Consider the following 72,089-nt stretch of genomic DNA (forward strand, 5'->3'; position numbering starts at 1 on the left):
TTTACTTGTATTTATCAAAATTAAAAGTGTAATATAACATCGTACATTAATTAATATTCAAATTTAATTCTTATATTAATGTCTATTATAATATTTTTAAATTTCAAAAGTTAAAGCCATTTTTAATTTAATTTATTAAATATAGATGCTATAATTTTTAAAAGAAGAGTGCTAGGAAATCAGCTGATTTTGTGATTTGTAATAATTAATTAGTCATCATTAGTATTTTTAATAGTGTGAGATTACATTTAAGGATGTGAGATTACTCACTTTTCTTTTGCTGGTTAAGTGTTAGCCAAATTTTAATAAAATTGCTAACCCTCTAAACTTTTTCTTTTTAAAAAAATTATCTTTTAAAAGTTAGCTTTTATAAGTTACTTTTAAAAAATAAAAACTTCCTATATTCTGAAACCTTGATACTAATTCAAATATTTAATTATATATCCTTTAGATAAAAAAAATCAGAAAAATTATTTTATCTGTATAATTATATATAATTAACATTTTATATATAATAAGTATTTTATTTTTTAAATTAACAATTTTTTTTAGTATTTATCCATTTTGGTTCTCAAAGAATTTCAGACCATACACTTTAGTCCCTAACTAAAGTTAATTACTTGATTAGTCCCTAACAATTAATTTCGTCAATCACTTAGGTTCTTGACTCTGTTAACTCTAACGGAAAACAAAATGGTCCCCGACAACTCTAACAGGGGACAGAATGATCCCTGACAACTCTAATAGGGGACAAAATAATCCATGTCTCTCTTTGTTTGAAAATGACACTATTCTTCCCGAATTTTCATTATATCTCGCATAACCGTACCATTCATACCCTTCTTCTTCACCTTCACAGTCTTCTGTTTCATCTTTTCCTTCCCCCTCTTCAACTCCAAAATCAAGTCATGGTGTAACTACCACATGTATCACACCTACCTCAACATGTCATGGACCACACACTTCCTAAATCTCTGTGACTAGTACACCTACCTCCTCCATATTTCACCCACCAGAAGCATCCACTTCCACGTCCTCGATAACAACATCACTTTCAACCCCAACAACGTCCACCACATCTTCAAGACCATGTTCCACAACTACCCCAAGGGCACGCTTTTCTCCACTCTCTGACAAGAAATACAGATTGTTGGACATTAGGACATCATGAGAAGATTTCTCTTCTACATTATATGCAAATTCTCATTTGAAATGGACCCTGATGAGTGCTTCATTCCTTCTTTTTTGGAGTTCAAGTTAGCAGACAGTTTCAATATCGCATCGAAGCTGTACAACGACGGGTCTTAACAAATCAGACTTGCTGTCTATATTCATGGGATCTATCGAAGACGACAAGTACTTGAGAGACATAGTCATTTATTTCTTGAGTATGAATTGGTTGAGAACAAGTTGGGAATTTTTCTTCTAATAAACATTGAAGTTGCAGAGCGTGCATTGTGTAGCTTGAAGTTACAGCATTAGATTGTTAGTGTTATGCGAGATATGATGGAAATTGGGAGAGAACAGTGTCGTTTCTAAAAAGAAGAGGTCAGAAACCATTCTGTCCCGTTAAAATTTTCAGGGACTATTTTGTCCTCCGTTAGAGTTAACGGAATAAAAGACCTAAGTGACTGACGAAGTTAATTGTTAGGGACCAATCAAATAATTAATTTTGATTGGAGACTAAAGTATCTGATTCAAAATTCTTTTAAGACCGAAATGAGTAAATACTCTTTTTTTTTTATATAGAAATATAATATTTGACATCAAAATCACAAAATGTTAAAAAAATTTGGATCACCAAACCAAGTATTAGACTCACACTGTCAAAAACCCTAAACTAAAAGTTTAGCTATAAATCCTTCATTACCACACTTCATTTTTTTTCATTTCAATCCATATTCATTCAAACCCTTCTACAATATAAGCTTTCGAAGATGGCTCCTCCTCGAGGTTATTGCAAAATCGTGTTTCCGTTTTCCTAATTCAATCTCTAATAATGTCAGCTTGATTCTACTGGTTCTTCATAATATTTGATAAGTTTGAAATTTCATTGTTTGCAGGTCGTGGTGGTGCTGGTGTTAGGGGTGGCAGAGGTGACAGAAGCATAAGGAGAAGGAGAGATGATGGTGGTGAAAAAGGTATGCCATTCAAAGCTCGAGGTGGCGGCGACAGAGGTGGAAGTAGGGGTGGCCATGGAGAAATGAAGGGAGATAGCAAAGTTGTGATTGAGCCTCACAGACATAAAGATATTTTCATTGGAAAGGATAAAGAAGATGCTCTTGTTATTAAGAATCAATTTAGTATTCAAAAGACTAAGTTTTATTTTAAAAAATTCAAGTATCTTTACTGCCTTGAACAAATTTTTTCAAAGTTGATGTTAATTAACAAGCTTATCATGAAAGTTTTCAAACAATTAATAGCAACGATTTTTTATTAAAATCAAATGGAGCATAAAAAGATTCAATAATCAATCATAAACAATATGCCACACAATGAATCATAGAACAAGACTTCGCGAGCCCTTACTTTTGCCTGCTCTCTCCTTGTATGAGCTAGTAAGATCTTTGATCATCTGTCTTTCTAACTCTAATAGAACATCTGAAACTAAGGAGTTTACTTGCTAGAGTAAGGAGTAAGGAGTTTACTACTTAGTGCTTGAGCTAAGCCTTTTGTTCTGGAACTCATTAGAATACCACAACCCTAAGACAGGTTTTGGAACCAGCAAACCCTAGAAGTCAAAATAAGGTTAGGTTGGTTCTAAAGCAGCTATCCCGAAGGTTGAGTCTGAGTCAGCCTCGTTCTGGTGCAAGGTTCTCTTTTCAGTAATTACTGAGAATGATGGATATACTTTTCATAATACAAGCAGGAGAAGTAAAGTAGTTCTCAAAGGCTGTGGCAACAGAGAAGGAGGCGATGAGACTAACGGTGGTTAGTGGTGGTGGCGGTGTTGATGATAGATGTTATAAAATCTATAAAAAGAATAAAAGGAGGATTGAGATTTAGCAGAGTGATCTTGATATTAGGGTTAGAAAAATGATAAATTGGAATTTTAAGTAATTTTATAATATTTGGATAATTTTGTCATATAGAATTTATTTTTTATAGGTAAACTATAATTTTGATTTTTTTGTGGATAAATTTATCAACGTTTTAAATTTTTGTGAGTAGAAATGATAATTTATTTGAATTGTTAAATTACATAGATTATATATAAGTTAACATCCCAAATATTTTAATATTTGAAAAAAAGCATTTGCTTCTTTAATTATATTATGTATATACTAATATTAATTATTAAATTAGTCATCCATATAAAAAAAATATTGAATATATTAGTTAATATGTTATCTAGATTATTTTTTTATTAGTTTAATATTAATGGTAATTAATTATAGTAGAAGTACATGAGGATTACATAAGGTTAACCATAAAATATTTTTATTTAGTTTTCTGTTTTCATTCATTTGAAATTAAAAAAATATTGTGATTAATCTTATGTACTCCTTATGTACTTTTACTATAATTAATTTTCATTAATATTAAACTAATAAAAAATAATTTAGATAACATATTAAATGAATATTTTAAAATTGTCTCTTTTTCACATTAGCTATAGTTTTAGTTACTTTTTATTATATATAATTAATATTTTTATATATAAATTATAATTTATAAAACTTATATTAAGGGAGTCCAGCGTCCTCGCTGGCACATCGGGCTCTGGCTCTGATAACAGCATAGAGAGTGAAAATTGAGTGGAAAGAAAAAATATGATGTAAATTCCATAAAAAATTTTTTCCATAGATGAGATGAAAATAGAAAAAAATGAAAAAAAGGTTGTGAAATTATAAATTTATCCTTTGATTAATAAAGAAAACAAAACACTTAAGAATATTTAATGTAATTTTACACTATTATAATTTTTTTTCTTCTCACTTTTCTTTCCATTCAAATAATTTTTTTATTTTCTTTTTATTCATTTTCTTTTTCTCCAAACAACACACAAATAACTCCACTCTTTCTTCTATTTTCTTTTTTCTCATTTTCTTTCCTCTTATTTTTTTTATTTTCTTTCCTATATTCAAACAAAGTGTAAGTGCTTCCCATAATTTTAGTCTTTACATGAGGATGTAAATAGAGTCGACCATCAAAAATATTTTTAATATTATGTTTTGAGTAGTTTTCATAATATATTTAGTATTTTCTATTATATTTTGAACCTCTAGTTTAAAGTTATTAATTCAATATTGATTAAAGCATACTTGAACAAAGTGTGTGATCTCTGACACTAAATAAATTAAACAATTTTAAATAGATATTTCATGCTAAAAGAAGTTATTCACATATCTTTTAAAAATCCAACTAAAATTTAAATAATAAAATTATAATAGATTCAATATTTAATATTTAACTGGGCTTTGTGATCCATTGGGTTTTTTGGTTCCACAAAATAGTTTCCGATGGCAGAGCCCTTAACCAAGCACTCATTGGTCTTAGGTTCGGTTTGGTAAAATTTTTTTAAGAGGTGTTTGAGCTTTTCAAACGCATGAATATTTCGTTTTATGTTTGGTAAAATAAAAAGCCCATATGCTTATGTTTGCGATTTTTAAAAGTTATAGGTACTTTTGGAAGCACCTAACGGAGAGCTTTTCAAAGTTGACTTGTGTTTATCAAAATTAAAAAATCTAATATAATCTCGTAAATTAATTAATATTCAAATTTAATTCTTATATTAATGTCTATTATAGTATTTTAAAATTTTAAAAGTTAAAGTAATTTTTAATTTAATTTATCAAATATAGATACTATAATTTTTAAAAAACTATCTTTTAAAAGTTAACTTTTATAAGCTACTTTTAAAAAGTAAAAACATTCCTGGATTCTGAAGCCTTGATATTAACTCAATTATATATCCTTTAGATAAAAAAAAATCGTTTTATCATCTTATCTAGGGTTAAGTACGATTTTAATCCATAAGGTATAGGCCAAAAAAATTTTTCGTCCCAAACCTTTTTTTGCATATAAAATCGTCTCTAAGGTTTAACTTGGTTTTAAAATCGTCTTTATTTTAGAGACCAAAATCGTACGGAGGTGGCGGCAGAAGCGACGACACAGGTGGATCGTGGACAATTTCTTCTTCTTCTTCTTCCTTTCTCCATTTTTCTTCTTCCTTACTCTCTTCGCATGAATAGAAACACTCTCTTTCTCTATTTTTTTTATTTTATAAATTTTTTGTTATAGGCAATTTGATCCAAAATTTTAATATTTAAGTAAAAAAGACGATTTTAAAACTTGGTTTCAAACCTTAGAGGCAATTTTGTATGAAAAAATGTTGGGAAGTAAAAAAATTTTCAGTCTATGTAACACCCCAATTAGCCTAAACTTTACCTCGCGTCGTAAAGCAAAGATTAATCAAGGATTACGACAGTCCTAAGCTCATACATATGATATATAGAAGGAATAATATTATCTAGAAGCCTGATGAAGGATATAGTTCAAAAAGAGGATTTAAAAGCGCAAAACGTACTAACGAAAAGTCTAACTTAAAGCACAACGAACATATGTGATATAAACAAAAATAATAGTATAATAGTGTAATATCATAAGAAACTAGTCACGGCTCACGAAGTTTAAGCCGGCTAGTCATATATACAGGCAAACAGAAACTTAACAGTAAAAACAGCTTATACAAATTTTATTCTCTCAAATACAAGCCTCTAGGCAAAGCAAAATATAGAAGTGAGAGCCATATATAAAATAAACCCAAAAGAGACTCAAAAGGTATCCGGATCCTCCGCTCCTGTCACCATCCAAACAACTCACCGAGGTGGGTTGTAACCTGCATCTGAAAGACACAACAGAAATATGGCATGAGAACCGGAGGTTCTCAGTATGGTAACAGTGCCCAGTGATGTAGGATATAAGACCCTGGGATGCCAAAGGCAATCCTAGACTTCATATCCATCACAGATTTCAAACTTAAAGCATACTAAATAATAAAGCATAATATGTAAAACCTTAACAAAACTTAAAACCATAGCACCATAAAAGGGTAATCTATCTTAAGAAATTTCTAATCTAATCAAACACCGCTGTCCCACAGCCTTCACCAACCAATCTGCCATGCGATCCCATCGCCACCGCCTTCCGAACCTCCTCAATCCCAGTAGAAAACACAAGTATATACAATACAAGTAAAACACAAGTAGAGGCATATATAGCAATTAATTCAAATAGCAATTAGACATGTTATACAGATAGGAAAACAATATCAAGTCGGCAAAGCATACAAACAGGTAGAAAATACACATGATGAATGCCTGTCCTACTGGCTGTGATATCACATTGTCAGTTTAAATGCCAACCTGACACATCTCCATGGAGATGTTGCCCTTCGGAATCATTATATGGGAACCCCGAGATATAGTGCTCGGATCACTATCCAGGGTTTTGCACCTGTACGCTCTATTGATCCAAAGGGATGCGAGCGGGATCTATTGCCACCGATCTCACATCTAAGCGCAAGCGGGACGAACCACTGCCCTTACGCCGCCGCCGCTACCTCGACAGGCGGGATCCAACCTCGGGCCCTGCCGGGCGCATAGCGTCTCATAATCTCAATATAAATCCATACTTCAGTGGTTTTTCAGAAAATATTTTCAATATCTCATGGATCCATCATTTTAGTCAAAGTCTCCGATTCATCTCAACCATTGTCAACTCATATTTCCATTCCCCTTCTCACTCTGCCAACCCATCCTCAGTACACCAGAAACCTAAGCCTCCGTTTCTCTAATTTTTCCAAGTGATAGCATCTAAAACCCTTAAATCCTTTCCCACTTTTCAAGTATCCCAAAAATATGCCCAAGAGTCTTAAAAAGCAAGGTTGCGAGAACCGGACCAGTCAAAGAACCGGTAGAGTGACTGGTTCATTGGTTTAATGGTTCGGGCGGGGTTCAACTGGGGTTCAACCGGTTTAATTAAATATTAAATAAAATTATTAAAAATTAAATATATAATTTCAAATTAAAAAAATCATCAATCATCAATAAAATTATTTCAGATAATTTAACAAAACACCATCAACAATCATCCATCAAAATTTAAGAGAAGTAAAACAGCAGGACAAAATTATCCCAGATTCACTGAAATCAACCATCAACAATTATTCCAATTACATAACAATTATAGAAACAAAAAACTTAACACACTGAAGTTTGTGTGACCTACTATTATGGTATGAAGAAATCCATTGAGTGAAAAGTCCAAAAAGAAACCATGGAGGTCTTGAGTTACTCGGATGTCAATATGAAAGATCTCTGGAGAAAATTTTCCCATCAATCCAAAGTACCACGTGCTCAATTCTTGGAGGTGAGGCAGTAACAACAAAGCATTGAACCATTCATGTCGAAAGATAGTGAAAGATCAAGAGTAACCAAGCATGTAAGTTGAAAAATCTCTATTGGAATTGTCCCACAAATCCAGCATGTGACAAGTTCAAATAAGTCAAGTTCTCCAATTAACACAGAGGCAGAAACAACATTATTCTCCCCTGAATTCTCACGAGTAATCAGTCATCTTCATCAATCAGCAACAAAAATATAAAACAACAAAATTTTCAAAAATAATTTCTTATAATTCAAAAATAGAAAAATCAAAAACAAAAAATAACCTCAGAAAACCATGAACAAATAAATAATTCAGCGACCAAAATCATGAAGCAGCAAACAAATAAATTATGAACAAATAACCTCAGAAAATCAAAAATCAAAATCATGAATCCAGCAAACAAATAAATCATGAACAGATAACAAATAAATCAAAATCTTGAATCTAGCAAACAAATAACAAATCGCTGTGAGAGAGACAGAGAGAAAGGACGTTGAGCTCCGACCCTCAGACAGAGAGAAAAATCGAAGAGAGAGACGGACACTAACAAATTGAGCAGCGACGACGACGGAGCAGTCCTTCGCGGCGGCGATGCCAACAGCTCAGACTCGACGTCGAGGGGAGGTGACGATAACAGGTGTTGTTGACCTTGAAGAGAGCGACAGAGAGAGATCGCTGAAGAGACGACGACCGGCCAACGGCGACAAGAAGAGTAACGATCCGAAGAGACGACGACCGACTGACGACGACGAGGAGAAGAATGATGAGAAGAGTGCGACGGTAGGGTAGTGATGGTGGCTGGGTTTTGGGTTTCTCAGAGACGGAGAGAAAGGGGAGGGGAGGGGTGGGGTGGGGTGAGAAGAGTGCGACGGTGGAAGAGTGATGGTGGCTAGGTTTAGTGTTTCTCAGAGACAGAGAGGGAGAGAAGGGGGAAGGGTGGGGGTGGGGGTGGGGGTAGGGGTGGGCTGGGCTGGGTATCTGTTTGGGTTGGGTTTATATATATATATATATATATATATATATATATATATATATATATATATATAAAAACCGGTAACCCTGAAAAAATCCGGCCGGTTTCGATGGTTCACCGGTTAACTGCCGGTTCGGCTGGTTCTTAGCCCGGTTTTTTGCTGAACGGTTTTACAGTGGAACCGAACCGACTAGATGACCGGTTCCCGGTTAATCTAGTTGAACCGGTCGGTCCGGTTCAATTTTCAGAACAATGTTAAAAAGGGGTTATAGAAGCTTAAAACCTCGTCGGGAAGGTGAAATAGTTGAAAATAAAATAAAATTTGAGAAACAGGGTGTGTGCGTCCGCACAGGGGTGTGCGTGCGCACGCCCAGGAAGATTTTTAAAAGTGTGCGTACGCACAGGTACCATTACAAGCCTGTTCACTCGCACAAGTTGTGCGAGCACCCCAACAGACGACCCTTCCCGACGTGTGCGTGCGTACAGGGCTGTGCGTACGCACAAGTCGTAATTCTCCATTGATGTGCACGCGCACAAGCTGTGCTAACGCTGCAAGCAGAGAGCCTTTTCCTGCCTGTGCGTCTGCACAGAATAAGATTTTTGCAGGGTTTGTGTGTGCGCACAAGGCTGTGTGTGCGCACATATCAGAAATCCTGAAATCCTGCAACTTTGCAGAATTTTAGATTTTCAACACAACTTTGAATGATCATAACTTCCTCTATAAAATTTCAAATTCCACAAACTTTATATCGATTTAAAGGGTTTTCAAAGATCTTTAATTCTAAATGAATTTCAACTAATTTTGAAAACCGAGGCAAAAGTTATAATCAGACAAAATTTATTAAAAATTAACTTTTACCCCAAAGTTTCCAATTTTCCAATTCTCCCAAGTATCATATCTCAAACCAACCAAAACAATACCAAACTCCCCTCTACAGCACAATTTACCCTCTAAGGTCACTTTTCACCATTAATACCAATTTTCCCATCCTACTTTATTATTCTCAACCTCAATCATCACTTATATATATAACATTCCAAACATATATTCACTAATAAGCATTTATCACTATAAATCCTCATCATCAACTCAATCATGTTTCATATTATTAATCAACAATGTCTATTCATCCAATTTCATCATATCTCAACTTCATCATTTAACAACATCAACAATACCAATTCATTGTACACCATCAACCAACAAATCATCAACAACATATAATTTTCAAACATATCCTATGGGTCTCTAGCCTAAGTATCCATGAATATTATATACTACATAGAAGAAACTGAAACCATACCTTGGCCGATCTCCAATATGCACCAAAACCCCAAATTGAGCCCACGACAAGCTTTCAAGCACAATCTATGCCACCAAGAATCTCCAACAAGCATCAACAAGCTCCAAACATCACCATAAACAAGCTATATGTACATAAACCATCATAAATCAACCTAGGGCTCATTGTAATTGAAATTTCACAAGATTTTTAATGCCTCTTACCTTGTCCAACAGTTTTGGAAGCCAAAACCAACATCAATCAAAGGTTAGAGTGTACCTAAACACCCAAAAATCACAAAACCTCACTTAGCCAAAATCCTAAAAACTTGAAACATTGAGGAGAGAAATAGAAAAGATTTCGTGGTTATATCACTACTTTCTTGTATGGGTTTTGTAGAATTCTTCACAAGGAACGCGTAGCCGCAAACGGTGCGGCGATCGGAGCTCTATAGCTCAAAATATGAGCTTGTGAAGATGAAGGTGAATAGTGTCAATGGTGTTTCGCTTCTTCTTCTCAGCTGGTGTGGGTGTTATGTTTATGTGTGTCATGGCTGATTGGGTTCATTAATGGACCCTTATATATGTTGGGCTTGGGCCCAACTTGGACCCGGTTCATTCCGTTAGCATTTTTAGCCCGTTTGGCCCAACTTCGGGCCAAACTTTTAACACTAACGCCCGGTTTTCCATCTCTAATATTTTTCTAAGATTTTTGGCTGTTTTCACTGCTTCTCGCACAGCATCGAGCAGACTTGAACCGGTTCAACCGGTTTGACTGGCGGTTTGTGGTATTTCACGGTTTTTCACAGAAAACACATTTTCTGACTCAGAAAAACCTACTGAGTCCAAAACTCACATTTAAATCCCCAAATTCTCATCCTAACTTTTTGGAATTTAATTTGGGCATTTAAATAATTTTATCCGTAAAAAATTCGGTTCTTACATCCTCCCCTCCTTAAAAAGATTTTCGCTCTCGAAAATCCGAATCACGCGACGTAACTCCACGAAGCATCCTACTTTCGACGTTGCGAACCCAACAAGTTGCCACATCATCTCGTCACCATCATCCTACCGTGTCGATGTTCTCTTTTGCCAACTTCTCCAAAGAATAGTTCACTCGAATTGGCAGAAAATGAGTAGATTTGGTTAAGCGATCCACGATCACCCAAACCGCATCAAATCCCAATCTAGTCCTCGGCAAACTGGTCACAGAAATCCATCGCGATTCCTTCCCACTTCCACTGAGGAATCTCAAGAGGCTATATCATTCCTAACGGCTTCTAATGCTTTATCTTCGCCTTCTGACACGTCAAACACTTGGATACCACTATAGCTACATCACCTTTCACCTCAGGCCACCAGAACATCTTCTTTAAGTCATACTACATCTTCGCACTTCCGGGATGAATAGGAAATCCACTGTAGTGAGCCGCCGACAACAAGTCTTGCCTCAACCTCCTGACATCCGGTATGCAAATTCTCCCCTTATATCTCCACAATCCTTAACCATCCTTAGTGAAATTCTCACACCTCTTATCACCAACTGGTTGGAACAATTTCTGAAGCTTCCACTCCCCTTGCTGAGCCCTCTGAGCCTCCGTCTTAAACGTGCTTGAAACCTGCAACTGGTTCAAACAAGTTCTTCCGGCAACCTCACCAATGTCCAGCTTAAGATCCACCAACTTATCCATTAGCTCCTCTTCCTTGATTCTCATTCAAGCAATTGTCAAAGATCTCCGACTCAATGCGTCTGCGACCACCATCGCCTTTCCAGGGTGATAACTCATTTCAAAATGGTAGTCCTTATGCAACTCCATCCATCTTCTCTGACGCATATTAATCTCTTCCGGACCAAAGATGCACTTGAGACCCTTATGATCAGAAAAAGATGCTAAACCTCACTCCATACAAGTGGTGCTTCCAAATCTTCAGTGCAAACACAAACGCCACTAATTCCAAGTCACGAGTTGGGTAGTTCACCTCATGCGGTCTCAGCTGACGCGATGCGTAAGCCACCACATTCCGGTGTTGCATCAACACGCAACCTAAACCCTTCAGGAAAGCATCACAGTATACTTCGAACGGTTCATGCGGTTCTGACAAGACTAAAACAGGTGCTGAAGTTAATTTCTGCTTCAAGTTTGGAAACTCTCTTCACACTCCGACGTCCACACAAAAGACACTTCCTTTCTTGTCAACTTAGTCATCGGTAGTGCAAATCGGAAAAATCCTTCAATGAATCTCCGGGTAATATCCGGCTAAACCCAAGAAGCTTCTGACTTCCGTCACTGTTGTCGGTCTTTTCCATTCCATCACCGTTTCCACCTTAGAAGGATCTACGGTTATTACGTCCTTTGCTCACCACGTGACCTAAGAACTTTACTTCCTCCTTCTAGAACTCACACGTCGATAACTTAGCGTACAACTTCTGCTGCGCCACTCTGATCATCGTCATTAAGAAATCTGAAAATTTTCCTTAAACCAAATACGTATTTTGTAATATTTCTCAAAACCTTTAAAACAACTTCAATCTAAATGAGTCCATTGTTAAAACCTTATCAAAAGAGTCAAAAACCGTTTATTTGTAAATCAAACATTTTAAAGCATGATTTGCCTAAATTCATCGAGCCTTTAAATCAAAATCTTTCCATTTGAATCCCTTTTGTTAAATTAAAATTTACAAACCAAAATCACAAGTGAACAAAATCTTAGGACCCACTCTTCCTTTTTAAATCGTATCATTTGATCAAAAGTTCCAATATTTAGTTTCAAAACCAAATCATTCAAAACAGTTCATTCTAGACCAGATCACTGTTGAGTTTTTTGATGGGAGTCAAAATAGTTTACTCAAAAGTTGCCTACTTCAAATCATGATTTTCTTAAATTAAAACTTTTCAAATTGAATCCCTTTCGATAAGAGAAATTGGAAACCATTTTCACAAGTGAACAAAATCAGAGAACTCACTGTTCGTTTAAACCATATCTCTTAAATCAAGAGTTCCGACTAACTTTCAAAACCGAATCATTTAAGTGAAAGTTCCAAACCAAATTGGAAATCATTCTAAACCTTAAAACCGTAAAAATTATAGTTAAAAACCGCAAAGGCGTCAGTCGGTACTTCCGTTGCTACTAGTGCTGAACCGCACCCATCACCCATGCAGGGAGCCGCCAAGACTTCTAGTCATACCTGTTAACCATCCCAGCACGTCCGCTCTGATCGTTCGTCATCACAGGCCCGACATCCTCGGCTACCGCCATTAGAATCTTCCTCTCCCATGGTTTACTCCCAACACAACTCTAAGCCCTTGTAATCCTAACGATGACTTTGCAAAAAGATAGAACCAAACTAACCTCAGGTCCAGGCAATATAATACTCAAAGCATACGCTTACCTCTCGTTGGAGGATCCGACCCCGTCGCATCACGTGCATCCAAAGTATACACACGGCCTGACTGTTGATTCTGATCCTCATCTCGGTTTCTCCCACGGCGACAATACTTAGATACATGCCCAGGTTTCCCACAATTATAGCATCGACCATTTCCTTTCGCTTGATGAAACTGGGCTTTGTTGCCCCTGCTAAAATTTCCTTGACCTTGCAGATGCTGAGGAGTATGTCCATCTTTCTTGAAGTTATGTCCCCTTGGTCCGAGGTGATCATCGAGTTCCCTACTAGTATTCCCTCCATGAGTGTTCCTTGACGAGGCTACCGTCCTTGCATATTCTTCAACAACCCTCGCCATGTCCACCAATTCAGAAAATCTCCTCATCTCTAGTGGAGCCACAGCACGCCTGATATTCTCTCTCAACCCCACTTCGTATTTGATGCATTTCCATCCCTCATAAGACTCAGGAGTACCCTGACTTATCCTCGAGAACCTACAGAGTTCCTCAAACTTACTAGTGTATTTTGCTATAGTCATGGACCCTTGCTTCAGCTGTAAGAGCTCCAATTCTCTGGCCTCCCTTAATGAGTCATGAAAGTACTTCTTGTAGAAAGCTTCCTCGAATAACGCCCAGGTAATATTCACGTTCTGTTGGTGTAGCAGTCGGCGCTCTCCTTGCCACCATTGTTGAGCTCCTCCCACTAGTTGATAAGTCGCATATTCCACGAACTTGTCATACGGTATATGTTGAGTTAGCAATGCACGCTCCACAGCTTGGAACCAGTTGTCTGCTTCAGTATGGTTTGTCGAACCATTGAAAATCGGCGGGCCAGCTTTCTAAAAAGCAGCTAGAGTTCTCGGAACACCTCTCAAGCTGTCCTCAGCACCTTCTCCATCTTCATTTCCGCTTCCGGCCGGTTGGGCTAACCTCTGCACAACTTGCAGAGTTGCAGAAACATTCGCTTCCATGGTGTTTGCCAAGTTCGCCATCGTCGCCATGAACTCGGCATAGTTATCAGCCGGTTGCTCATTTCTACTTTCTCGTGAACGTGCTCGACCTCGTCTGTGAGTGGCCATTGGGTTTCCTGTCTACACCAAACAATCGACATCGAGGTGATCAGGCCCATTATCAAAAGCCTAGTGTTTCAATTATCCCAAACAGGCACTCACAAACAAGCATGCTATGAAATATCAAGTAGATAACCTAATAGCATGAAAGAAAAGACACACAGAGTATGTAATGAAGCACAATCGGTCCATCCCTCAGGCTCACGAGGATGAACCGCTCTGATACCACTAAATGTAACACCCCAATTAGCCTAAACTTTACCTCACGTCGTAAAGCAAAGATTAATCAAGGATTACGACAGTCCTAAGCTCATACATATGATATATAGAAGGAATAATATTATCTAGAAGTCTGATGAAGGATATAGTTCAAAAAGAGGATTTAAAAGCGCAAAACGTACTAACGAAGCGTCTAACTTAAAGCACAAGGAACAAACGTGATATAAACAAAAAAAATAGTATAATAGTGTAATATCATAAGAAACTAGTCACGGCTCACGAAGTTTAAGCCGGCTAGTCATCTATACAGGCAAACAGAAACTTAACAGTAAAAATAGCTTATACAAATTTTGTTCTCTCAAATACAAGCCTCTAGGCAAAGCGAAATATAGAAGTGAGAGTCATATATATAATAAACCCAAAAGAGACTCAAAAGGTATCCGGATTCTCCGCTCCTGTCACCATCCAAACAACTCACCGAGGTGGATTGCAACCGAAAATCTGAAAGACACAACAGAAATATGGTAATAGAACCGGAGGTTCTCAGTATGGTAACAGTGCCTAGTGATGTAGGATATAAGACCCCGGAACGCCAAAGGCAATCCTAGACTTCATATCCATCACAGATTTCAAACTTAAAGCATACTAAACAATAAAGCATAATATGTAAACAATTAACAAAACTTAAAACCATATCACCATAAAAGGGTAATCTATCTTAAGGGATTTCTGATCTAATCAAACACCGCTGTCCCACAGCCTTCACTAACCAATCCGCCATGCGATCCCATCGCCACCGCCTTCCGAACCTCCTCAATCCCAGTAGAAAACATAAGTATATGCAATACAAGTAAAATACAAGTAGAGGCATATATAGCAATTAATTCAAATAGCAATTAGACATGTTATACAGATAGGAAAACAATATCAAGTCGGCAAAGCATACAAACAGGTAGAAAATACACATGATGAATGCCTGTCCTACTGGCTGTGATATCACATTGTCGGTTCAAATACCAACTCGACACATCTCCATGGAGATGTTGCCCTTCGGAATCATTATATGGGAACTCCCGAGATATAGTGCTCGGATTACTATCCAGGGTTTTGCACATGTACGCTCTATTGATCCGAAGGGATGCAAGCGGGATCTATTGCCACCGACCTCACATCTAAGCGCAAGCGGGATGAACCACCGCCCTTACGCCGCCGCCGCTATCTCAACAGGCAGGATCCAACCTCGGCCCCTGCTGGGCGCATAGCGTCTCATAATCTCAATATAAATCAATACTTCAGTGGTTTTTCAGAAAACATTTTCAATATCTCATGGATCCATCATTTCAGTCAGAGTCCCCGATTCATCTCAACCATTGTCAACTCATATTTCCATTCCCCTTCTCACTCTGCCAACCCATCCTCAGTACACCAGAAACCTAAGCCTCCCTTTCTCTAATTTTTCCAAGTGATAGCATCTAAAACCCTTAAATCCTTTCCCACTTTTCAAGTATCCCAAAAATATGCCCAAGAGTCTTAAAAAGGGGTTATAGAAGCTTACAACCTCGTCGGGAAGGTGAAATAGTTGAAAATAAAATAAAATTTGAGAAACAGGGTGTGTACGTCCGCACAGGGGTGTGCATGCGCATGCCCAGGAAGATTTTTAAAAGTGTGCCTATGCACAGGTACCAAAATTTTACAAGCCTGTTCACTCGCACAAGCTGTGCGAGCGCCTCCAACAGGCGACCCTTCCCGACGTGTGCGTGCGCACAGGGCTGTGCGTACGCACAGGTCGTAATTCTCCATTGATGTGCACGCGCACAAGCTATGCTAACGCTGCAAGCAGAGAGCCTTTTCTTGCCTGTGCATACGCACAGGTCTGTGCGTCCGCACAGAATAAGATTTTTGCAGGGTTTGTGTGTGCGCACAAGGCTGTGCGTGCGCACATATCAGAAATCCTGAAATCCTGCAACTTTGCAGAATTTTAGATTTTCAACACCAACTTTGAATGATCATAACTTCCTCTACAAAATTTCAAATTCCACAAACTTTATATCGATTTAAATGGTTTTCAAAGATCTTTAATTCTAAACAAATTTAAACAAATTTTGAAAACCGAGGTAAAAGTTATGATCAGACAAAATTTATTAAAAATTAACTTTTACCCCAAAGTTCCCAATTTACCGATTCTCCCAAGTATCATATCTCAAACCAACCAAAACAAAACCAAACTCCCCTCTACGGCACAATTTACCCTCTAAGGTCACTTTTCACCATTAATACCAATTTTCCCATTCTACTTCATTATTCTCAACCTCAATCATCACTTATATATATAACATTCCAAACACATATTCACTAATCAGCATTTATCACTATAAATCCTCATCATCAACTCAACCATGTTTCATATTATTAATCAACAATGTCCATTCATCCAATTCCATCATATCTCAACTTTATCATTTAACAACATCAATAATACCAATTCATTGTACACCATCAACCAACAAATCATCAACAACATATAATTTTCAAACCTATCATATGGGTCTCTAGCCTAAGTGTCTATGAATATTATATACTACATAGAGGAAACCAAAATCATACCTTGGCTGATCCCCAATATGCACCAAAACCCCAAATTGAGCCCAAGACAAGCTTTCAAGTACAATCTATGCCACCAAGAATCTCTAACAAGCATCAACAAGCTCCAAACATCACCGTAAACAAGCTATATGTACATAAACCATCATAAATCAACCTAGGGCTCATTGTAATTGAAATTTCACAAGAGTTTCAATGCCTCTTACCTTGCCCAACAATTTTGGAAGCCAAAACCAACATAAATCAAAGGTTAGAGTGTACCTAAACACCCAAAAATCACAAAACCTCACTTAGCCAAAACCCTAAAAACTCGAAACTTTGAGGAGAGGAATAAAAAAGATTTCGTGGTTACCTCACTACTTTCTTGTATGGGTTTTGTAGAACTCTTCACAATGAATGCGTAGCCGCAAACGGTGCGACGATCGAAGCTCTATAGCTCAAGATATGGGCTTGTGAAGATGAAGGTGAATAGTGTCAATGGTGTTTCTCTTCTTCTTCTCAGCTGGTGTGGGTGTTATATTTATGTGTGTCATGGCTGATTGGGTTCATTAATGAACCCTTATATATGTTGGGCTTGGGCCCAACTTGGGTCCGGTTCAACCCGTTAGCGTTTTTAGTCCGTTTGGCCCAACTTCGGGCCAAACTTTTAACACTAACGCCCGGTTTTTCATCTCTAATATTTTTCTAAGGTTTTCGGCTGTTTTCACTGCTTCTCGCGCAGCACCGAGCAGACTTGAACCGGTTCAACCGGTTCGACTGCCAGTTCGCGATTTTTCACAGTTTTTCGTAGAAAACACATTTTCTAACTCAGAAAAACCTACTGAGTCCAAAAATCACATTTAAATCCCCAAATTCTCATCCTAACTTTCTAGAATTTAATTTGGGCATTTAAATGACTTTATCCATGAAAAACCCGATTCTTACCGTCTATACCTTCGAGACCAAAATCATACTTAACCCTTATATATATATGAATAAACTACCATTTTCTAACTATAAAAGTTGAAAACGCTGATATATCTACCCATAGAAGACATAAATTACTATTTGTACCCATAAAAAATGGCTTTTACAAGCAAAATTATTCAAACCCTAAAAAATTAAATAAAATTCCTAAACTACCCTTCTCTCCACCACTACTACCATCGTCTCTCTCCCCCTTCTCTCTATCTCTCTCTCTCTCTCTCTCTCTCTCTCTCTCTCAATATTCTTAGCAACCCAATTCCAACATCGACCACATCGCTGCTCAGTATATTATATAATTATACTAATTGTCAATTAATATTTTATATAGAGTATTTACCCATTTTGGTTCCTAAAGAATTTCATACCAAACACTTTAGTCCCAAACTAAAATTAATTACTCAATTGGTCCCTAACAATTAATTCCGTCAGTCACTTTGGTCCTTTGCCCTGCCAACTCTAACGGATGACAAAATGGTCCCTAACAACTCTAACCCGGGACAAATGATCACTGTTTCTCTGTTCGGAAACAATGCCGTTCTCTCCCAATTTCCATCGTATCTTGCATAACCCTAACATTCATACTCTTCTTCTTCACCTTCACATTCTTCTTCTCCATCTTCTCCTTCATCCTCTTTAGCTCCAAGATCAAACCATGGTGTAGTTGTCACGTGTGTCACACCTACCTATGTCATGGACCATATACTTTCCAAATCTCTATAATTGGTACACCCACCTTCTTCGCACTTCACCCACCAGAAGCATCCACCTCCACGTCCTCGGTAACAACATCAGCTCCAATTCCGACAACGTCAACCACATTCTCAAGATCAAGTTCTACAACTACTCCAAGGGCATACATTTTTTCACTCTCCGACAAGTAATATAGATTGCTGGACATTAGGACATTATAAGAAGATTCTCCTTCGATATCATATGTAAATTCTCATTTGTAATTGACTCCGAGTACTTCATTCCTTCTCTTCCGGAGTCCAAGCTAGCAGATAGTTTCGCCCTCGCATCCAAGCTATCAGTACAACAAGCAATGTCGCCATCGCTGCTCATATGAAAACTAAAACGATTACTGAATATTGGTTCAGAAAAGAAGCTAAAAGAAGCAATCGGAGTGATGGACAATGTGACCATAGAGATGATAGGGCACAAGAGGAAGGAGATGGCGACGATGACAGGTCTTAATAAACCGTACTTATTGTCTAGATTTATAGGATCCATCGAAGACGACAAGTACTTGAGAGACATAGTAATTAGTTTTTTGAAGTTGTAGAGTGTGCATTGTGTAGCTTGAAGTTACAGTATTAGACTGTTACGGTTATGCAAGATACAATGAAAATTAGGAGAAAATGGCGTCATTTCTTAACAGATGGGCTAGGGACATTTTGTCCCCTATTAGAGTTGTTAGGGACTATTTTGTCCTCCATTAGAGTTGATGGAATAAAGAACCTAAATGACTGATAGAGTTAATTGTTAAGAACTAATTAAATAATTAATTTTAGTTAAAAATTAAAATGCCTAATTCAAAATTTTTTACATACCAAAATAAATAAATACTCTTTTATATATAATTAGTATTTTATTTTTTTAAATTAACCATTTTTTTACAGAAATATAATATGATTTCACATTAGAATCGCAAAATGTTAAAGGAAATTTAGATTACCAAACCAATCATTAGATTCACAGTCACACCGTCAAAAACCCTAAACCCTAAAAGTTTAGCTATAAATCCTTCATTACCACACCATTTTTCTTCATTCCAATCCATATTCATTCAAACCCTTCTACAATCTAAGCTTTCGAAGATGGCTCCTCCTCGAGGTTATTGCAAAATCGTGTTTCCGTTTTCGTAATTCAATCTCTAATACTTGATTCTACTGGTTCTTCATAATGTTTGATAAGTTTGAAATTTCATTTTCCGCAGGTCGTGGTGGTGCTGGTGGAGGGTTCAGGGGTGGCAGAGGTGACAGAGGCAGAGGAAGAGGTGGTGGTGGTGGAAGAGGTACGCCATTCAAAGCTCGAGGTGGCGGCGGCAGAGGTGGTGGTGGTCGTGGAGGAGGTAGAGGTGGCCGTGGAGGAATGAAGGGAGGCAGCAAGGTGGTGGTTGAGCCTCACAGACATGAAGGTATTTTCATTGCAAAGGGTAAAGAAGATGCTCTTGTTACTAAGAATTTGGTTCCTGGTGAAGCTGTTTATAATGAGAAAAGGATCACTGTGCAGGTTATTTTCTTCTTCATCTTGGACCAATTTTTTTTTCTTTTTGGTGTGTAAATAATTTGTTGATTTTTATAATATGCTGCATTATGTAATGAAATGCTTGACAGCTGTTGGTTTTAGCATCTGTTATCTTGTTCATGCCTTGCAAAAAGAAAGAAAAAATCAGATTAGTGTACTTAACTTAACATCTGTTATGTTTCACATGAACTATTATTACATTCTGCAGAAGGAGGATGGCACAAAAGATGAGTATAGGGTTTGGAACCCTTTCCGTTCCAAGTTGGCTGCTGCCATTCTCGGTGGGGTTGACAACATATGGATTGTAAGTAGTTTCAAGTGTCTTAATAACATGTGTTGTGTCTTAGCGTTTGCTTTGAATCCTGTATATTGACTTGCATATTCTGATCGGCTTCGCTTGTGTTCTATAAAGAAACCTGGAGCTCGAGTCCTGTACCTAGGAGCTGCTTCTGGAACAACTGTTTCACATGTGTCGGATGTTGTTGGTCCGGTATGTACTAATTCAAACTTCTATAATCATTTCAAGTGATTTTATGGTTTTCAAGAGCTGCTAAGAATTTGTTGTTTGTGATTGATGTATGCAGAATGGAGTCGTCTATGCTGTGGAGTTCTCTCATCGTAGCGGGCGTGACTTGGTCAACATGGCGAAGAAACGCACCAATATTATACCCATTATTGAAGATGCTAGACATCCAGCTAAGTACAGAATGTTGGTTGGCATGGTAGATGTGATATTTTCTGATGTTGCGCAGCCTGATCAGGTGTGGTTTAAGCTTCTTGGCAATTCGATTGTGAAAGATATATCGGTTAAATATTGAAGTTTTCGAGGATGGTTCCACCCTCCTTGTGACTGTTTAAGCCTATATATGCTAATTTCACATAAGTGATGTATAACCTATTCATTTTTTATCTTCTTTTCTTCATCGTCTTTTTATGGCTGTCAAACTTCAGGTAAGTATCTCTTTGCTCCAATTCTGTATGTTTTATTTGCTTAACATGCTCCACAGTTTTTGCATGTCCTCTTTTTAAACATTTTCATTGATGCAATTATTCTGATTTGTGTGTCGAATGATGTTTTTAGTACGATCTTTATTCTATTCTTGTCTTATCTAGAAGTTAGTAGGTTTAATAACTTCCCTCCTGTTGTCACTCTTAGTGATAACCTCCTGCATAGGGCAAAATTTTTTTCTTTCAAATTTTTTTATATGTTTATGCAATGTACCTTCCATTTAAAAGTTCTCTTAAAAGCTTCCTGTATTCAGTAATTGATGGATGTTAATAGTTCTCAAATACAAAGTATTTTTTCACTTAAACAATTTCCTCTTCTATATGTTACATCTGTGCACATGAGGAGATATACTCGGATTCCCCTTCAGGACATCTTGGATGATGCAGGTTCGAGATTCTGATGCACGACTTTTTTTTTTTTTCTATCCCAATGTTTTGTCTCTAGAACAGTAAACTTGTTTTTGCAGTATGTAGTTCCTTGATAGGTTGGTTTTTCTTTCCACGTTCCCGTCTTCTCTGAGCATGTAGTATGCATATTCAGCCATGTTATCTTTATTTGTGGACTTGTAATCTATCCGGATAATAGTTCTATGAGAATATTGTTTCCTTACGCTACCAATAGCCTGGATTATTATAACTTAGATTATGGATCAATTTTTTTTCCCCCTAAAACTTTATGCTATATTGGTGACCTTGCAGGCAAGGATTTTAGCATTGAATGCCTCATATTATCTCAGAGCAGGGGGTCATTTTGTTATTTCAATCAAGGTTTGTTCTGAAATTAGTCTTACGTTTGTTTATTTGCATTAGATTCTTGTTATGATAAGAAGCCTCTCATGTGGAGAACATCCATAATTCACTTATATTCTTAATAGAAATTTGTCCTTTCGTAATATTATTTATGAAACTCCGCCTATGTTACACTTGCGGTACATAGCCGGTCCCAAGCCCGGATAAAGGAGGAGGGTTGTGTTAGGTCTTCGGCAACCAACATAAAAATATAGCCGAACCCCCATGTAATATTATTTATGAATGAATCATATAGATTGTTAAAGTTGCTCAAGCAATGGCTGAAAACCTTATCCTAATGGGTGCAGTTTGACTATGTGGATCAAACAAGTCCTTAATGTACTGGATTGTTGACTTGGAAAAGGGGGTACTGATTAGTGATTAATAATCTAATGTTTTTGTATGCGATAGGCCAACTGCATAGATTCCACAGTACCAGCGGAGTCGGTGTTTGCAAGTGAAGTCAATAAACTGAAGGCGGAGCAGTTTAAGCCTTTTGAGCAAGTCACCCTTGAACCATTCGAACGGGACCATGCCTGTGTTGTTGGTGGATACAGAATGCCTAAGAAGAAAAAAGATGCCGAGTAAATTTGTTTTTCTTTTTAGATTACATTTTCTAATATTCAGTATCTTGAGATGTTGGTGATAATATTGTGATAAAGAAATCTTGAGATTTTTATACCTACACCTTGTTCTGGTAGTCTCTATTCGATAGAAGCTTTTCAAAAGAATGTGTAATGTAAATTTGTAATTTCATGGTTGGGTTTCTTCTTTGTGTTATCAAAATGATTATTTTGTTACCCTTTCCCTTGGTTGAAGCAATTTCTCTTAATGTTTCAATTAAGCTTCTTTTTAAAGGGAGAAAAGGCAATTCTCTGCGTTACTGATGCGTTATAGCGTATTCAGCCCTTTTGGTTGCCGAAAGTGATGATTGAACACATGCTTGCGAGTGCCATTTTTCTCCATATGGTTCTTGCATTCAGTTGCTCTCATATCATCATCATATGTGTGAATTATATCTGGTTGAATTTTATCTTTTCTTTTGATATAGAAACGGGAAGTTCTTAATCTACGAATATACATTTCAACTGTTCTATTATATATTTTCTTTAGTATTAACCAAGCATTAAGTAACAGCCATTTGGATCATAATTTTAGTAACAGTTTGTAACTTATCCCCTCTTAGAAGGGATTAACTTTACAAAACATTGACCTATTGAGATATGATTACAATTCCACACCATATGAAGTGGGAAGAACAGAGTCCTTTTCTTATGCCTTTTAAGGTTCTTGGGAGATGTTACATTTTAATATTTTATGTCATCTCTTTTTGGATGCCTAGCTGTTTGTTCCACCTACAAATTGTATTTATGATTTTATCACAAGGTAAACATTAGATAATTAAAAAGTAAATTACAAAGCACAGGTTGAATAGGATGAAACATTCGGGGAAAAGAAAAACTTTGTTGTAATAGCTCTTATACATAACTAGGTTACATACATATAATAACAAGGTGTATGGTGTTTATATATAGTTGTTTAATTTACTAAAAAAGATAAAAATTAATATTTAATTTAAAAATATAAAAATAAATTATTTTTAAACTTACTATAAAAGACAAAAAAATAATATTTAATTTAAAAAATATAAAAATAAATCATTTAAATTCGACAAATTTGACAACAAACTTATAGTCACCAAAAGAATTTGCCTATAACGATAACAATAACATCTATCTCTCCTGACTACATCTCTTGACTACAAATTGATTCCAATGGCTTCTGTTTCCACCATGAGTGCCAACTACGCTTGGTAGCCTCTTTGCATTCTTCATGATTCACCCAAAATACCTCAAATTTGAATTCCTTTTTAATCCTAGTAGCGACTTTGTTTCTAAGATTAAAGCGCAGTGATCTGAACTTCCTACCTTTGAGGCTCTCAAAATTGCATTCTAAAATATCTGCATCCATTTCTAATTTACGAGTACCCTATTTAGTTTTTTTCTAATACTAACGTTAGTTTTTGGATTATTAAACCATGTAAGTTTGTTGTCTTTATGATCAACATCCATAAGTCTATTATTATCTACGAACTTTCTGAAAGTATCTAAATAAAGCTTTAACTGTGGATGCATGCCTACCTCTTCATCCTAGTTTAAAATATCATTAAAATCACCTATATAAATCTAAGGCTCTTCCTGATTTATGTTACTTACGATAAGTTCCTCCAAAATTTCCTCCTCTTTTATAAAATTAGATTTTCATACACAAAAACTCCCTTTCAAACTTGACCATTAGTAATGTTAATACTAATTTTAATATAATTATCACCCTACGAATAAATATTAACATTTGCATTAAATTTTCACATCAAACACAGCCCAAAGGACATACTGCGGAGTTCTACTAAAAACATATTATCAAAACGAAATCTTCTTTTAATTCTAAACACCTTTTCTTGTCTAGTCCTAGTTTCTATGAAGAACACTATGAACGACTTTACTTGTTTACATAATTTATATAATTCAGAAATTGTTGGAGCAATTGCTATTTCCCAACAATTCCAGCTAATTAACTCATAGCTAAGGATGAGATATGTTAAGGTCCGGCTTCTCAGTCATTTGCATTCCCCTAAACTGATCATAATTATATTGAGATAAGTCACACTTCCCTGTGACCATTTCATTGTTGTTGTTCTTTATTTTCTTAGTGACTGTGCCTTCAAAGTCCTCTTGTTCCTCCTTCCATTCCTCATTAGCCAACATCAGCTCCTCCTTATTCTCTCTTTTCCTCTTCAGATTCAGCTCCATTTCCATTTTCTTGGCTAGTTGCGCTTCCCATTTAGGAGTTTCCCTTCTTTTTTCATCTTCATCTTCGTCGCTAGCAAGTTCAATATAATAAGCATTCTCTTCCATGATTTTCCCGCCTGTACTTGCTTGGACAGCTCAATTATTCCTTTTATCTTCCTTGAATCTTTCTCTATCAACAATTTCTTGTTTATCCTTGTTCTTCATTGTCATCTATCTTTTGAGCTCTTGGGCTATAGTTTCCTTTTCTGCTCCCATATCTTGGCCAAACTTCCACACCTCTTCTTTGTAACTATTTACTTCCACCTCTTCTGAAGAATACAAGTTCGTTTAGTGTTTTTTTCAGCCCTCCTATCCATTATGGGTCTGCCTTCATTTACTTTGTTAACTTGGGCTGCGTTTGGTTGAAGTATGAATTGAGACAGAGACACAAGAACACAGACACTGAAGACATAGACACAGTGAGACACAATTTTTTCAATTTGTTTGGTAACAGCATACAAGACAGAGCAATAAATTGTAATGCCAATATGAAGTACTATCCTTATCACAGAAAAACCACCACCATCACCATTACTTTTTCTCTACCACCACCGGCACCATTTCTCTATCACTATTTATAACTCTTAAAGTCTTAAACTAATCAACAAATTCTATATTGTCCATGTTGCAAGTTGCTAATCCTTTGTTTTATGTTGATTTCAGATTTTACAATGGCTTTTGATGGTTTAGATGGTATGAGCGGTGTGAGCCATATGTCCTGTGAGCTTTTTTTATTCCAAAGTTAGGAGTGGAATTCCAACCTGCAATTTCTAAATGAGTATGGGGAGATTATGCCATTTGAGCTATAACTTGTTAGCCATAATATTATAATATTCATACTATAAATAAGGAGAAATAAAATAAAATAGGAACTTATTATTAGATTTGCATTTCACATATTTAATTATTTGACGTAGCCTCTAGTCCTCTAACTTAACACTCACTCACTCACTATAGTATTAAATTGTGTTAAAAGTGTTGCAAAAAAAAAAAAAATTAACTCAAATTCCAACTCAATTTCAGTATTATTCTCTTAGGTCAATCATTCTTGGGTTTTATTTTTATTTTTCTTTTGGACGTAGTCAATTTTGATTGTTTATAGAGATCCTCAATTTTAATTCTCCTTTCGGGTAATGGCCCATGTATACGGCATTAGATTCAGATTTGTTTTCCAATTGTTTGATACCAACATCATCAAAGTTATTATGACCAAAATGTAACTAACATTTAATTTTCACACACTATCTATGTAAAAAAATTTTACACAAATATCTAATTATATGTGGTCAAATCATAAAAAATAACTAATCGATCTTATTATTTAAAAAAGTCATCTAAAAACATAAATTTTATTAAGATATGCATGATGATGTAGATACTCATTTAATGGGCGGTTCACTCTTTTCACATATGAGAATTTACTTTTTTAATATTGAATGAAATTAATTAACACTACTCTTGTACGCCTATAAATAGGCATAAACTGATGCAAATACATACACAGCAATAACAATAATTACTCTCTCTCATATACTATTTTCTTCTTTCTCTCTTACAATAAGTTGCTATATACATATTAGTAGATATATATAAATTAGTTTTATTGAATTAATTATATTAGTTAATATTAATATTAGAGTCTTCTATTTACATATCTTTATTTTATATTTAGTACACATTTTATTTATTTTACAACACGTTATCAGCACGAGACTCTGATCAAAATTTTAGGAAAACTCAGGTAACAAATTTTTATTACGTCGAAACTCTCTCATCTTGAATTCAATGATCTTGATATATTTGGAAACAATTATTTATTATGGATACTAGATGCTGAAATTCATCTTGATTCAATGAATCCTGGAGATACCATTAAGGCTGAAAATAATGCATCTCTGAAGGATAAAACCAAAGCCATGATTTTTCTTCGTCGTCATCTTGACGAATGATTGAAAAATGAATATCTCACATTAAAAGATCCTGCAGATCTTTGGAAAGATCTTGAAGAAAGGTATAATCATCAGAAAACAGTGATACTTCCTCAAGCCCGATATGAATGGACGCACTTGCGTTTACAAGATTTTAAATCCATAAATGAATATAATTCTGCAATGTTTCGAATCACCTCACGAATGAAATTATGTGGGGAAAAAATAACTGACCATGATATGTTGGAGAAAACTTTCTCAACCTTCCATGCCTCGAATGTGCTCCTGCAGGCTGAAGCAGCAGTATCGAGAAAAAGGGTTTAAAAAATATTCTGAGTTAATTTCTTGCCTTCTTGTTGCTGAACGCAACAATGAGTTGCTATTGAAAAATCATGAAGCGCGCCCAACTGGCGCCGCCCCATTTCCTGAAGTAAATGCGGCAAATTACCCTAGAAGAGGTAAATGACAAGGTTTTAATAACAAGAAAAATTATGGAAGGAAAATGAATTATATTCAAAAGAGAGGATCTCACCAGAAGTTGGATAAAAAAAGAAATATCGGGCAGAATAAATCAATAGAGGATAAGTATTTTCGTTGTGGTGGAAAGGGTCATTGGTCACGTACCTGCCGTACCCCAAGACACCTAGTCGATCTTTACCAGGCATCTTTGAAAAAGGACGACAAGGGAAAAGAGTCGAATTTCGTTTCAAATGATACTGAAAATTCCACCGCTCATTATGATGTATCTGATTTCTTTGAGGATCCTGAAGGAAATATTGGTCATTTGATCAATGATGGAATAGTTTAATGTGTGAGATTGTTAAGTATTCATGTAAATAAATAATGCAAAGAACTTATTGTTAAGTTTTATTTTCTATGTATTTAAGTTTCAAATATGATGTATATAAATAATGAAATATTAATGTTTATGAATTTTGAAATAATTAAATGTGTCATGTTTTAAAATAAAATTTGAGTATATGACATTATTTTTATGTATAGTGTTTCTTAGAAAAATAATTCCGATCAAGTATTCAATTTAACTGTGCATACTACTCATTTTATTATTATTTGTCTTTAAAGAGAATGGCAAGGACTTATAGTGAAGATATTTGTCTTGCGGATAGTGCAAGTTCGCACACCATTCTCAAAAGTGATATATATTTTACCCATCTTGTGCCAAAAGAAGAATATGTGAATACTATTATTGACTCAGGCAATGTGATAGAAGGCTCCGGAAGAGCTATAATTTTGTTTTCTGGAGGAACAAAATTTATAATAAATAATGTACTATTATCTACCAACTCTCTGAGGAACTTGTTGAGTTTCAAAGATATTCGCCAAAATGGATATCATATTGAAACAATGAATGAGGAAAATCATGAGTACTTATGTATCACAACTCATGATTCAAATAAAAAAGTTATATTAGAAAAATTGCCCTCACTTTCATCTTGATTATATTATACCAAGATTAGTGCAATTGAATCACATGCCATTGTAAACCAGAAGTTTACTAGCCCAAATGAGTTCATAACTTGGCACGACCGATTGGGTCATCCGGGAACAACCATGATGCGGAGAATTATTGAAAACTCCCATGGACATTCACTAAAGAACCAGAAGATTCTTAAATCTAGTGAATTTTGTTGTGCTGCATGTTCTCAGAAAAAGTTAATTTTAAGGCCATCACCAGTAAAGATTGAATTTGAGTCCCCTGAATTCCTAGAAAGGATTCAAGATGATATATGTGAACCTATTCATCCATCATGTGAATCTTTTAGATATTTTATGGTCCTAATAGACGCATATTCGAGATGGTCACATGTGTGCTTATTATCTTCTCGCAACCTGGCGTTTGCGAGATTACTGGCTCAAATTATTCGATTAAAAGCACAATTTCTAGAAAATCCAATCGAAGCAATGCGTCTTGATAATGCTGGTGAATTTACTTCCCAAGCATTTGATGCATATTGTATGGCTAATGGAATAAGTGTTGAACATCCAGTAGCTCATGTTCACACACAAAATGGGTTAGCAGAATCACTTATTAAACGCCGCCAATTAATTGCTAGACCATTGCTTATGAGAACAAATCTCCCAACATCGGTTTGGGGGCATGCTATCTTACATGCCGCAGCACTTATTCGTTTGAGGCCAACGAGTTACCATCAGTTCTCTCATATGCAATTAGCATTTGGCCAGCAGCCAAATGTTTTCCATTTAAGAATATTCGGGTGTGCGATATATGTTCCCATTGCACCACCTAATCGCACCAAAATGGGACTCCAAAGAAAATTGGAGATATATGTTGGATATGATTCTCCCTCTATAGTGAGGTATCTTGAGATTCAAATTGGAGATGTATTTAAAGCCCGATTTGCGGATTGTCATTTTGATGAATCAAAATTTCCAACATTAGGGGGAGAAAATAAGTTTCCTAAAAAGGAACTTAATTGGAATGCATCATCCTTGATGCACTTGGATCCTCAATCAAGGCAATGTGAACTAGAAGTTCAAAAGATTATACATTTGCAAAGAATAGAAAATGAATTGCCTGATGCATTTTCCGATACAAAGAGGATAACCAAGTCGTATATACCAGTGAAAAATGCCTCAATTCGAATTAATGTCCCAGTTGGACAAATTGCCACCGAAGCAAATACGCGCCAGAAGCGTAGCAGGCCTGTCGGTTCCAAAGATAAAAATCCTCAAAAGAGAAAAGAGGTAAATATTATTCCTGTTAAAAAAGACATAGTAGAGACACCTGCAGGTATCCAAAATTCTAATATAGTGTTAACGCCAGAAGACGTTCAGGTACCTGAAAATTGTGAAAATGACGAGATCTCGATAAATTATGTCTTTACAAGAGAGAAATGGGACCGAAATAAGACAATGGTCAATGAAATATTTGCATATAATGTGGCATTAAATATCATGCATGAAAGTAAGGATCTTGAGCCAAGATCAGTCGAAGAATGTCGACAAAGGAATGATTGGCCAAAATGGGAAGAAGCCATGAAGGCTGAATTAGACTCACTTGCAAAACGTGAAGTCTTTGGACCTGTAGTCCGTACACCAAAAAATATAAAACCTGTTGGATACAGGTGGGCATTTGTGAGAAAACGAAATGAGAAAAATGAAGTTGTGCGCTACAAAGCCCGACTTGTAGCACAAGGTTTTTCACAAAGGCTCGGTATAGATTATGAAGAAACGTATTCCCCTGTAGTGGATACGATAACATTGCGTTATTTGGTCAGTTTATTTGCATATCATAAACTGCATATGCATTTAATGGATGTGGTAACGGCCTATTTATACGGCTCGTTAGATCGGGATATCTATATGAAAGTCCTTGAAGGACTAAAGATGTCTAAACCATCCAATGAATATTCGCAGGGGTTATACTCAGTTAAATTGCAAAGATCTTTATATGGTTTAAAGCAATCTGGACGAATGTGGTATAATCGTCTCACTGAGTATCTGACCAAAAACGAATTCAAGAATGATGATATCTGCCCGTGTGTTTTCATAAAGAAAACTCCATCTGGATTCATTATAATTGCTGTGTATGTTGATGATTTAAATATCATTGGGACTCCTGAAGAGATTCCAACAATTATAAAAACTCTAAAAGAAGAGTTTGAGATGAAAGATCTTGAAACGACTAAATTTTGTCTCGGCATGCAGATCGAGCATATAAAAAATGGGATCTTTATTCATCAAACAACATACACAGAAAAGATCTTGAAAATATTTTATATGGATAAGTCACATCCCTTGAGTACCCCAATGATCGTAAGATCTTTGGATATGGAAAATGATCAATTCCGTCTTAAAGAAGAAAATGAAGATATCATTGGTCCAGAAGTACCATATCTTAGTGCCATTGGAGCGCTAATATATCTTGCTAATAATACACGACCCGATATATCATTTGCTGTGAACTTACTAGCAAGGTATAGTTCATCTCCAACCAGAAGACATTGGAGCGGAATCAAGCAAATCTTTTGATATCTTCATGGAACGGTTGATATGGGATTGTTTTATCCCTATGGATCCAAGTCACAATTAGTTGGCTATGCAGATGCTGGATACTTGTCTGATCCACATAAAGGAAGATCTCAAACAGTATACTTGTTCACATATGGTGGAACATCTATATCATGAAGGTCCACGAAACAGACAATTGCAGCAACATCCTCTAATCATGCTGAAATACTAGCGATTCATGAAGCAAGTCGCGAGTATTTTTGGCTCAGGAGTTTGATTCAATATATCCTGTCATCATGTGGACTGATTGATCACAAGATAGCTCCAACTGTCCTGTTTGAAGATAATACAACATGCATTGCTCAACTTAAAGGCGGATACATCAAAGGTGATAGAACAAAGCATATTTCTCCCAAATTCTTCTTCACTCATGATCTTCAAAATCAAGGGACTATTGATGTCCAACAGATCCGCTCAAGTGACAATCTGGCAGATTTATTCACCAAGTCACTCCCAAAATCCTCATTTGAAAAATTGGTACATCAGATTGGGATGTATCGATTTTGAAATATTAAATGATGTCGACAAGAGGGGGAGACTGTACTCTTTTTTCCTTGGTCAGGTTTTTTCCCATTGGATTTTTCTTAACAAGGTTTTTAATGAGACAGTCCCCATCACAAAGGATATTGTACTCTTTTTCCTTCACTAAAATTTTTCCCATTGGATTTTTTTAGTAAGGTTTTAATGAGGCATATTCCTAAATAGTCATCCAAGGAGGAGTGTTAAGATATGCATGATGATGTGGATACCCATTTAATGGGCAATTCACTCTTTCCACTCTCAATATTGAATGAAATTAATTAACACTACTCTTGTACACCTATAAATAGGCATGAAGTGATGCAAATACATACACAGCAATAACAATAATTACTCTCTCTCATATACTATTTTCTTCTTTTTCTCTTACAATAAATTGTTATACACATATTAGTAGATATATATATAAATTAGTTTTATTGAATTAATTATATTGACTAATATTAATATTAGAATCTTCTATTTACATATCTTTATTTTATATTTAGTACACCTTTTATTTATTTTACAACAAATTTATATTAATAAAGTAAAACTCTTTATTTTACAACAAATTTATATTAATAAAGTAAAACTCTTTACATTATTAATGTATCAAAATTAAACTCAGGCTATAAAAGTTACAAGGGAAAAAAATCAAAACAATTAAAAAAACAAATGCCTCTTTGAAATTTAAGAATAAATTTGACTTTCTTTTGGTAGTTAAACTCAAGGGTATATTCCTTAACAAAAATATTATGTATACACTATAATCAAATACTATGTATTTATGTATAAATACATATATTGCTTAACTTATTTTTAATATATATTTAATATTTTAATATATATTTTATACTAATAATAAATTATAATGACTAATTTTGATGTACACCTAATATGGTTTATTCTTTAATCGTTATCTCAACTCCATATTTGGAGGAGGTTCAATTTGGTTTGGTGCTTCCAAAACCCTAATCTCATGGGATATATATCGTAAACCATAAATCCTAAATGATAACGATTTAAAAAAAAAATAGAAGATATCAACGATAATAAATGGGGCTACACCTACATGCGTTGCAGCTAAGCTTCAAGAATGCTCAAGAAACAACAGATTTAGCTGCACAAGATCCATAGATCAAACGAAACTAAATTGTCTCACCAAAAGTTACGTTGCAAAAAATTCTAAACCATTTTGCATCCGTTTTATTACAAAACATTGTTCACTGAAGGACTCACATTTTATAGGACAAGCAACCCAAACACCCTGTTTCAGCCGAAAAATTTAAAATGTTAGTACACTAAAGAGTATATAAGATCTAGTTAGATAAGCCAGACTTCAGTGTACAATCATATATACATGTTTGATTATATGCACACTAATTTTGGAATGAAATTTGAAGCTAGTTGTTGTTAATAAATGAATGCAGGATGTTACATGGATTTGTTCATAAAAGTTACCATCACAAGACTTCAACCTTAGTCTTTTTATTTTCTTCACTTTTTGAAAATAAATATTGAAGGGATCATTGCTGTTAGGACTTCGGTCCTATAATCTAAGACCAAAATAACCATACAAATCTCAATTGACAGAAAAGACTTTCAAATATTCAAGTAGATGTTGACCAACATCTAAATGGCCATTTTTCTTAAATTAACTATCTCTATTTCATAAAATCATAAACCTTTGCTTGTCAGTCAACAACCCACGGCAAAACATAAGAGGGGGAGAGGATTGGGGAGAGGAAGGATATTTTAATATGATATGTAATGTACAGGAAAATATCAGAAGATGTACAAATTTAACACTTAAGAATTTGCAATCGTACTTATTGACACGAATTCACATGACAAGCAAGATAAAAAAGGACCCAGTAAGAAATGTGGAGAAAAGTTTAATAAAAAGAGTAGAGATAGACATAAGAATCATCTGCATGGTTTAGAAATATAAACGTGTCAGTTTGAATCATCTGACCCATGTAGCTGAACCAAGTAAACCTAGATTTCATTGTAATTGCTCTATTGAAACCTGTATCATGAGGAACCCTAATGATTTTTCCTAGTCTTTCTTTGCATAGATAACCCAAACCATTATTTATAGGCCATTGTTTCACAATGTCTTTGATGAACTGTGACTTGCTCAGCTTCAAAATGCTATTATTTTCTTTCCTTGGTCAAGAATTCCCAACATTTTCCCATGTACAATCACATGCTTCATTGTTGACAACTTTAATATCCCTTAAAGATATTGAATGAGACAACAAAACAGGCACAAATGATAGAAACACCTAAAAATATTTCACTCCCAAAATTTTCCAAAATTATGAAACACTAAACCTAAGTACCCAACAATGAAATGCAACTTGCAAGAAATGGGTTCAGCAAGAGGGTGAGTCAGTGAATGAAAAAGTAAATAACAACAAACAACCACAGCTCACTGATTAAGAGTTGACTGGTCGGGTAAACAACCATACCAGTCCACTACTCAACCATGGAAACTTAATTAACAGATGATAGACAATAAATCTAATTTAGAACAAATGCAACATCCATTGCAAATCAAGATTAAATTTGACAGCGATTCAGTACTGCAGTTTCACATTTTAAACATAGACATGATTTGTGTAACCAATCTCAAGTAACAAGACAAGGCTTGTCATTGCTATACAGCAATTTAAATTCACTTCTCAAGATATAAACAAGTATAAATAGATAAAGGGTAAACCACCAATTTTAGTCCCTGAAAGATCATGACATTGACAATTTAGCCCCCAAACGAAATAAGCATGCCTGTGCCCCTTCAAGGATAATTAATGCTTGACGAAGTATCACAACACATAAGGAAAAGGCGTATTTTGGAGCATTTTGTCAAAAGTTCATATTTGGAGGACCATGCATGCATTTCTTTCTTTTGGGCTAAATTTTCAACGCCATAATCTTTTGGGACTAAAATTGGTGGTTTGCTCATAAAAAAAGAAATAAAATTAACAATAAACCAGAGACAAACTACGTAGAATCACTAACATAACAACAAATTACACATATGCCAGTCAAGCAAGTAACATTTCTTCAAGTTAAAAACAAACCTAGCATCTAGCATGCATGCATCATAATAATAATAATTGAAAAACAACAGTAAAAGAAGGTAATGTACCTTTAATTGGAAGAGGTAGGTGGTTTGTTTTGGGAAGAGTTAGGAGGAGAGTAGACGAGTGCGAAAACCATTACTCCTGGCAGCAACCCATACTTTGCCAACGCTGCCACTTTCGTAACCACTGGCTTACCCTTCAAAAAGGCCATTTTTACCAACTTCCCCTTCTCAACAACCTATTCTTCTTTCTCTGTGTTTTTTCTTAACTCCATAAACAACAAAATCAAAATCATTAAACAAAATAAATAACTGATTAGAATAACTACGTAGAGAAATAGCCTATAAATATGCAGCAAACCCTTTCACACAGCACATATTACAAGTTGTTAGGCATTTGAAATGTCGTATGTCCAAGATCCAAAAGGATTCAAAGATAAATCAAGAACATTACATTGTGTTTAATGAAGATGGATCAGGGAACCTAAATGGCAAGAGAAAACAGAAGCAAACTGAGGCCTTCTTCCTTCCATTTGTCTTTTAATTACACTCAAATGTCGAGCAAAGCGGAAACAAATTAACGCACCAGAATGTTAATTAGTTCATTCTTAGCAACAAGGTTTAATCACATACGAGCAAATTAAGGTTCTATTTGGGCAGAACAGAGCACAAAGATTAAGGAATTACCGCTGAATTTAATCAATTTAATCACCTACTGTACTTTCATCTCATAAAGAGGAAAAACCAGAACTAATCTAATAAAATAGATCGGCGAACAAAGAAATTTAAAAAATTGAACTAATCCATATGATAATATATCAAGTCATTAATGTTCAATAATCAATTAATCAGAAATTAAGATGAGGAGAGAGGTAGCTACCGAGACTGGGTGAATAGAGAGAGATTCGAATGAGTAGAGGGAGGGAGTGGTGGAGGCTCTGAGGAGTGGTGGTGGGAGAACACTGAGCAGCACGAAGAGGAATTGGGGAAATAGGGAAATGTTGTCCGAATGCGCTAATTCCACTACCTGTGATTTTTGGCATGGGTTTTTTTGTGTGTAATATTTAAATAATATTATTAAGGTATTTAAATTTTTGACAAAAAAAAATACGAGCTAATTATCAGATGTCAAAATTTGATTTTTCTGTTGCAGCAACAAGTGTCTCCGTTGTAATACGAATTTTTTTATTTTGATATGTATTGCAAGATAATTGGGATGCAGGGTAATTTACGTTGCCGGTAACGCAAGTGTCAAACAAATCCAACGGTCCAATAGGAAAAAAAATAAAAAATAAGGTAAAAACTCATGTGCAGTCCACTTCACGTGAAGTTGATACATGAGAACCGTTAAATGATTTGAGATTTGACTAAATTTTCATCTAGCGGTTCTCAAGTATCAACTTCACGTGAAGTCGACTTCACCTGAGTTTTTACCAAAAAATAATCAGACGATTCAATTACACAAATGAAAGCGTCCGATTTATGGGCACGGATTCAGTGTGCCGTTTGTGTTTGGCACACCAGTGCACATGATATTTATGTTTGGCTGATCGGTGTGCCATTTGAGGTTGGCCGTCGGATCTCTCTGCTTTTTCAATCCAATGGTAGAGATTACTCTTTCTCTCTCCTCCTATGATTGGTTAGTGGTTTAGGTGTGTTAGAGGGGTTAGTTTACAAATTTTACTTTGTAGCTGGTTATTTTTGTTACAATAAAAAATTATTTGGGTTTATGTAGAATTAGTTTATCATGTTTTAAGAACTAAATTAATGGCTGTTAGTGATTCTGTTTAACGCTAAATCAGACATGATAGAGGAGGGCTGGGAGGGAAGGAAAAGCGCTGTGGACGTCGTTTGACGCATACAAGATAAGCTGCGATGGATACGTATCCGTCATTGACCCGTCAATGGAGTAATGGAGTTGCAGGAAGCTTTTCTCCCGCGGAGTCACACTGCAGAGCTGCCTGCTCTCCGAAGTGCGGCCTCTGTCGCGACTCGTTGGTTCGGAGGATGAAGATCTGCATAGTGTCCTCGCCGGAGCTGGATTCGATCACCGTCGGATAACAATGAGTGATGTTTCGGATAGATGCATGGCTTTACCGGAGACGTCCAACAAGGAAGGATCGAAGCGGCGCGGGGATGGTGGGCGAGAGGATGACGAATGAGAGGCCGATGGTGTTACGGGTCGGGCGGGTTAGGTTAGAACACAGTTGGTTGAACTTGGGTCAATCGTGATGGGCCTCTGGACTAATTTTTCTCCCTGAGATGCACATTTTTTCTGAAACCAATGCTGGGCTCAAGTGTTGGGCTATTAAAAGTGTTGTTAAAACTAGATAAATGGTCTAGTATGGTCCTTTTCACTGCACGAGTTGGTGCGGTGTCGAAAGAGGCAAAGAAAGGAAACGGTGAAGGGGGTGAAGAGGTGCGGTCTTTGTCGCCAGACAGGGCATAATTGAGTTTCCTGCCACTTAAATCCCAACAGCAGAATGAACACACAAGAGGGTGCATCATACTTTGGTGGTGAGGGCGAAGGTGAAACTAGCACAAGGGAGGACTCGTCTGAGGAGGATGAGGTAAGACTTTGTCAACAAATTTATTTAGTCGTCCTTTTCAATTAATGTATTGACCGTTTATCGATTCGTAGTTCATGGCTAACTGAATGTATCGTTGTAGTTGGCATGGGACGATGCATCGGACGTTGCCTTGGACGAGGGTTATGATTCACAGGGCACAATTTGGTAACCATTCATTATTTTTAGTGCGCTCACAGCTCAATCCAGTGGGAACGTGGGTCTTCAAATTAGGCAAAGGTTTGGTGATGCAGCAGGTGTTTTAGTTTCTTAGAAGATCATGCGTGATGTTTTATGTTTGGACAAACAATGGGTAGCTATAGAAAACTGTTTTGGACTGTTATACTTCCAATTTGACCATATCCAGGCCGCTATATGACTTTATTTTGTAACGCTCTATATTTAAATTGGAAATTATTCTAGAGCATCCATGGTGCTGTATGAATTGAAATTGCAAATTAGTGTAGAGAGCATCCATGGTGCTGTGTGAATTAGAATTGTAAAGTAATCTAAGGAACACTGATATTTTGAAAAGTTCTTAGTTACACCGGTCATAAGATTGTATCATGTACAAAAAGATTTAAGTCTAGCAGTTGCAACACATCAACAATCAGAGCACAAAAATAGTTGTTGCCAAATCAGAAAAGGCAATCTAAAATAACATGGTCAGCTAGTTCATCAACCCAGTTGGATTCATTCAAAATCAACAAATTGGACTAACAGCTCCACGTCCGGGTTGGTCCTGGAGATCTCAAAGACGGCCAGCTTCTCCACAGTTACGTTGCACTTGCGCAAGAAATCAGCCCACCCTCCGCCGATGGTGCCACAATTGCGGCTTCTATTGCCCCTGTATCTGGCATAGTCCGCCCGGACAGAAATCTCCCCCGCTCTCAGAGTGACCATGACATCATCGCTGACGTCGTCTCCAAAGTGTGGCACATTTGGCTGGGCAAACCAAAAAACGAGAAGAAGATGTACTTAAAGTTAAAGGCATGTGTAACATGAATGCAACGTGCATGAAGCCAAGAAAATGAAAAGGCAACTATTGATGATGGCATTATGAACAGTTAGCATGCAATTGGGTGCTTGTTTCACAAAACATTGGATATTGAAAAACAGCATACGAGGCATTACCAACAAATTTGTGTAATTAATTTCAAGTCAACCACGGCTCCACCAGATAGCCAACCATTAACAATTAAGCAACAACACAACACAGAAGACGTGGACCACTTACGACGGCACAGAGGCCAACAAAATAAGGACCAGGAAAACAACAACACTTACTGTGGACCACCTAGGCCGCCACATTACTTTCAATAGAGGGAACATCATGGGAACAAAACAGATAATGTGGACCCCAAATACTGCCAACGTAAAAGGTGTATATATAGTGGAGAGCGAAAGCCATTACCAGGAAGTGGACGTGCAACAGCCTTTCTGTGATGTGCATAATGAAGTAAGGGTGCTCGGACTGAAATGTCTGCTCCACCTCAGCTGCAGCTGCGCTCCTGGGGACATTGATGCACCCCGTTTGACGGCGGGGCTTTTGAGGAGCACGTGGACGGTTCGTTGGCACCTGGGGGGTGTGAGGTCGCCGGAGTCATCACCAGACGTAGCATACGTCCTCTCCACACCCGGTGCCTGAAATATGCGAACGCTGAAGTCGTCTCTGCCCTTGTGCTTGAATAGCAGAATGTTAAAGGGTTGTAGCTTGTAATCATGATAAAACCTTTGTCATCCCCTCCTGAGAGTGATCCCTTTCAACCCCTTGGGGCTGCATGCAATCTTGTAAGTACGGTCTGACCCGTCGGCGACCGTGATGTAGATATGGTTGCTACCCTTGGGGAGGAGACCACTTGGTAATGGTAGACGCTGCAGATATGGGCATATCAAGACACAGCGTAAGAGATAGAACAAAATGCGGAGAGGAGAGTCAGAAATAATGGAAAGAACAGAAGAGCAAGCTTTAACCTACCATCGGTCGCGACGGCTCTCCTGCCGCTTTGATAACCCTAACGACGTCACCTTTCGCGTGTTCTTCGGCCATTTTCTCGTCCAGGCACCAACAGAGAAGAGGGGGATATTCTGAGTTAGGAGAACACCAACAGAGTAGACAGCATGTGAATCAAGCGGATATGAAGGGTGAATCCAATCTAATTAATTAATTTAGTCAGAGTTTCACCCCTTAGGATTGTGTGCCATCACCCTTCCATGAAGTCTTCTTCTACAAGCCAAAAAGTTTCGTGCCTCATGGGTCAGATGGGAATTTTTTTTTTTTTGTGCTTGTGTTAAGCGAGACTTTGGATTTTAAAACAATTTTGTCCTGGATCCGTCTCCATTAAAAGGCCATAACCAATCGTTACGCACAAAAAAACTCATGGAACCATACATTGTGGGCATAAAGGAGGATATGAGTACGTAGTTGTTAGTGGGCTCAGGTTATTGCGTTGGCCTGGCCCATGAAAGCGTAAATCATCCCCTGGAGTTTAGTATGTTCCTTTTCACTGCACGAGAAAAAAAAATCCTCACACGGCTGCGCAAGGAAGATGAACACCAAGATAGTTATCGCATGTATAATAAGTTGTTGAACCGTTTAACAGCAATATTAATTTTCTGTATGATATTAATTGTCTGTATGATACGGTAAATGAAAAAAAATCCGAATGTTTATTCCGGTGTTGTAAAACTGATTTGCAAGGACATAACGCACCCGTAAATAGTTGCCGAAAATGTTCTGGGATCATGATTTGGAAACGTTAAATGCTAACGGCGCAATACGATTCCCTAATTTTGTTTAAACCGCTCAAACGACTTGTTTTATTTGGCTGATTTATAGGCAGAGGGGCTGAGTTATCAGTAACTCCAAACAATTCGCGATAAGTAGAGAACGAACCGATGAAAGTAGATATAATAATCGCTACAGACTTTTAACTAGCATTTCATAAGATCAAAAGGACGACCAAACAAACAAACAAACCAGATAGATCATTCAGGGCTTCAGGCCTCGGCAAAAAACCAAAACAACATAAAGATATCACCCATGTGCACCAGGTCAAATACCTCCGTCACTGTGTTCAATCTGCACCGGTTGAACGCCTGCCTGGGGGGTCAAAGATTTCTCCTTGGCCTCCAAAACATCGACGACCCTTTGAGCCAGGTCACGCCATTTTGAGCTTTCCGCCATCATCTCATTTGCTTTGTCATACATTCGGCGAACGGTCGCTTCACAATGTTGCTGCTCCCTGCGCAACAACTTCTCCTCCCGGCGGTGTGCCTTCTCCTCTTCCTCCAGTTGATCCTCCTTTTTCTTCAACTTGACCATTAAGTGCACCCTCTCGGACCCGGCCTCGAAGAGTTCATCTGAGATTTTTCGAAGCCTAGCCTCCCAAATTTCCTCCCTCCTGACAAGTTCGGCCTCAACGAGGTCACAATTTGCAGACTTCTCATCTGTACGGACGATGTCGATCAGAGTGGAGATCGGGTGTTCTGCGAGGTCGACGGGACTAACGGCGTGGTCGGTGATGGTCTCCTTCGACATTTTCTCGATAGTACACAGAGGAGAGAGCAGTGGATGGTGGCAGAAATAAGGAGGGGGATAAGGATAGACGGAGAGGTTAGAGAAGGAGTTACGGCAGAGAAGAACTGGGAAAGAAGCGATAGGAGGGATAGGGTTTGTCATTAAAGGGCACGTATACATATATAGTGTAAATTGGAAATCTGCTTCGAATACCTTTTTTTTTTAGAAAATGAGTAATACTTCGTTTTTTTTTTTATTTTTGGGAAAATAAACGATTTATATTTAAGGTAAAAGAAGAGATAACAAATTTAATGTAGTTTTAAATTTAAATTTAAAATTATTTTTCAGTGTTCAGGTTTTAAAATTACGTTTACGATGACTTCGATTCCCGTGCGAAACCCAAAAACGAAGCATCAGTTACAATGGGCGTAAATGAAGGCGTACGTGGCACGGTACCTGACTTATCTGGTGAGCCATTTTGCAGTATATAAGTTCACTACCCAGCTTTCCTTCATCGTGTCTGGTGATCCATACTAACGACGGTCCTCCTGTAACCTTTCCCTTCCACCATCTATTCAATAAATTTAAATCAAATAGGATGAGATCTAGTGCAACCTCCGAGAAAGGCAGAATGGGAAAGAAGGTTGGATATGGGAGAAGGAAAGGGAAAGGGAAAGGGGTGCCCCCACGCGTCTGTCCGCTGACTCTTCTGCCTCGCGAAATATGGGAGAGAATTGCAGCAAGGGTTGCGTCGGCCTCGATCCAGGATCTGTTTAACATGCAGGCGACCTGCAAGGTGTTTTTGGACGCAGCCCGCTCATCTGCGGTGTACAAGGTGGCCTCCATGGCGGAGCTACCCGTCGTGTTCGGTTATGCCTTGGAGGACTGTCCTGAAGATGGGTTCCTTTATAGAAGCGCCCGCGCAGGAAATCCGGCCGCTATATTCCGTGTAGGGATTAGAGAATTCTGCTGGATGGGCCGACACGTCGCTGGGGTCGGCACCCTGCTTGAGGCCGCCGATGCGGGCGACGTCCAAGCCCGCTACATGTGTGCGATGCTGCTACTGACGCCAGGGGTTGGGGACGAGGCGGACGCTGGCAGGGCGGTTGAAATGTATGCCAACGTACTGGCTGCTGGAAAAATCGAATTGTGCAGAGACTTCTTCGGGCAGTTGTTCGCAAATCCGCTGATTGGGGTGCACCCGTCGTATCCAGGGAAGCCCGTCGTCTGCCGGTCAAGCGTTTGCCCGACCCACGGGACCATGGGAGCTGCTAACGATTCCTCGAGTGTGTCGTGCGTCCACTGCCTTGCCGAGTTCGAGGTGTTGCATTTCTTTAGTCTGTTTACTTTCAGATGAAGTTTCGTTGTAACCAAAGTTGAATGTATTTCATTGTTAATGATTCGGGTGTTTGAGTTGGGTGGCCTTGTAAATCCCCACTTTCGTGGATCAGATAAGTGACATATTCGAACCGATGCATATCACCGTGTTTAAACATTTAAACGGTCACACGCATAACCTTCGATAGAAGCACTATTTCATAACTTCATTAGCTAATAGGACAAGTGGAATATAAAAAAAAAACAAACACACCAGAACAGTTCAATATTAGCGTTGGGCCTAAACAGTACAATACTAGTTCTAAACATACATTGCCGGGGAGGGGAGGGGTCGGTTTACGGTGTCTCAATCCCGTTGTTGCACTGACCCCTAAGACCCGGGACTTCACCTGTCCAGCAAAACGTTGGCCAGCTGCCGTATGATTTCTGCCAGTTGAGTCCTGAGTTCCTGTCTCTCTCTCTCCATCTGGGATATACGGTACTCGATCGACGCAACAGCCCGTTGTATGTCCTCAATCGATTGGCTGGCTGCAAGTAATGTAACTTTGTTAGCAACGTATTGATACCGACGCAGGTGACTACACGTGGGGGTGTCGCAAGAACACATTTTTCGCTTATCCGATGCACCTGGTTCTACCGCGGGACTGTTTCTCACCGTCGTATCGTGCCGTTCGCCTTGAACAACGAATCGATTGCACTCATACGGTGGCGGGAGCTAGCTGCCCAAACCCGGAACAGGCGGAGTCGTCGTCACCGTCGAATCGTGCCGTCCACCGGGAACGAGTCGAGTGAACCCTGACGACGGCGGGAGCTCGCTGCCCATCTCCGTAACAGGCGATGCATTCACCTGGAAGTAGTCGTTCCAGGCGTTCATGGCCTCTTGGTAACTCCGGTAACGAAGAAGCAGGTTCCGTGGAAATCCATCCACCTGAGCCGCTGCCGTCTCGCTGTTGGGGTATATTCCGGATATCCTCCCTCTAAAGACGACGTACCAGACACCTTCTGTGCGCATTGCCATCAGACTGTTAGAGGAGATCTGGTACACCCTTAAGAGGGAGAGGTGGTTAGGGTTGATGGTGGAATATACAGTTTATGGGTTTTTCTCTCACCTGGAGGCTAAGAAATGGAAGAGTCAACAAATAAAGCAACTAGACGAATAGTGGTGTACTTGCACCAGCAAAGAACAACTAAATAACATTTGTCTTATTCACCACTATTAAGGCTCCTTTAAATTCCTTCATTCTTGAGAATATTAGCCCCACCTAGGGAATGGAAATCCAGTTAATTACGATAAATGCTTCTTTAATCAATATAATTATTATACTATATGAACGCATCGGTAAACAAAAATATATAGGGAAACGTATGCGGTACTGAACCACGGGTAACCCCCCTCCCGCTACACCCCAACGGCAGTATATTAAAAGCGAAATGCCTCAAGGGCATTTACAAATTCGTCCATCCTCCTTTTGTAATCTCCAATAATCCATCCACGAAGTCCCTCCAAATGGCCGAAAGTTCCCAAAAGGACAAAACGAAACTGGACGTATCCATTCAGCACGAGTGTCTGGCGAATCTTCTTCCTCTCGAAATATGGTCGATTATTGCCCCGATGGTTGCATCGAATTCGATTGAGGATCTGTTCAACATGCAGGCGACTTGCAGGTTATTTGCATCTGCATGCAATTTCGATGCCGTGTACAGGCATGCCTTGGTGTCGGTGTTGCCGATCGCTTGCTTCCTGGACTACTCTGGGACGCCTGCAATGACCTTTCTGCGTCGATGCGCCAGAGCACGGAATCCGGCCGCTATGCTCCACGTTAGGATGTCTCATTTATTCTGGTGTGGCCACCGCAGAGGTGGCATACGGACCCTGACCGAGGCAGCAGAGTTGGGCGATGTGGAGGCCTGCTACATCTCTGCGATGCTACTTCTGTCGCTTGGTGACAAAACAGATGATGAGATCCGCCGTGGATTCAAATTTTTTTGCGTGGTTCGTGAGTCCGGCGCAGTCGAAAGGTGCAGGGATGTCTTCACGCAGGTGTTCGCCGGCCCGTGGTCCGATATACCCCCGGCGGACCCAGAAGAGCCTGTGTCATGCCGTTCCGGTAGTTGCCGTACCCGTGGGAGCATTGGTGATGGGAGTGATTTGTCCAGTGTGGCGTGTGTGCAATGCTTGGCCGAGTACGAGGTGCGAAAGTTCTTGGGGACTTATTGCGTTTAAGTAATTTTGTAAACCCCCACGATGGAGATGCCGATCATGCTAATTGCTATGCGTACTGATGGTGTATTTTATTTTATTTTTGTAAATTTTTTTTATGTTAAAGTACAGTCTTTTCGATCAATTATCATGTGGAGTACACAGACAACGCAATTAATGCGTATCTTGGCCATAACTTAGTCTGAATAATTCTTTCTTCTTGACTGGGATATGATCTGGACCTTGCACAATTGAATTAACGTTTGAATGGACAAAAGACTGTTTAGTCAATCAACCTTTTACACCATCGGAAGGTTTTTTTCTGGGGCTGGGTATTTAGACCGCGACAGTGAATTTATGCAAAATTGGTAACTTGGATAGGCAATAGGGAGTGACACCGTGACCGAAAGGAGTCATGTAAAAAATGGGTACGGGGTAAATTTTTTATGAGCAATGATGATAATTGACGATGGTGTATAAAATCTGTACAGAGGTTGAACAATGATCATGCGGGTATGCTCAACTTGAACCACGGGTTTGTATTCGCATAATATAACAGTCCTTTAATGAACAAAATTTGCTTCAATATTTTAAGGAGTTTTTTACTATGTAATCGCACTAAATGTATGTTTAGGGTTTTTTATACAACACGACAGAGAACTAATTTGAATTTTGTTTCGATCAACGGCTTCGTATTTTTTGTTCGTCCAAGCAATCTATTTTAAAAGAAGTGTTTCCTAGGATATAAAAAAAAGGACACTATGTCTGCATTAATTTGTTTTATTAGGTATTAGCGTTTGGCGCCGTCGTAATGTAAATCCCTAATTATGTTTCAACAAGCTAAGAACACAGAGATTAAAGTATGCATAATTATATTATCAGGGTTTAAGTTCCACTGCAGAAGATCAAATGGGTGACAGAACAAACATAGGAAATAAAAGGATCATACAGGCCTCGACGGAAAACATGACATTCAGATATCTTGCATGTGCAGAAGGTCAACTTACTCCGGCCCCGTCTTCATTTTTCCCGGCTGGATGACGACCCCGACGGAGCAAAAAGTTATGTTTTTCCTCCAAAACGTTGATCCTGCGTTCCAGGTCCCGCCACGGTAGAGCCTCCACCTGTTCCCGTTCACGGCGCTTGACAACTTCTGCCTTTAATTCCTTTTCTGTGACATCCAACTGGTGAAGGAGCACATCATTTTTTTGCTGCTCTATTTTCAAATCCCTTTTAAGCCGTTGCCTTTGCTGTACCTTTTCCTCCAGTTCATCCTTCTTTGCCTCGAAAACGAACTTGGCGGCCATCATCTCCACCTTCGCCTGCCTCAGTTCTGCGCCGGTCGTTACGAGTGCAGCCTTCAACCTCTCCTCCCTCGTGACCAGTGCGGCTTCAACGAGGTCATAATCTGCGGACTTTTTATCTACGCGGATGATGTCGATAAGTGCGTCGATCGAAAGATCCGCTAGGTCGTCTGGACTAATGGCGTGGTCGGTGACGGGTTCCTCCGACATTTTCTTGGGGGAAGAGGACGACATATGGCAGTAATAACGGAGAAGGGTGGTCAGAGAGTTGAGAGGAGGAGTTACGGCATGGAAGAAGTGAAGAATGGTTGGTACTTAGTAGGGTTAGGGTTTGTCAATAACGGCCACGTATATTTATATTTATATATTATATTATGATGTAGGAAGAAAGTTGTTTGGTATCTTTTTTTCCGTAACTAATGTGTCCACGTGTCAATAATGGGGCTTTATTTTCAGTAAAATAAAACATTAAATTAAACTACTTCGATGGATAAAAAAAAGAAAGAAAAGATAACATTTATTCAGCGAGTAATTAAGCTAGGCAACTAAAGCTGACATAAATATAACACGAATTTCGAACAGTGAACATTTAATTATTGCGTTGTAAAACGAGTATTTCGTTCCTCCCCTGCTTATTAATTATCTTGTCTTTTCCATAACAATCGGTAAAGAAACGTACCACGCAGTAAACCATTTTTTAAAGAATTAAAAAGATATAATAATAGCACAGAACGTTTCTTTTAGGCTATGTTTGGTTGAAAGGAAAGAAATAGAGAGGAAAGAAATAGAAAGGAAAGAAAAGAAAGGAAAGAAATTGAATGGATTTTTATTTTTCTTAGATGTGTTTGGATGAAAGGAAAATAAGAAGGAAAGAAATATTATAAAAAGACAATTTTATCCTTATATTATAAATGATATAGAAAAAAAGTAAAAGGGTAATATTGGAAGTAGAGAGGGAGATTTAATTTCTCTCCATTTTCTCTCCATTGTTGGAAGGAAAAAAAATTGGTGGGTCCTATCAATATTTTTCCATCCATTTTCCTTCCTCTCCCATTTCTCTCCTCAACCAAACAAAGAAAAATAACTATTTTTCTTCTTATTTCTTTCCCTTCCTTTTCCTTCCTTCCATTTTCACCTCAAACAAACACACCATTAGTGGCCGTGTGTCGTTTTGGTATTTTCCATAATCCCTGGCCCAAGTTGATTGCAAAATGGCTAGAGGTCCCATGAAGATCTTAGTTAGTTTGACTTGGTAAAGCTTGATGGTGTAAATTGGTTTATGGGTTTTCCCTCGCCTGGATGCTCAGAAGTGGAAAAGTAGAGGTGTACTGTCACGCAGACCCCACGTTCAGGATTAAGCGTGTACTTCAAGCCGAAGTAATTCAGAAGCAGGTGTGCAGGGATACCAGAGTCATGGGGTAGGGGTAGGTGTACTGCGTCCCACTTAGATAGAAAGAAAAAAGATTTGTTCTGTCAATCAACATTTTACATTGAATCCAAATAAATGGAAATAAAAAATTTTTCATTTAATTCGAAGGTGATCATTCACGGTTTTTTAATTGTTTCATCTTATGCTTCTCGATATTAACCATTATCGACGAGCTTCGTTAAAATTGCAAACAACAAAAATGTCTTTCACGTTTCCCATTTTCCATTTCCGAATATCGAGGCAAACTGGAACATGAAAACGAGACTGCCCACTGCCGTTTGGCAGCCCAAGAAAGACACTTCTTCTTATACGTATATATAAATATGGGTATAAGTACATATATTAAATGTATTAATTATCCGGTATTATCCATAACGTTGGGCAACGAAACGACTGATGCCCTGAGTCGTAATAATTAATTATTGTCAGTATATAAAATAATATATTATATACATATATATTTATAGATAAATTAACTTTTATATACATATATATTAACATTTTGGAAATTGATATTATCGCGATAAGTTAATAATTTCCGATAATCCTTCAACAACCACCCTCCTGCCTCTGTCGAGCCCTTGCAAATGGCTGGATCTTCCAAGACAAACAGAAAGGAAGGGAACGTGCCCGTCGAGCATGAATGTCCGCTGAATCTTCTTCCTCGGGATATATGGTGAGGATTGCCACTAAGGTTGCATCGAATTCGATTCATGATCTGTTCAACATGCAGGCGAGCTGCAAAGTTTTTCTGGATGCAGCAAGTTCCGAAGCTGTGTACCAACACGTGACGATGCGTGTTATACCATTAGTGTCCTTTTTATTTTACCTTGACTGGTCGGAGAGGAGGTTTATCGATCCCTGCGTTGAGGCAGGAAATGCGGATGTTATACTCCGACAGGGGTTGACGGAGTATTTCTGGATTGCCCGCCGTGGCATTGGGATGAAACTGCTTTCTAGGGCCTGGACGGAGGGCTGCGTCAAAGCAGGTTACCTGTATGCCATGTTGCTACTGTGTGATCACGGGAAAGAAGAAGAAATGCAAAGGGGTGTTGAAATGTTAAGAGTCTGTCCGTACTTCCGGAGACGTCAAAAGCTGCAGGGAGTTCTTCGCGGACATTTTCTGGGAGCGATGGGTTGACGAGAGACCATCGGATCCAGGAGATGTCGTGGCTTGTCGGTCCACCACTTGCACTACCCGCGGCACCATGGCTTGTGTGAATGATGTGTCCCGTATCTCGTGTGTGCACTGCCTGGCAGATTACGAGGTCAGGATTTTCCTAGAGATGTTTAGATTTTAGTGAACGTGGTTATTCATCAACGCTTGTCAATCTGCCCCCGAATGAATTGTTGTGGGGTTAGCCTTATGCAATCCGCCAAAACAGTAACTAGCAACTGGCAAATTGTTAAGAATCTATTTCCTGGTTGAAAAAATGGCATTTTGATGCAATAAATTAACATAATTACCTCGCATTGTTGTTCACGGATTACTAATTAGCTTCACCCGAAAATAGAAAAAAAAAAGGTAACCACAAATGCTGCGGAAATTAGATGTAATTCAGAAAACCGAGTTTTACGTAGGGGTTACAGAACATCAAAAGAACAGCTAAAGAAACAAAGCAAATAAAGATTTGCAACATAGATTCCGTTGGTCATATATCCCCGACATTGTCTCCATTCTGCCCGGCGGTTTCCTGATAGTTTGAGCCGTGTGCCGTTGCCTGAGCTTGACTATACAATTGGCGGACCAATAACCCTAGCTTGATCTCCACAGCCTCGAGCCTGCCTTCCATTTCACGCCACGGTGCCATCTGTTGCTGTTCCCTTTGACGAAGATCGGCAACTTCCGCCTTCAACGCGTTTGCTTTGTCTTCGAGTTCGCGAATGGTGGTTTGATGTTGTTCCACCTCCGTGCGCAACTTCTTTTCCAACCGGCGGCATTCGTCCAGTTCATGCTTCCTTATACTCGCCTTGACTTTCGCGGTGATTGCCTCCATCCTCGCCGTCCTTGCTTCGTCTTGTGTACTTTGAAGATTGTCACTCAAAAACCTCATCCTCCGTTGGAGGGTGTCGATCAGATCTTCGGTCGGAGGTTCCTCGAGGTCGCCGGGACTAATGGCGAGGTCGTTGAGGGATTCCTGCGACATTTTTCCGGATGAAGACGGGGAGGTCTGCTAGACGACGAAAGCCCTTCAAGCAATGATTTTTTGTGACGGACTTGTGCATTGATATACATTAATCAAAATCAAATTTTAAGTTACGAATAAACAAATTAATACATTTTAATGTGGTTAATTAATGTACGTCTGCTATTCCTTGAAAAGTGAAGATAATAATGCCCCTGGTGGTTTTATCGTTAAAGGAAGAAAAACCATGGGGAAACGTGTGCTGCATCGCTTACGCAGAATTTGCAATAAATGCAAATCTTGGTAATGTGACGTTAGATTAGACACGACGGGCTGAAGGGCTATGGACTGCTATGAATAACGTGGCAGACGGGACTGGTGGTGAGTTTATAAAAAAAATGATTACTTGACTAGGCAATGGGGAGTCACTGAATGGGAGGTCAGTAACGGGGAACAATTGTACTTTTCATAAATAACATTTTTTATACGAAACAGAAAACACATAAATAAAATGATTGCAAAATGAGTCATCCAGCGGCAAAAATCATTACATACTACATAATACATATATTAGATAGGATAACCAAAAAAATATTGAGAACACAATCCTATCCTATTAGTCAAAGAGGTGGACAAACAAGATCAACTCATAATCTGCCCGACAATGCACGCACAGAATATGAGCAGCACCTCCATCACCATCGTTTAAGTCCCACCCTCTACCATAGCGTTGACGGCGGTAAATAGCACCCATGTTTCCATGGCTTGGACATGCATGCGAAGAACAGACTAAATTCTCTGCGTTTAGCATTGGCAGGCGACGCATGTGTGTCCACATCCCCTGGATAACGCCGCAGAACACCAATTTGCAGATTGTTAAGGCACCGGCCGCCTCAAGCACACGAAATGTTTGTAAGCCCTTGTTCTTTGACTCGAAGTCGTCGCGTAGCATCAGCATCATCGACACCGTGTACTGTGTTGCCGAATGGCCCTGGGCTGTGATAACGTGCATCATTTCCATCCCCGCAAGACGACTCCCGCCGAGGAAAAGGTCAGACACAGCAGACCGAAACAGAACTTCCAGGTTCTCGCTCTGCCTGCATCGCGCTAAGAAGTTTCTTCCTGCCTGGTGCATGGGACTCATACTCCACCACCGTTGGTCCCAAATTGGAATCAAGGCGAATCGGTAAACGATATCCTCCTCCCCTGCGTTGCGTGCAGCGGTGCACGACATCCTGAGACTGCACAAGTCCCTGACGGACTGTGCTGCGGTCCTCCCAGCAATTAAGGTCCAAACATCGTGGGGAAGGTTGGTGGGGCCTGTCGGACGATACATCTCCTTTCCTTGTATTGAATGCATGAGACGATTGATGAATGGGCCGTTATGTGTAAGCAGTGGACAACACAAAGGCTCCAAGCAGTTATCGCAAAGGCTGTTGTTTACGGTGTCTGACTGTCCATCTTTATAGTCACCCGGTGCCGTTTGTGATCGAATTACATCGGTTGTGTACCGTACCTCTACACCAACTCAGCCACACTCACATCGATTAGGGAGCCTGCCGCTTCATTCCCGTCGCCTCGCACACGACTTCCTTAGCAAACACGTCTCTTGTATTCAGAGTTCTTTTTGTTGATATTTTTTTTAAACTTTCCGGTCAGTAACTTTATGACTTTCGTTTTGTCCATTTCGTCGCTCGGGATTCCCAATTTCTTTTTTTCTCTATATGTTTTGTAGTACCCGGTCAATATATCCCACAATAAGTATCGGTTTAACCAAAGAACAGTTTGCCTGTTATCCGTTGGGATATATAAACGAGTAATTGGGTAGATAATATAAATCCGTCAAATTCTTACATCAAGGATATATAAAAAACAAACCATTCATTAAATAATATGTCAATACTAAACCTAATATTATGCGTCAATACTAAGCCGAAATATTATACGTCAATACTAAACCTAATATGCATGACAATCCTAAACCCTAGGAATGTCTACGTATCGTTCCACCTCGTAGTCGGCGCGACAGCGAATGCACCGAATATGGTCGGCGCCTCCGACATCGTGGACGGAGCCCCGCTCTGCCGCCCTCCGGCGGTAGTCATAGAGAAGACCCATATGGCCTCGGGTCATGCATCTGGTCGAGTAACAGACCGTATGTTCTTTTCCCTTTTTCGGCATATGGACTTCATCTGGCCAAGAAATTGTGAGGACCGCGAAGCAACTCGAGTAACATGCGGGGAGTAAGTCACCCGCTTCGAGCGTGCGAAATAGTTTCAAACCTTCTTTTTTGGCCTCGCTGTCGTCCATTCGGATGAGCAACTCCATTGAAAGTGCATACTTGGCAGCGTCTACCCCATTGCTTGCTGCATTCTGCAGCATTTTCCATCCGATGGCGTGGTTACGTCGTATGTAGAGCTCCCGCAGCGCCTCCCGAAACAGAAGCTCCGGGTGACCAATCTCAATGCACCTCTCGAAAAATCTTCGCCCTACAGGGTCCCGTATCCACAACCAATTCATCTCATGCGGGGGTGGTATGGCAACCATCCTGAGCACAGTATCCTCGTCGCCTACATCGCGCGCAACGCAACACGTCATACGAAACCTGCACAGGTCCGCGATGGAGTTCGTCGCGACTTTAATGGCTATTGCTAACCAAACGTCGCGGGGTAGTTCGAAGGCGGTAGACAAGCGCTCCATTGTAACTTCACGTTGGACGAGGGACTGGCAGTGTATATGCTTAAGACGGTGTTATCCAGTGGTGTTGAGAATAGGCATGCTAGTATATTTATGGTTGAGGATCACCCTTTGGAATCTAGTTCCCTCGGACTTAACCGACGCATCTTTTGGTTGGTGAAATCCATTATCGTTTTTTCAAAAAAAAATATAAAAAAAACCTTCTATGCCCTTGCATTGTAAACAGAAATAACATTATTAATTGAGGGCATTTATTAGATTTGTCGTTACGCGTTGGTGCGTATTTACTCAATGGTTAGGAGGGTTAAAATAAAATCTAATTAAAATATATTTTAACTAATCATCATCGCATTCATTCATATGTATATATATAATTAAGGAAGATTAGTCTTGAAAACTTCAACAGGCGTCCATGCACGAAATACGAAACATGAAAGGAAAGGCCGTAAACACACAAAGTCTTAATTTGCGAGTATGATTAACTTGAATCAGCACGCATGCTCACAGTGAACCCAAATAAAAAACTAGAGAAGGAAGCAACCTAATACTAACTTGGCCATGGGGACATAGGCGTCATAGCTGGCTGAACCATGTATCCTACGCAGTACCAGGTGGTCGACTTAGGTGTTCTTCTTTGATTTCGTCCGCCATAACTCTGCCTTGCTCAACACACGATCCCTGAGTTTGTTGAATGGTGTGCTGGTCAGGTTTACCGCAGTTGTCGCCCTGATCTCGTTCTCCCGTAACTGCAAAACGGTAAACGATCGGATTTAATGTGTCCCTATGATATAATAGCCGTAATCTACGTTTTTATTTTAGCATACTTACAATCCCGTCCATGATCGGGTTGAATTTGTCCCCCATGTTGAGCCACCCAATGACCCATATCCCGGAGTTCATGCTGAATGTTGGTCGGACGAATAGACAGTAACCGTCAGTATGTATTCCGGAAAAAAAAATGCTTCACTCTCATACATGCATGTTTCACTTTGTGATAACATACCTCTGTCCACAATTTGGTATCCCTACAGGGCTCTTTATCTGGAAATCTCCAAAGTTGCTTGGTAAGTTCATTAAGTGCTTCTCGTAAACTGCCTGTGTCACGTTGTATAAGACCCTTGCCTGCACGAACCGCGAAACATAGGTCAGAAGGCTATTATGCACGTCATGTTCCATGCTATGCCAAATTAAATTAAAGACTACAATCAAAATGGTTGCATGGTATGCCAAATTAAAGTAAAGACGAAAATCAAAATTGTCTGGTAACCGTTTTCCGGATCCGGTCTTCCCGATGAGGCGTCTCGAACTGGTTCGGCGATGAATCGAGGTTGTAAATTGCCCGGTCTTTGAAAGACACGAGCATCAGAAACCAATGGCCCAAGGCGTTCTGTATGGGGACATAAATCTGCACAAAATAAAAAACGTATATTTAATCCACTTAAGACACTTGTTCGTGGTTTAGGTTTCGATTAACAAATGGTACTCCGTCAACAGACAAGTTCAAGGAATCGGGATGGCCTCATCCATTTCTCCATGTAACGATTGTGCATTAGCTCCGTCGTCTCCCCGTTCAGAATATCATCCTACAAAGACAACGTTGACGAATAAAATAAGTCATGTTCTATAAGTATCAGAGCGCGGACGACTGTCAACGAGCGTTAACGGCGCAATGATTCATTTCGAGTACCAACAGCAGATAGAGTTAAGTTATCGAGATACACGGCGGAAGGCACCAGTACGAGGGGGACGTGGCAAGGATCTCAGCACCGGTCATTGTCATGGCAACCATATGTATGATCTGGTAACGAAGAGCAGCAAAAAAAAAGAACCCGATGAAGTATCGCGGTACGTTATACGTGTTTTTTCGTCGTCAAAACAAGCGTAGACATGTGCCATACCTTGTCGTCAACGTCATTTCCCGGTAGTAAGGAGTGTAAATCAACTCTGTTCGCGGACTTGACTCCAATACGAACAAGTTCCTCGCTACAGTAGGAGGAAAGAGTTTAGGCGGGAAAATAACCGCGATAAGCGGGTTTAAGCGGGTTTAAACAAACACATGCTCGAGTTTTACCATGGATCAAGGTTCCCGTCGAACATGTATGCAAATAGGGCCGACTGTCGGTTGTTGAAATCCATGGCAGGGGTGATCTTGAACCTCATCTACAACACATGTTTGTCAAAAGTCAGTCGGTAGTCACATTTTGCGTTAAACTAACTAACTGATTATTTACCTTCTTGCTCGTTGAAAGGGTAGACTTTTCCCTGTTGGGGCCGGATCGCACAGATCTATCGGTTCCCTCACCAGAATGAGGCCGTTTGGCATTCCTAGTTGCCGATGGTGGTGTTCGGAAAAACTTTCGCATGATGCTGTCGGTTGCTGTCAGGGGTTGACTACTATTCTCAGCCAGATCTGGGGCAACCGGCGTTCCACTAGAGATGCCAGACGCAACTTTCATGGACTGCAGGGTTGACTGTTCATCCGTCTCTCCGTCAGAATCCAACAACACGATAGTTTTCTCGGGGATTGCAGCAGCTGAGTAGTCGGTCTCCTTCACAAGGTCCCTCTGTCAAAGTGTAAGCTAAATCGGTTTATGATAAGGAACACCAACAAGACAGGTTACATACATGGCCAAGGAGTAAATCCTAACCTGAACCTTTTCCACGAGGCCCCTCATCAAGTCCTTGACGATGAGACCGATCTTCGGAAACGACCAGTCCTCTTCCGACTGGCTCTGATCACCCTTGACCGCATTAACATCATCCGGCTGTCGAGCTTCGTCTGAGGTTCCGGAGTCAGCTTTGGGTCCACCGGGGAGCTACATATTATAAAAACAAAAATGTCCAAAATCGAACAGTTATTTGTTGAAAGATTGTGTGAAGTACACCTGAGCAGAAGATTTACCTCGGATGCTTGCGGGGGCTGCGAGTGCTCAACTGTATCTGCGTCGTGGACCTCTTCGCATACGTCCCTGCATGTACCCCGTACGTGGTTGTTAATGCGAATATTCGTCTACCATGCATATGCAACGTACTGTATTTTGTTGTATTGTAATAGTCATAAATGAAACTTGTCTAACCTGTTGCATGTGTCACCGTCGGAGCTCGATCGTGCTTCTCCGTCGCCCATTGTTTTTCCTTTTTTTTCTTGGTGTGTTTCGAATAATGGTGGCTTAGAAGGATGGGTGGGTATATTTAATTGCAAAGACCCTTGGAAAATCCGACGGTTGTGTACTCTGTTTACGGATGCGTCTATGATAACGTTACTCGGGTGTTGTGGGTGGAGTCACGGGTATACGTTGTAATCGTCACACTCGTGACAAATCTTTCGCCCGTAAGGTACGTTCGTATGCGGCCTCGTTTTATGGTCTGTTCCGTATCCAAAAGTGTAAGTTCTGAGTGACACTATATATACTGTAAAATTTCCTTTTGCAATCACTATTCTAGGATGATTGCGGTCAACTCTATCCAAAACTACCGACAGGCTTCCATTACGGCGCTAAATCTGACCATGCCTTCCCCACCCCCTCCACCCATTATTTTAAAAATTATATCGTACAGGCATGGGACTGCGTGCAACTTTTGCAATGGGCGTAATGCTTTATTTCCTACATCAGTACACCGCCAAAAGGCATTCGTTGGGAGATGGGACAAAGCCAAAATGGATAATACACTAGATACCTTTATCTATTCGGTTCCCTTCCCATCGTACCGATCAACCGGTTTGTCCAAAGATTGTGCCATACTTGTTTATGCATAAATATCTATACATAGTGTATTGTCTCATACCCCGAATTGACATATACACCTGCTAGTCTGCAGCTATCCAGACCCTAGGTCAGTGCGTCACAGAGTTGCCCACCTCATGCGCATCAACACGAACGGCACGGATTTGGAACGCCGGCCTCTCTTGGGAACCGAAACGCCAAAAACTTATTTATTGGTGCGCCTTTTTAATAGGAGGGCATTAGATCCTTTATATATTTTTAGTTCAATGGTAAAGATTATCCCGAATATAATTTAATGTAATTGGTTATTTAATATTTTTTTAGCTTTTGTGTCAGTAGATTATTTTAAAAATGTTATTTTTTTATGTTTATTATTGGTATATAAAAAATATAGGTGGGCGTATATAAGAAAATTAAGAATACGTAAAATTAAATTAATCAGAGTTAAATATTTCGGATTATGTTAAGTGCCATCTTCAACTTCTTCAACGGAGATGACGTTGCCGGAGAAACCTTCTTCGACGTTTCTGGCCGAAACAGCACGGCTCTGGTATTCAACGGATGAGGTAGTTTCGACGAAGCTCGGTCATATTCTTTGCTTATGTTCGTCAGATCTTCGTCGTTGGTGAGGGAGATCAAGGTTTCTAAGTCTTCGTTCGGCAATTGACACCAGAACGTCACAGACGAACCGCACAACGCTCCTACCTTTACCAACAAGTCTGCACAACGCAAAACATAAACATGTTAACGAACAATCACAGAAAAAAAAAACGAGCAACACTTAAAATTGAGAGAGAAACAACACTAAAAAATGGATCTGAGAAGCAAATGGAACGATCCACGGTGACTCTAGTGTGGCCACCGATGAAACGGATCCCGCCGTCGGTAGCGCGTGGGAGGTTCTTGCCGCCGTAGCTGCAGAGGAGCTTAATCGTACGGCCGGGACTCGTTTCCATGGAGATCTACTTGGTTAGTTCGAAAACAGAAGAAGCTTAGAAGATTCTAGAAACAGAAAACTGAAGAATAGGAGAGGTAAAGGAAAATTTGAGTCGTTGTTGGCGGTGGAGATAATAGAAGGGGCAGCTTGCGACGGCAGATGAAGGAGAAAAAGAGAACCAGGTGAAGGAAGGAGAAGAAGATAACCAAGAGTAGGAGGGAGCGACGGTAATAATAACACGATAATGGTCCAACTAATTTAAAAAATTAAACTAAATATATTCATTCAAGAAATTAATAAATAAATTCTTTATTTTTTAAGTAATTGCAAAAAAAGATTCCATTAAAATTAATATATTATTTTGGCCTTCTCTAAACCCTAAACTCTAAACCCTAAACCCTAAACCCTAAACCCTAAATCCTAAACCATAAACCCTAAACCATAAACCGTAAACCATAAATCCTAATCCATAAACCATAAATCATAAACCCTAAACCATAAACCCTAAACCCTAAACCTCGAACCCTAAACCATAGAACTATAAACCCTAAACCATAAATCATAAACCCTAACCCATAATCCATAAACCCTAAACCCTAAATCCTAAAGCCTAAACCCTAAACCCTAAACCATAAAACCTAAACCCTAACCCATGGACCATAAACCTTGAACCCTAAACCATAAATCCTAAACCCTAAACACTAAACCCTAACCGTAACCCTTAACCCTAAACCCTAAACCCTAAACCATAAACCATAAACCTTAAACCATAAACCGTAAACCTTAAACCCTAAACCCTAACCCATGGACCATAAACCTTGAACACTAACCCATAAACCATAAACCATAAACCATAAACACTAAACCCTAACCGTAACCCTAAACCCTAAACCCTAAACCATAAACCATAAACACTAAACCATAAGCCATAAACCCTAAACCCTCAACCCTAAACCCTAAACCTTGAACCATAAACCATAAACCATATACCCTAAACCATAAATCATAAACCCTAAACCATAATCCGTAAACCCTAAACCCTAAACCATAAACCCTACACCATAAACCATGAACCCTAAACCCTAGAACCATAAATCATAAACCCTAACCCATAATCCATAAACCTTGAATCCTAAACCATAAACCATAAACCCTAAACCCTAAACACTAAACCCTAAACCCTAAACACTAAACCCTAACCCTAACCCTTAACCCTAAACCATAATCCCTAAACCCTAAACCATAAACCATAAATCCTAAACCATAACCCATAAACCATAAATCATAAACCCTAAACCATAAGCCCTAAACACTAAACCCTCAACCCTAAACCCTAAACCTTGAACCATAAACCATAAACCATAAATCCTAAACCATAAATCATAAACCCTAAACCATAATCCATAAACCCTAAACCCTAAACCATAAGCCATAAACCCTAAACCATAAGACATAAACCATAAACCATAAACCATAAATCATAAACCATAAACCCTAACCCTTGAACCCTGAACCATAAACCATAAACCATAAACCATATATCCTAAACCCTAAACCTAAACCTAAACCCTAAACCATAAACCCTAAACCCCAAACCATAAACCTTGAACCCTAAACCCTAAAGCCTAAACCCTAAACCATAGAACACTAAACACTAAACCACAAACCCTAAACCCTAAACCCTAAACCATAAGCCCTAAACCCTAAACCCGAAACCATGGACCCTAAACCCTAAACCCTAAACCCCAAACCATAAACCTTGAACCCTAACCCCTAAACCCTAAACCCTAATCCATGGAACCCTAAACCCTAAACCATAAACCATAAACCCTAAACACTAAACCATAAACCTTAAACCCTAAACCCTAACCCATAAACCCTAAACCCTAAACGATGGACCCTAAACCCTAAACCATAAACCATAAACCCTGAACCATAAACCCTGAACCCTAAACACTAAACCCCAAACCATAAACCATAAACCCTAAACCATAAACCTATATATATATGTGTGTGTGTGTGTGTGTGTGTGTGTGTGTGTGTGTGTGTGTGTGTGTATTTTTTCTCATAAATTCACTTTTTTTTAAACTTTTAATAATTCATTAATTACTTTGTATTTACTGAATTTTTCAAATTTTTTACAAAAAATAAAATATCAAAATTATTAAATTACAAAATACGAATGTTAATTATTTTTCCTTTTTAATTTTTGAATATAATTTTACTTTACTTACGATAGCATATTTAACGCAAAAAAATAAAACATACCAAATAATAATATTTTAATTTCTGAATATAATTTAATTCTTTATTAACATAAAAAATTAAAATCTAAAAATAAAAAATAACGTTATTAACATGGACAATAATAACAATGCAATATTCAAAATTAAATAAATCAAACTTTAATTATTATTATTATTTTTAACGTCACAAATAAATACTCATTAAAAAATATAAAAATATAATTTTTTTTTATTAACATGAACTAAATAATATTAAAAATATAATTTTGTCTGCGCGTGTACTCCCAACTTTAACACGCGTCCATCAAAAATGTGTCCAACACATTTCATCACTTGCTGAAATTAAAAGGCTTCAGCTCCATAGCATTACCCTTAACATTTATCCCTCACGTTATTATAAGAGAGAGAGGAAACCACGCTACATTTCTTGAGGCCACCTGCCTACCTTCGTCCTGGCCAACTATTTTTTTTTATTATTGTTATTATTAATATTATTATTATTATTACCATTTTTTCATATTTTATTGTATTTAAGGGGCATTTACGTTTCTTGATGTGACGTGAGTGACCGCTCAAGACGACCCGCGGAACAAGATGGTCAGACCCATCATGATGCCTAACTCTACGCGATCGACGACTATACAATACAGCAAATGTGAGAAAGTGTATACTATACGGTTCCCTTAAATGCTTATTCGATTGTCCCTGTTGTGGATAGTCTGACTCACTGCATAAGAAGGGAAAAAAAGGGAAAAGAAAAGCAATTTCGAATATGGAAAATCAGTTTCTGGGTTCGTTGGCTGAGATGGGTGACCAGGTCTTTCCAGACGATCTTTTGATGGAGATTTTCACTCAAACAGACCCGAAGACGGCGGCGAGATGCAGAACCGCAAGCACAACCTGGCGTGTCCGACTGTCTTCCGACAGATTTAGGAGAGACAACACGCTCGCGAACATCGAGAAACACCGTAAGGTGTTGCTCCAGATTGGTGACCCGGAGACGTACGGTTCAAACGAATCTTTCTGTATTGTAGACTGTGTAGACGGAGGAAGAGTAGCCGCGCCAATGCCAGAACAACTGGGTCCCCGCGGATGGTGGACTGTTATCGGCTCCGATTGCGGTGTGATCTGCGTGCAGTATAGCACGACTGGTCCTGATTTGAGACTCCTGTTATGGAACCCGCTGCTGCGAGTCGCTCGGGAACTGGACGATCCGGCCGACAAACTACTTAAACAAGCCGTCTTCGGTTACGCATTTGGATACCGGGCGGGAACTGACAATTACTGCGTCGTCCATATGTCCAAGAAGCACGTCCTAGACAGGTTTTTGCACTGTAATATTTTCAATTTCGCAGATGGAAGCTGGAAACACGCGTACATAAACGATCAGCGTCTCACTCACCTCGACGAGGGATCAGCGTTCCACCTTGGTAAGGCCGTGTGGGTCAACTGGGGTGGACGTAGTTTGATGATTGCAACGCATGTGGTCGTGTTGGATGCAGAAACCTTTCTTCTGAGCAAGATAAGGATAAATTGTAGGTCAATTCAGCACGTGCAGGCGATGCGTGTGCTCGACGGCATCCCACACCTGGTCGGCTATGAACGATCCCCGTACGGAGGACTGTCGACCATATGGTGCAAGATTGACTTGGAATCGATGTGCATCGTCCCGTTCATCAAGCTAGGAGTTGCCGGTCAGTATGGCGTTCCATGGAATCCTGTGACCATCATGGGTGATCATATGATCACAGTACGCGAAAATAATCGCAAACGGGCTGGAGGCGTTAACGGTGCTGTTCTGACGAAAATTTCGTTGGATTAGATTAATTTTGTGAGCCGACACAGAGTCACCACATTCAAAGGTGAGTGGCCGAGAGACATGTCCCTTCAGCGCGTTATAATTGTGGGAGTGGGTTGTCTAGTTCCCTAAGGGAGCGGCCGATTGTGTGATTCGATCGAATATGCGGCAAGTAGGCTGTCACTCCATAAATCCGTCGCGAGTACATATGGACCAAGTGTAATCGTTGTTTGTATTCCGGGTATGTTTAAATTGTGCATTTCGAATGGATTGATGTGTATCGCAGTTTATTATACTTAGTAGAATGCATAGGGGAAACAAAAATTATCCAATTAGATTGAAAACACAATGCCAATGCAATCAAATCCACACTACAACTCAGGCTAAACAAATCGTTTGAAGTAATTATGTTCTCCAGACGTGAAAAAAAAACATAAAATAGGCTTAGCTAGCGACTTCGATCGGGAAAAAGAACCAACAAGACGATCATGGATATCAGCACGATGATCACAACTCCACGCCTCCTCGTCATCACGACACTCGCAAGCATGTTGTCTTCCATGGCCGTAGAGGCTGCAACGGCAGCCTCGAGCTCTGCCCTTGTTTCATGCACACTCTGTTGCAAACGACGCAGCTCGTCTAGGAGTTCTTGTCTTGTCTTCTTCAACTCTGTGTTCTCGCTTCTAATGCACTCGTTTGTTTCCAGCAACCTGCGAATGACATCGGAATAACGAGCCGGCGGCTCTGGATCGTACCACTGAAAGAACGAGCATTTCCTGCTGGTTCCGTACCCAGAACATCCATAAAACCTTCTGCCTGGATAGTCAGATCTCCAAGCGGTTCTGATTGGCGATGTCACGCCACAGTGACAGCGAGGCGTCGGTGCATCGACGGAGGACGAGCTTATGGAGGAGGATCTCTGCATTGTGTCTTCAATAGTTCACGGGGAGAGTGATAGAGTAGCTTTTGAAATAGCAGTTCGCAACGAGGGTTCATATTCACCTCTCTGGTAATGGCACCATGTCCTCGCATTCCAACGGTCTTGTTGTTGACTGACACCTGTGACGCCAACCTAGCAGGAAATGGTCGATTAAAGCCCCTAGCCACAGGGCGGAGGCATCTTCCCCCATGGAGTTGTTAGCTGACGATTTAAAGTTCAAACCATTAACATAAAAAATGTGGCCCGTTGTCTCCAATTGGTATAATCTTTTTCTACGAAAAATGGTATGAAAAAAAAAATAATTCATATGTATATATCTTGTACGATACGGTTGCATCCGGGTCTATAGGGAGATTGGGTTGGTCTGCGGGATGGATTCTTTCTACTGTTTTGAACCGTGTCGGACTGCTGGCCCATAGTAACGTCTTAAAAAAATAAAAAAGGCTTTCCATGGTCATTATTGCGGGAGTCTTCCCAATGCAATGGCCGTATGTTGACTGTAACTGGAATAAAACGAATTTATTGTCACCTAATCTCATTGGAAGACGATGTTACTTAATGAGGTGTTTCATATTTTTTTGTGTTTAAGGGGCATTTACGTTTTTTTAATGTGACGTGAGTGACAGACCCATCATGATGCACAGCCGCGCGCCAGAGCGCTACAATCTAGCAAGAGTGGGGAAGTGTATATTACACGCATCCCTTAATTGTTTACTCCATTTTGTTCTGGACGTTCTAAGTCACGGCATTTAAAAAAAAAAGCAGAGAAGGAAAGCAGTTGAGATTATGGCAACTCAGTTGGCGGAGTCATTGGGTGAGATGGGTGACCAGGTCTTTCCGGACGATATATTGATGGAGATATTCACCCGGACAGACCCAAAGACGGCGACGACATACAGAGCCGCAAGCACAACTTGGCGTGTCCGACTGTCGTCCGACAAGTTTAGGAGGGACAACACGATCGTAAACATCGGGAAACACCAGAAGGTGTTGCTCCAGATTGGTGACCAGGAGACGTACTGTTCAAGAGTATGTTTCTGTCTTGTGGACTGTCTAGACGGAAGAAGAGTACCCGCCCCAATGCCAGAACAGCTGGGTCATCGCGGATGGTGGAGTGTCATCGGCTCCGATTGCGGCATGATCTGTGTCCGGTATAGCCGGGCTGGTTTTGATACGGGACTGATGGTATAGAACCCACTGATGCGAGTTGCTCGGCAACTGGACGATCCGGCGGACACCCTATGGAAACAGGCCGTTATCGGATATGCATTTGGTTATCGGGCGGGGGCTGAAAAATTACTACGTCGTCCATATTTCAAAGAGGCATCTCAGAAACAGGTTTTTGCACTGCAATGTTTTCAATTCCGCAGATGGATTCTGGAAACACGAGTACATTAACGATTTACGTCTCAGTCATCTCGGTGCGAGCTCAGTCTTCCACCTTGGTAAGGCTTTGTGGGTCAACTGGGGTGGACGTGATGCCACGGTTGCAACACATGTGGTCGTGTTGGATGCAGTCACCTTTCGTCTGAGCAAGATAAGGATAAACCGTAGCTCAATTCAGCACGTGCAGGCGATGCGTGTGCTCCACGGCATCCCACACCTGGTCGGCTATGAACGATCCCCGCATGTAGGACTGTCGACCATATGGTGCAAGATTGACTTGGAATCGATGTGCGTCGTCCCGTACATCAAGCTAGGAGTTGTCGGTCAGTATGGCGTTCCATGGAATCCTGTGACGATCATGGGTGAACGTATGATCACAGTACAAGAAGATATTCATAGACGGGCAGCAACAGGTGCTAACGGTACCTCTGTGACGGAGATTTCGTTGGATCGGATTGATTTTGTTAGCCGACACAGAGTCACGGCATTCAAAGGGGAGTGGCCGAGTAACATTTTCCTTCAACGTTCTTTAATTGTGGGGGTGGGCTCGCTAGTTCCATGAAGGAGCGGCCGCTTGTGTGAGACGATCACGTATATGTGAACTTTATTTTTTTAATATTAGGTCTGTATTGGTATAATCCATCAAAGTTCCAAGAAATTGTATTTAACATCTTTGTAACAATATATTCCAAAAAAAAAAATTCAGCCTTAACATTATTATAAGTTATTGATTCTTATCATTTTGGATTATTAACTTTAACGCCTCGTTATTAATTTATTATGTAGAATACATAATAAGAAGAAAATAGATCGGTTATAAACCAGAATAAAAATTTATGGGAGCATTTCCCTTTAATAAAGTTAAAAATTATTTTTACATACTAAACGGCGGTGACGTTTTGTGTCTCTTAAAAAGTATAAAAAAAATCAGCCCCTTAGCCTTACACTTCCCGTAATAATAACAATGTTAAATGTTCTCATTAGAATTTTTGTCATTTTGCATATTAAGTTTTTATCCTTCACATGCCACACACTTTATAGTTTTTAATATCGTATCGCTGTGTGCAGACGCTACTGATCTCATGCAATGGCAGGTCACCTCATGCTATGTTAGGAAGCACTTTGCAAAGGCTTGAACATTGGACGGCACCCGAGGTTGCCTAACCGGTGCAATTTTAAACACATGTGATGCATCCTGCCTCGATGGAGCTGACCGTCTTCATACTCCAAGAAAGGTGTTTGCAGACCCAACTTTTTGACCGGGCAACAGCTAGCCGATTCCATCTTCTTCACAAATCAAGCCATCGCCAAAACACTACCATCCCCACCCACAACCAACGCGGACCAACCCATCGGACGCCGACGACCAATACTGCAACTAACAATGGCCGAACATGGGACACCCGCTGCATCCAACAACGTGAACGACGACACGGCCTAGGTACGATTGTGGTGCATTGGCTGGTTTTGACATTTTATTTTTTTTTTTAAGTTATGCTTATGCTGCTCCCGATTCTACTGAGTTAGTTGTATACCACAACGTACTAACAAGCGCCCAATGCCAGGAGGACCAGAGAACACCGAACCCAGACGACAACACTTCAAACGGCGTGTTGCTGGAAATAATGAGAGAGGTGCTCGAGAACACAAAGGTTGGTAACACCCGTCTCAATTTCCGCTCTAACTGTTTCGGTAACTCCAACCATCTGACAGATCTGTTACGATTTTCCATTGAAGAACACGCAACGCCGAATGGACAGGGTCGAAGCGGAAATGGTGACGATTCGGTTGTTGGTGGGCGGTCTCAGAGAGCCTATCACCGAGGCGCAAAAGGGACCTGCGAATAAAGTCAACGCAACGTCCGATGGAAACCGGATTAAGAAACAAAGAATACCGGTCGCCAACAGGGAATACATGAACAACCCGATGTCACGCGCCTCTATTCCCAACCGTAGACAGTTGATGCTTCCAGGAGCGATGAGGAAGAGACTGCATCAGTCGTCGACAAAAAGCAGCGGCAAAGACATCAACATGTCTGTTTACGATGACGACGAGGATCAGAAACGGGCCATGTACCCAAAGATGTGCAGGTCAAACACGCACGGCGTCGAACATGGGGCTAAGGGTGGCAAGGCCACATTCTTCTTCACTCGATTAAAGGAGAAGGTATACGGGGGTAACCGAGGGACTATATCGCCCCAACGAAGCAACAATGCCGACAACCCGACAGGGCGCAATGGACTGCAGCCAACGCAAAACAGAAAAGGCAGTTTTTTCTTTAACACGATGATGTCATCCGACGAGAGCTCATCGAAGCCGGAAAGCAGCCATGGACGGACAGCCGACACCTATAAGCAGATTCCGCGACGACCCCCGTCAAACCTGACCAAGAAGGGAACAAACACCACCAACGCATGGCCCATCTCTCAGCACGAGATGGACATCTGTAAGTACGTCTACGACCATCATGCCGACCCCACATAAGTATTCGATCTGAACATCAACGACTGAATCTGCCGTGTGCCCTCATTAGTGCCGGACGGCCGCAGTTAAATTGGGCTGGCGTGTGTAACATCTTCGATTTGTTGACGGCAAGGAGATCGTTGTACGCTTCGGGTCGCAGCATGCAACTCTTTCTGACATGGGATGCCTGTTAGACGGACGGCAACCAACCCCGAAGGCACGTGGCAATCCATCGTATCCTCTTCGAATTAATGGAAGTTTTTCCGCTGACCCGGATTTATTATTTTCATGCGAAGTCTGATTTTTTTGTGTTGGGTATGATTTGCAGATAATGGAGTTGATCACGATCATGGTTGCATCGGAGGGAGAAACCGATGGAGATCACCCTCGAGCGGTGTGGTGCTTGCATCCGAATTTTGCGGTACGCCCAAATCCTAATTCGGTAGTTTATTTGAGTGCATACCTATGAATTAACGTTCTCTGTTTTAACACGAACCATGTACCGTTGACATGCACGGTGACTTGTTTCAACTTCTGAATACTCCCTGAGTAACCAGGTCGATGTAATGGAGGGCGTCCACCCTGAAATCTTGGCACAGCGATACGGCAATGACCACATGCACCCGACGGAAGACCTGCGCCTTGTAAGCTACCGACCGATAAGATTATTATACGCAAGTTCTGAACCTGGGTGGACTGAATTATGACTCTCTTATCGTATTCAGCTTTTTCCATCAATCGCAGGTCTATATGCCAGTACTGGAAGAAGATTGTGAGAAGCACTGGTTCTTGGCTGTGGTTGACCTGTCGGAGAGGCAGGTCTTCCAATTTGACACGAATGCAACTAAAGAATCAAAGGCAAGGAGGAGACGTGTCATACAATGCATGGTAAGCGACGCACATAGGTTAATTCAGCGTCCTATCCAAATACGCTAATCTTTATTATCTTGGCGAATCTGTGCCAGCTGACTGCGCTGGATGGAATCGTTGCAACTGACGGGTATAAAAACTCACACTCTAAGAGTGCTCCCGAGTTTGCCATTTTGGACATCATGGCCGCACCGGGAGTGCCAAAGAACAGCAGCAGTACAGACTCTGGTATTTGGGTCATACAGTGGATGGCAATGGGACAGAGGTTCACCCACGCGGTGCTGCCAATTGTAAGTTAATGCTTGCCTACAAGTAGAATGCAATTGCACTGTGTGTCTCTAATAAATGTCGCATTGACCATTGCAGCTGGATGAAGAGAAGATCAGGATCAAAATAGCAATTGCACTGCTAACGGGAAGATGCAACGAGGAAAGTGGTCCATTGCTTGCGAAGGCGGCGGGAGCGGCCAAGACGGGGGAACCGTGTCTAAGAGACGTGTGAAGGGGCCAAATACAACGTTTTTTTTTTCCTTCCACTGCAATTTTTTTGGTTGTTGGATGCATTGATACCGGTTATGTTATGTGACATTGTTGGGTCTCCTCACTGGACGGACAGTCTTCGTGGGCTGATTATATCATGGGCCATATATCCTATTACTGTTATTGTATCTTTATGTTGGGCCCCTTTATGTTATATCATGTTATTTTCCAGCATACATCTTCGTTGAGGATGATCGGCCGTGTCATCGCCACCATGCATCAAGTTTTCCGAGTCTTCCGAGCTTCGGTCGAAGGTGGAGTTGACATCGGCGGAGCGAGGAGTTTTGCCTTGGATGAAGAGGAGAGTAGCTTCGAATAGGGTCGGACATTAGGGGTTGGGTCGCTATGCGAGTTCGGTTTCTGGGTTTTGGGTCGAGTCAGTTTCTCTGGCCCAACACCTAGTAAAAAAAAGTTATTTTCCAGCATGACAAAAAAAAGTTATGTTACAGGAAAAAATATTTAAAAACTGTTAAGATACCAAAAAAATAAAGTAATTATGAACAACTTACCTGCTTCCATCGCCTACATCAATCCGTCCATCCATCGCCAATGCAAGGCTGCCAATACGAAGTGACTATTCACTGACCCACGCAATGGAATGAATGATTGAATGATAACATTTAATTAAGGCTATGTTTAAATCTTGAACTCATTCGGTGGGTAGCACTTTTTTTGAAATCCGGTTATTGCCCTTGGTAATTGCACCAACGTTAATGCCCCATTAATACCCAGTCTAATCAGGTTTAATAGTTATTTATTAAAAAAAAACTTAAAAAGGCGGGAGTTGTTTCGCCTATTTAACGCGCGTACGTTTCTCATTTACCAAAAAAAATAAAAAAAGCAAACTTTTCGAAGAAGGGAACCCATTGTTGGAGACTCAAAAACTCCCGGCAGTAAAGAACCGGAAACCATCAAAGAAATCACAAGCGAGGTATCACAATGCCGACGCTCGCTGATTTCCGCTTCTTCAGATTCATAATCCCCAACACGAAGAATCAATTTGTAAGTTTTCAGTTGTTTTTTTCTACTACCCTATCCCCAGGCCCCGCATGCAAGCCCACATCAATATCGATTTCTTACTCGTGCAGAGAATGCCGGCGCCCTTCTCCAACACTGTCCGGAAGAACATGAGCAACCCCGTCGAGGTAAGCACCACAAATGGTCAGTCGTGGAGCATCTCCTGGGTTGTCGAGGAGGAGCATCCGCATCGAATCGTCTTTACCGGAGGGTGGCGAGCTTTTTACGAACATTACCGTCTTCGAATCAGAAACACAATGCTATTTTCGTATCACCAACCAAAGTTTTTATACGTGGCCATCCATGACGCAAGATACTGCGAGATCAACTATGGAAGGTAACAAGATTATTCTAGCGGGTTTTCTGTATGCACTCGGCTAAGGCGTTTGTTTTATGCCCTTTTACGTTGTACCAGAAACTTGCGTAACGGAAGTCTTCCAGCAATCCCCGCACATGGCAACTATACAGTCCAGTTCTTCGCGATAATCCCGGTGAACGACCCTGATACACTGGTATAGACGCCAATTTCAATTCCTTTACTACCTGCAATCATCAATCCATCCATGTGTGACACATTGTGAACCTTTTTTTTTCCACCATCCGCTACAGATGCTCCCGCTACGGTTCTCGCGGGATTATGGCCGGTCCCTACCGCGACCCCTGACCCTAACCACGCCTACAGGACATCATCATCGCGTGGGCTGGAATATGGAACCTAATGGAAGGATCGTGCTTCATGGAGGATGGGACGCTGTCCGGGAACACTACGGCCTAAGGGATCAGTGGCTGGTGCTGTTCCATTATCACGAAGCTCAAAACACCATGTATGTCATGTTCTTCAACGGTCATACAATGGAAATCAATTACTTGGCCCATGCCGAGCCGGGGACGGACTCCACTTGTATAAGCTACCCGACGGCCCCCAAGTCAAGGCACATAGCCGATAGGTTCAGATCGACCAATCCCTTCTTTGTTAATCCAATCGTGCATAGACTGCCAACCCGTTTTCTCGTAAGTCTCTCGACAGTTATTTTTAAAGGCAACTATTTCCGGTACTATTGTTCTATTCAAATATTTCGTTGCTCTCACCCTAAAAAATATGTCCTCGCTTCCAGCCGAATGTCCCCCCTCTGCCGGGAGTATACGAGGATAGCCCAATTTCGATTACCAACGAGAGGGGTGCGTGGACCGTTCAGTATACGCACTATGTCGGGAGGACGAACGAATGTTTTGGAATGGGCTGGTGTGCCTTAGCAACAGCATGTCAACTAAGACACGGCCATGTGTGTGTCTTCGAGCGGCTGGCGCCGCAGGACTACCGGCTGCATATATATTGAGAACTCCTGTATCCTAAACCCCCCAGCCGCCGCCCCCCAACCCAATCAAAGTAACTCGATCGGTCCATGGTGTTTTCTTGCCTCAGTTTGTCAAATACAATGATGCAACCTGCATGTCCATACATCTGTATCTTTAATCTACATTATATTTCCAGGCATACAATTCTACCTTGCCCTCATTAACTTATGCTTTAGATGATAAATACGATAATCGTTTCTGTTGTTAATGTGCGTGTAGCATTGCAAATAGACTGATATCCCAATATTAGAAATGTATGTCAATTAGTGCCTGTGAAGTTTGAATGTAATTTTATGATGTGAAGCTTGAATGTAATTCGATTCACTTCACCTACGTTTTGTATGTTTGAATTTTGAAAGTTCACACTGATTTGTTAATACCCTAAAAATGAGAATTAGTAGTGGTTGTTTATTGATTCAGATTTGTTGCCGTGCTTCATTTAGTATTGATTCAGATTTTTTGCCGTGCTTCATTTAGTGCATTTTATTCAACAGGTCCGGTGTTTTAAGCGTGTGTTTTAAATTACATCCAGAAGCCATGTTCCCTTACAAAGAATTTCAAAACCGCGATGGAACCACATGCATTTTCCAACTAGCACACAAGGTAGTACGAGACATAACCAGTTCCGAATGTCTGCTGCAAAGAGGCGGACGAAGGGAGTTTTTTTAGGAGACATCCATCTGAATATCCACTGAACGTTACAACCAAAATATCCACATAAACGTTACATACAAAATATCCACTTATCATACATACAAAATATCAACTACACATAGAATCACTATAAAGATGCCCCTAACTAACATGTCCGGTTCAACAAAAGGGTCGACAAAGAGCGATTAATAATACATCAGGTTTGACAGTGGATTTGCAGCTATTCGCATGACACAACTTCACACCTCCACTTCTTCAATCCCGATTAAAATCTGTTCTATCTAGAGCACAGCCACATACCAACGAAAGCCAACATAGCAAAAACTTGTTTTAACGTCAACGACATATAGACGGTTCTGTACCCAGATGAAATACAGATAATATTCTGTGTACGGCTACAGCCTACCGGAGAATGTAAAAGGATTCGACCAACCTACCGTTGCAACACACCATCGTGACTCAACACACCATCGTGACGACTGTAGGCCTCCTTTGCTCAATCGGCAAGAGACATGACAGGCCCGGACGTGTTGGTCCCAGCGAAGTCGCTGTTAGCAAACCCAGCCTGCGTGTCACTATCGGAGCATTGGAACGAAGGAATCTCGGCTGTCGCATACAGATCGCCGGATAGGTTATCATATAGCTGACACCAATGTGAAAAACAAATGATTAGAACCATTTAACAGGGCAAAAAACTTAACTAGATCATCTATAAAGCGACTAACCCACCATGTCAGTGTCCATCGAATCCATGTCATCTGCAACTGCGCTGGATGACTCCATTGTGCGGCGGCCCGGACACGTCGTCCTGTTGTGTCCCACCTCCCGGCACAAACGACATCGCTGGGTTTTCTTTCCACCATGAGCACCGTTACCCTTTGTATTGCACCTGGGTGGATTCCGCGCCGGGCCCCTGCCACCCTCAGTAGGTGGCCCCTCGGGTGGAAAACTGGTGTCCCCTACATCTTCGTTCTCGAAGTGCTTCAGCACCAGCATGGCAGTGTCTCTTGCAAACTAGAACTTTTCAGTGCTGTGACATGCAATCTTGCACACTTTCCGGTACCAATCCATCAGGCACCAGTGTTGCGTCAGTTGCACAGAATCCCAAATCACGCCCATCGACTGCACCGCCACAAGTTTTGCATCCTTGGTCCATCTCGGCAATATCAGAGACCTCGGGATCTCATGAACATTGTTAAGAACAAGCACCGCAATTATATGTTCGTAGGGGACCCCGAAACATTCCATTCTCATGCACGTGCATCGGACCTCCCTCGTATCAGACGTTGCAACAACACGCCAATCCTTCCCCGGAGTGCCGTATCGAGAGACGGTGTGGATAAAATAGGAACCGTTGTCTTCAGAGTCAACCACCCTCATTACACAGGCCCTGTTAAGAATGGGAACAAACAAATAGAATATTGCACGAGTGTAGTTCTCGGCTGCACTCCGCTCCAGCTGTTTCAGGTTGGTGGTCATAACAGGGTCACCCTTTGCACACTCGAAATCAGCCTCCACCTCCTTTGCACGCACAAACATCAAGCATCGCTGGAAATGACGTAAAAACTCAGTGTAGCTGTATCGAGACTTAACATACCGTGATATCACAGCGTGCAAGCCCTCGCACCTTGACGTTGTTCGAAATCCGGCAAAGAACTTTCCCCGTATGTGTGTTGTGGCCCAACTGTGCCTTCTCTCGTACATGTCCTGTACCCATCTTTTATCGGCGACGCCAAATTTCTCAACCATCTCAAACCACTTTCTCTCGAATGTTCGGACCTCGTAGTCGCCAAGCATGCAATCCCTAAACATCCTGGTGAATTTGGGCTTTCCGATGTTGCTCGTGGCGTTTCGGAGTAGATGCCAAGCGCAGAGTCGATGGTGAGCCTCCGGAAAAACTTGCTCGATCGCAGACTTCATTTGCCTGTCACCGTCGGTTATTATGGACACGGGAGCCTTCCCTTTCATTGAAGTTTGCAACTGTTGAAACAGCCAGACATAGGTCTCTTCTTTCTCGTCTGCCACCAGTGCGGTGGCAAAGACAACCGTTTGGCTGTGGTGATTCACACCGGAGAATACTACAAGAGGTGAAAGGTAAACGTTTTTCTTGTACGTTACATCAAATGCAACCACGTATCCAAACACCTGGTAATCAATTTGGCTGGTGCCGTCACACCAAAACAAATGTTGCAACACGCCCTCACCGTCAACAACTTCCTTGTAGTACAGTGCTGGATCATTTGTCTTGCACTCTCGGAGATACCTTAGGCATGATTCCGCATCTAGGCCACCCTCCCTTCGTTGCTTCGCATTTACATTGTGCATGTCCCTTGTTGTGTACGGGACATTATGATACCCGCCGGCTAGGCTCACCATAAAACCGTAGATTCGGGAGACGCCAATGCCCCCTTTGCGCATGTCGTTCATCTGCTCGATGTCCGCTTCGCTCATCCTCCGATGGCCTGGAAGCATGGAAGAAAATCGCAACTCAAGAACGTGGTGGTTATGCACGTCTGAAAAGTACGCAACGAGCCAACGTCCTGATTCATCGTCCATGCGGAGTAGCATCCTTGCAGGGCATCCACAACGTGTCTCGGCCCTCGGCC

At 40.0% G+C, this 72,089-nt stretch overlaps 5 protein-coding genes, 1 long non-coding RNA gene, 1 other non-coding gene and 1 pseudogene across 7 annotated transcripts; 4 read left to right on the top strand and 4 right to left on the bottom strand.

Annotated features, from left to right (window-relative positions):
- The first annotated feature begins 19,541 nt into the window (after window positions 1-19,541).
- On the top strand, window positions 19,542-22,733 carry LOC107623666 (rRNA 2'-O-methyltransferase fibrillarin 2). The gene is made up of 7 exons (XM_016326012.3): window positions 19,542-19,720; window positions 19,824-20,119; window positions 20,343-20,438; window positions 20,547-20,624; window positions 20,719-20,895; window positions 21,842-21,910; window positions 22,343-22,733. The coding sequence occupies exons 1-7, from the start codon at window positions 19,705-19,707 to the stop codon at window positions 22,517-22,519; spliced, it is 909 nt and encodes a 302-aa protein (XP_016181498.1). The 5' UTR covers window positions 19,542-19,704; the 3' UTR covers window positions 22,520-22,733.
- LOC148579213 (small nucleolar RNA snoR60) lies at window positions 21,475-21,547 on the top strand. The gene has a single exon (XR_015899266.1). It is a non-coding gene; the product is annotated as a small nucleolar RNA snoR60 (small nucleolar RNA).
- A 9,571-nt stretch (window positions 22,734-32,304) lies between the features above and the next one.
- LOC107623892 (uncharacterized) lies at window positions 32,305-35,430 on the bottom strand. The gene is made up of 3 exons (XR_001616676.3): window positions 35,252-35,430; window positions 34,438-34,635; window positions 32,305-32,550 (listed from the first exon to the last, which is right to left on the bottom strand). It is a non-coding gene; the product is annotated as an uncharacterized LOC107623892 (long non-coding RNA).
- A 5,626-nt stretch (window positions 35,431-41,056) lies between these two features.
- Window positions 41,057-41,815, top strand: LOC107626788 (uncharacterized). The gene has a single exon (XM_016329688.2). It carries the CDS (start codon window positions 41,057-41,059, stop codon window positions 41,813-41,815), a length of 759 nt encoding a protein of 252 aa, XP_016185174.2.
- A 1,593-nt stretch (window positions 41,816-43,408) lies between these two features.
- On the top strand, window positions 43,409-44,020 carry LOC107620177 (putative F-box protein At1g67623). Its single transcript, XM_016322382.1, has one exon. It carries the CDS (start codon window positions 43,409-43,411, stop codon window positions 44,018-44,020), a length of 612 nt encoding a protein of 203 aa, XP_016177868.1.
- A 5,451-nt stretch (window positions 44,021-49,471) lies between these two features.
- LOC107620179 (uncharacterized) lies at window positions 49,472-50,191 on the bottom strand. The gene has a single exon (XM_016322383.1). It carries the CDS (start codon window positions 50,189-50,191, stop codon window positions 49,472-49,474), a length of 720 nt encoding a protein of 239 aa, XP_016177869.1.
- A 5,530-nt stretch (window positions 50,192-55,721) lies between these two features.
- LOC107611530 (RAF-like serine/threonine-protein kinase PRAF) lies at window positions 55,722-56,233 on the bottom strand. Its single transcript, XM_021108335.2, has 2 exons — window positions 56,113-56,233; window positions 55,722-55,996 (listed from the first exon to the last, which is right to left on the bottom strand). Exons 1-2 carry the CDS (start codon window positions 56,231-56,233, stop codon window positions 55,722-55,724), a joined length of 396 nt encoding a protein of 131 aa, XP_020963994.2.
- A 13,746-nt stretch (window positions 56,234-69,979) lies between these two features.
- LOC148579214 (protein FAR1-RELATED SEQUENCE 5-like) lies at window positions 69,980-71,451 on the bottom strand (annotated as a pseudogene).
- Window positions 71,452-72,089: the final 638 nt, after the last annotated feature.

This window comes from Arachis ipaensis, chromosome B10 (genome assembly GCF_059453495.1).
Source record: "Arachis ipaensis isolate K30076 ecotype BB chromosome B10, ASM5945349v1, whole genome shotgun sequence".
NCBI lineage: Eukaryota > Viridiplantae > Streptophyta > Magnoliopsida > Fabales > Fabaceae > Arachis > Arachis ipaensis.

Excerpts from the sequence above, each read along its gene's own strand:
- LOC107623666 (XM_016326012.3), top strand. Across the intron at positions 20,120-20,342 it reads AGAAAAGGATCACTGTGCAG|AAGGAGGATGGCACAAAAGA; the intron begins GTTATTTTCTTC and ends TACATTCTGCAG. Across the intron at positions 20,625-20,718 it reads TGTCGGATGTTGTTGGTCCG|AATGGAGTCGTCTATGCTGT; the intron begins GTATGTACTAAT and ends TGATGTATGCAG.
- LOC107626788 (XM_016329688.2), top strand. The coding sequence starts at position 41,057 with ATGAGATCTAGTGCAACCTCCGAGAAAGGCAGAATGGGAAAGAAGGTT.
- LOC107620177 (XM_016322382.1), top strand. The coding sequence starts at position 43,409 with ATGGTTGCATCGAATTCGATTGAGGATCTGTTCAACATGCAGGCGACT.
- LOC107620179 (XM_016322383.1), bottom strand. The coding sequence starts at position 50,191 with ATGTATCGTCCGACAGGCCCCACCAACCTTCCCCACGATGTTTGGACC.
- LOC107611530 (XM_021108335.2), bottom strand. The coding sequence starts at position 56,233 with ATGGAAACGAGTCCCGGCCGTACGATTAAGCTCCTCTGCAGCTACGGC. Across the intron at positions 55,997-56,112 it reads CACTAGAGTCACCGTGGATC|ACTTGTTGGTAAAGGTAGGA; the intron begins GTTCCATTTGCT and ends TGCGTTGTGCAG.